This window comes from Sapajus apella, unplaced genomic scaffold, assembly GCF_009761245.1.
Source record: "Sapajus apella isolate SASKATOON/1434 unplaced genomic scaffold, GSC_monkey_1.0 scaffold76, whole genome shotgun sequence".
Classification (NCBI taxonomy): Eukaryota; Metazoa; Chordata; class Mammalia; order Primates; family Cebidae; genus Sapajus; species Sapajus apella.
Window position 1 is genome coordinate 290,587 of NW_022437016.1, and position 72,089 is coordinate 362,675.

The window sequence follows — 72,089 nt, forward strand, 5'->3', positions numbered from 1 at the left end:
TGAAGCATTGAGTCTGGCTTCCAGGTAGATATGTGGCGAAATCAGAGACTGTTCACGGTGATCTATCCACATTTGAGTAGCATGAATGAAAAAAGTCAGGGCTACAGAGGAGATGAAGTTCCAGTGTCACCTGATAAGCTGATGGTTGAACCAGGCATTAAACCCTTGATCTCTTTCTTTCTTTTTCCACTGTTCCACTCTGCCTCTTTGTATTAGTCAGGAAAATACTAGGATGTGCCGCTGTAACAAATAAGCCCTGAAATATCAGGGACCTAGTAAAATAAAAATGTATTTCTCACTTGTTTGAAGTATAATAGGTGACAAGTAGCCCTGGTAACTTACAAGGTGGTAATAGAGGGGAAGACTGTGGAATATTGTACATGGGATATTTTTGGGGTCAGGCATGGGAATGACATGTTATCTCTCCATATATTTCACATCCCTTTTCATAAATACCTTAAGGCTGGGTAGCTTAAACAACAGACATTTATTTCTCACAGTTTTGGAGGTTGGGAAGTCAGAGATCAGAGTGCCAGCAGGGTGAGGTTCTGATGAGGGCCCTCTTCAGGACTTGCAGACAGCTGCCTTCTTGCTGCATACTATATGGTGGAAAGAGAGGGAACAAGCTCTCTGATCTCTTCTTATAAGGGAACTAATGCCATCACAAGAATCTTCCCTTTATAACCTCATGTAAATCTAATTACCCCCAAAGACCCTACCTCCAAATATCATCACATTGGAGGTTAGAGCTTCAACAAATAAAATTTGAGGGGAAACAATCATTCAGTCCACAACAGATAACTTCTTTCGTCTCCTTCTGATGCCCAGGATACTCTGCAACTGGAACTATGCACATTTGGGTTGTGTCCCACCTGTGAATCTGGGTGCTCAGACCTCTGGTCATGTGGCTTCTTGATGCATCAGCTTCTTGAAATGTCTCCCTCTAGAGCTCTTGAAATAAGGAGCATGAAGGAAATTTGTGAAGAGGGATGTGAAATCTATAAAAAGTGATTACTATGACACAAAGGGTGAGAGGTTGTCTGTTCATTCATTTAACACATTTTTTGAGCACTAAATGGAAGACATTAGACACTAGAGACACAAGGATGAACAATAATAAGCATGCTTGCTGCACACATCCTCAAGGACATTTTTTTCTCTTAGTTGGCAACATATACATTATTTTTGTGTTTATTTGAACAATCCCTAATTATGGGTTATAATTAGTGCTATGAAGAAAAGGTACTAGTCATATGAATAGGCATGATCAGGACATCCAATCCAATTTGGGGCATGTCAAAACTTCCTTGGGAGGCTGAGGCAAGTGGATCACGAGGTCAAGAGATTGAGAACATCCTGGCCAACATGGTGAAACTCTATCTTTACTAAAAATACAAAAGTCAGCTGGGCATGGTGGTGCGTGCCTGTAGTCCCAGCTACTCAGGAGGCTGAGGCAGGAGAATTGCTTGAACCTGGGAGGCAGAGATTGCAGTGAGCTGAGGTTGTGCCACTGCACTCCAGTCTGGTGAGAGAGCAAGACTCTGTCTCAAACGAACAAACAAACAAACAAACAAAAACTTCCTGAAGTGAGTAGTATTAGATTAAAGATCTGGAGGATAATTTGGAAGCAAAGTAATAATTGATGACGTTGTTGATGATGATAATGATGATGGCATTTATTGAGACCTTACTATGTGTCAGGCTCTGTTTTATGTGCCTTGCATGTATTATCTTGATTATTCCATGCAGCAGGGGTGTCCAATCTTTTGGCTTCCCTGGGCCACACTGGAAGAAGAATTGTCTTGAGCCACACATAAAATACACTAATAGTAACAATCAGTGATAAGCTTAAAAAATTGCAAAAAAACCTTGTAATGTTTTAAGAAAGTTTACAAATTTGTGTTGGGCCACATTCAAAGCTGTCCTGGGCTGCATGTGGTCTGTGGGCCATGGGTTGGACAAGTTTGTCTTACAGCCATTCTGCAATCTAGTTATTAATATTATCCCTTCTGTTTTTGTTTTAAAGACAAAACTAGCTAGAGAAAATCAAGGTGCATCTCCTACCGAAAAGGAACCAGTACAAAGACGCTGTGGTTGGAGGGAACATGGCATATGACACATTTGAGGAACTGAAGGAAAGTGTTTGGAATTATTCTGTGTGCAATGCTAAAGGAAAAAGACTTTCTCCATTTCCATCAAAGTGAGAATGTGTTGGGGAGGGAGGAGAGAAGGAAATGTGGAAGTTTGTGTTTGGGTGTTACATGTAACGGTCTATAAAATATACTTACCATGTAATATGAACTTATGGAAAATTTGATTTAATGAGGTTGTGTCTAGATTCATTGTAATGTTACCACAAGATCTCAGAGAAATGTAGGCTTTTGGAAGATGTGTAAAACCAAAATTCCAAGAGAAAGGGACTCAGGTTTTGCTAGTACTTTACATCTTCTGAGCTATAAACTTGGGTGTGGGAGCTACTGAGGTTTTTTAAAGGACAGGATTCAAGGAGAATAGTTCCATTCAACCTCATTTAAATCTGCAATGTGTATTGGGCAAGATAACAATTTTGTATAATACAGTGATGACTTATCCAGTCTGGCTCAGCATATTTTCATAGGAGGTTAATGGGAAAGGCTTTTTCATCTCAGAAAATGACCAGCTCTCTTTGAAGTTAGAATTTGAGTCTCTTTTCTAGGCAGTATTTTGTTTTCATTTAATTGATTTAGATGTGAAAAGTCCTGTCATTCCTTAATTCTGCAGAGGAGGTTTGTTTCTTTGAGGCTGAGATGTATATGTGCATAATTATATGTGTCACACTTGCATTGACACATGTCTACATATCTGATGGATCCATGTGTTCACTAATTTACTAGCAAGTATTTATTCAACATCTACTATACGCCACATTCTGTGAATGCTTCCGTGAGCTCACTAAATAAGGTTTCTGTCTTCATGGAATTGACAATCTGAAGGTGCTTATAGATATAAGCAAAAAGATAAATGTAGAAATAAAAATGTTGTTGACTACTAAGAAGAAAAAGAACAGGTTGGTATGTAAGAGTCAGAATAATCAGAGTGTCTACCTAAGAATGAGTAATGTGTTTGGTAGCTTCTGTTTGTCCCATCAGTCCCTCTTCTCACCGTTCCTCATTCTTCCTGGGAGCCTTTCTGCATGGACTGCTTTAAAGGACTCCTCCGCTTCCAGTGGGGATTGGCCACTGAGATGGTGGGAGAAGAATGACGCTGGGTTGTGTACTTTCCTAGCTCTCTCTACACTATATATCCCTATTTGATTGAAACTTTCCACTAAAGGCCATCAGTTCTTTAAGGTGGCCCTTACACTTACACTCTCCAGGTTCTGGTACATTCCCTTCCCTCCCACTTCTGGCCTCCCCAGCTGATGATGCTAGCTGTGGGGTACTGCACCATCTCTTGTTGGTGTCACTAAACCCTGCCCATAACTTGGTATATGGACTCTTTGTGAACATTTTACCCCATTTGATATATGACACCTGTTTCCTGCCGAGGCCCTGACTGACGTACATCCAAGAGGGTCTTTTTGAGGATGTGGCTTTTTAGTTGAAGGCTGAAATGTCAGAAATTGTGGATCAGATGACTAATGAGAGGAAGTCAGTTTTAGAAGGAAGAAAGAATGTGTATGAAGGCTCCAGGACACAAAAAACTTTGTATGTTCAAGGGACATACAGAGGAGGGACCTATATATAGGAACAGAGGACAGGTGATGCTGGATGAGGCTGGAGAAGTGAATAGTCACAGCCACACCCAGCTTTGTAGATGCTGTTAGGGAGTATAAGCAGGATAATCAATGACACTGTCTTTAGCTGAGCTGAATAGAATAGGGAAGACTTTCTGGTGGTGGTGGACTTGGAGTGGAACTTTAATGGACAGATAGATCTTAGGTATTGGTAATGAAAAGGTGTTTCAGAGAAAGAGAACTGTATTAGGCAGTGCTATTCAAAATAGCTGGTCTGTGTCTCAGTAAGATAAAAAACTTGTGTCTGAATATAAATCAGTACATTGCTTTCTTCATCATGGCAACCTTGCAGTGGGCCACCTGGCATTTGTAGGTAGGAGGTAGAGGACAAGAGAGAGATAGAAGGAGAAATTTGTAAGTGGGTACAGTGAAATCAGATCACAGAAGGATACAAACACCAGGGTAAGGAGTTGGGACTTTATGCTGTGGGCAATGCTGAAAGCACTGAATATATTTTTTTTTTTTTTTTAGAAGAATGGCAAGATTAGAGCTATAGTTAGAAAGACAATCTAGCATGATAAGGCTGGGTACAACCAAGAGAGGAAAGTGTGGGGCAGTGATCAGAGAGCCACTGGGGAAGTTCAGTTCTCTCTTTTGTGGTTTCATTAATTTAACAAGATCCGTTTTATCTTTGAAATGATGGCTGTGGTCTAAAATGTGCTATTATTAACTATTATCTTCCATGCTAGCTTTTGATGATGATGTTGATTTTTGATAAACAAAGCCAGGGGTCTTCAATAAAATAAAACAGAAGTCTTGAGAACAAAAGCGAATTGTGGTCTGCTAATTTTCAGCTTATTTATTTATTTATTTTTGAAGTAAGGGGAGTGTCTATTCTGTAAACACTGACTTTGGCAAATTTCAAAATTTTAGGAAGACCCATCACTTTCAGAATAATGTCAAAGAGTCACGCAGAGAAATTTGCTGAATTATCAGCAGGTTAGTTATAGATAAAAGACAGCAATTACTTTTACTACAAAAGCTGCAAGTAAGATTTATAGAAGAGACAGGGGTGAGGTGGAGGGGAAAAAAAACAACGTCAGGCAGTCTAGGGAGAGAGTGAATCTCATGTGCACATTTTCTGGGTAAACTGATTCGCTGGCATCAAGTACATATTTCAGGGTAGACAGTATTTCTTTGAGAGGACAGGCTAGAGGTGTCAAGGGAAACCATTCCCATTGTTGATGGATTTTCTGGGAAGCCTGGAGAGTCTGGCTGAGGCACATACGTGATGAGCTGCTTCTCTGTCTTCTTACGTCTTTGCTACACGCAGCGCCTTCACCATTTTCTTCACCAGAATGTCTCAGTTATAAAACTTAAGTGGAGTAACATAGTCCTGAGCATAGTGTAGATGCTCGCTAATGCTTTTTAAAACACATGCACTCATGGGCACACACAAGTAGGAATGATGGCAAGTTCCTAGTCACACGTCAAAGAAGCCTGTAGAGCAAGCCTTGTTCAACCCACAGCCTGAAGGCTACACATGACCCAGGACAGCTTTGAATGTGGTTCAATACAAATTTGTAAACTTTAGTAAAACATTATGAGATTTTGTTGTGATTTCTTTTTTAAGCTCATCAGCTATCATTAGTGTTAGTGCATTTTATGTGTGGTTCAAGACAATTCTTCCAGGGAAGCCAAAAGATTGGACACCTCTGATGCAGAGGGTTCTGTTTGGTGACTGGCTTTAGTTAAGGGAATAGACTTGTCATCGGACCTGATGCTCCAGGTTCTACCTCCCAGCTTTGTGTGTGATTCCTCGAGAGCATACATCCCATCCTTCACTCACATCTGCCATTAATAACCTGTCGATGGGACCTGTACTTTACTTGTTCCGTGATATGTTCATTTTGGATCTTTTTCATATGCCCTCCTATCTTAAGCCTGCATACATAATTACTATATTTTCTTTTCTTTTTGAGATGGAGTCTTGCTCTATTGCCCAGGCTGAAGTGCAGTGGCGTGATCTCATCTTACTGCAACTTCCACCTCCCAGGTTCAAGTGACTCTCCTGCCTCAGCCTCTCGAGTAGCTGGGATTACAGGGATCCACCATCACACCTGGCTAATTTTTGTATTTTTAGTAGAGATAGGGTTTCACCATGTTGGCCAGGCTGTTCTCAAACTCCTGACCTCAGGTGACCTGCCCGCCTTGGCCTCGCAAAGTGCTGGGATTACTAGCGTGAGCCACCGCGCCTGGCCTTACTATATTTTCTATAAAGCCAGGCTCCAAAATCATTCTGAAGTCACTTCTTGAAGCCATTTCTTATTTTCTCTCTTCACAACAGTCTCCCTTCTCTAAATGCTTCTTAATAAATTTATCAACACATCTACTATATATTTATTACTTTTGTCAATTCATTCAGTAAACATTTTTTGAAAGCCTAATCTGTTATTTAGTGAATGTTTACTAAGTGCCTTTATTATTATTATTATTTTTGAGATGAAGTCATGCTTTCTCACCCTGGCTGGAGTGCAGTGGTGCAATCTCAGCTCACTGCAAGCTTCACCGTCCAGGTTCAAGTGATTCTCCTGCCTCATCCTCCTATTTAGCTGGGATTACAAGCACCAACCATCACGCCTGGCTAATTTTGGTAGTTTTAGTAAAGATGGGGTTTCCCCATGTTGACCAGGCTGGTCTTGAACTCCTGAACTCAGGTGATCTGCCTGCCTTGGCCCCCACAAAGTGCTGGGATTACAGGTATGAGCCACCGTGCCCAGCCCTTTATTATTAAATATATCATTCCATTTGTGACTTGAAGCCATTCTACAGGTAGGCTGTTATTGCCATTTGACAGATGAAGAAGCCTGAACTTGGGAAGTTTATGTGGCTTCCTAGAGGCAGGCAGCTAAGCAGGTTAGTAAGGTGGCCAACCATTCTGATTTGCTCAGAACTGAGGAGTTTCTGCAATTGTGAACTTTCAGAGTCTTGGGCAAGCCAGAATGGTCAGTCTACTGACGTAGATTTGAATTTTGCTCTTTGCTGACTTTGACCTTAGGCAAATTTGTTCACCTTTCTGAATCTGTTACTTCATCTGCAAATTTTCATCCTGAGAAAATCAAACAGGTCATGTGTACACAATGATTAGCACAGAGGACCATCTCAAAAAGTAGCAGCTCTTATTATTATCCTTAAAGGACTTTGGGCTGTTAGTTATTTGGGAATTTTATGCCTGGGACCTGTGCTTTCAGCAAATCCAAAAGAAGCAAAGTTAATATATGTGGCATGAAGTAGAGGTGACAGCCTCAGGGGCTGCTATCACATTCTTTTCCTTTGCTACTGGATAGAAACTAGAGAAAAAGGAGAAAGCAGACATTAAACAAGTAATTATACAATTGCCTCATTAACTGATGATATTGTGAAGAAACACCGGGTTTTCTGTAAGCCTATCGAGGGAGATGGGGCATGACTAATCTAGGTAGTCCTGGTAGGCATCTCAGAGGAGGTGATTTTTATGAGCTCTGAAGGGCCAACAGCTGGGTAACTGTGAGTATGGAGGTTTCAGGTGCTTTCAGTCAGAGGGAATAGCATTTAAAAAAACCCTGAGGCTGGAAGGAGCCTGGCATGATTGAGGTCTGAAAGGTGGCTCTTATGGCTGGAATACAGAGAAGGAAAGGAGAAGCTGTAGTTTCTGGCTGTTTGAATCAACCTGACTGTGCCAATGTCAGAAGTGTTGTTTCATCATCATCACTGTCATCTGCATTTTCACAGCAACTGTCAATAGAGCTCTCACTATGTATCAGGCACGGTGGTAGGCACCTTCCACACATTATTATTATATTTTTATTTATTTCTTTTTTTTAAATCAGAAACCCTGGAAGCTAGTATGCATTATTTTATAGGAACTTCCCAACAGCCCTGGGAGACTGGTATTGTTATCTTTGTATTGATAAGGATACTGAAGTTCATGGAGTCTGTTGACTTTCCCAAGTCATACGGTAAGTAGAAGTTGATTGGAAGCTAATTCTATTTAATTGTACAAACTGAGTCTCTTTATACCACACTCATTGCTTTTTCCACAGTCACCCTCGTCCTCCTCAACTGCAACACTCAGCAACATGCAAACTGGTATTTGCTCAGTGGATTATTGCTGTGATTATTATGTTGCTCAGCAGATGGCAGGTTTACGACATCACCTTTCCTAAAAGTGGTAAAATAAGGAATAGAAACACCAAAATAAGACATCCTGCATTGTAAAATAGGCATCTACACTATAGGAAGATGAAATAGAATTGGGATAAGATATTGGATGATGAATCCAAATGAATTGCCTACAATGAATATTCAAGGACAGAGTGAAATATTAAGGTAAGTCTGTCATCTTTGAATGACATCACTTTGGCCACTGGATGTCACACAAAAAGTTCCACACCCAGATCCTGGCTTATGGATTCAAATGTTTAAGAGCTGCTTCACTAACTTACTAATGAACACTTTCTCATGTGCAATGGGATATAACATATCTACTCCTTGGCTTGTTGGGAGGATTAAATGGAAACACATGTGGAAATATAATGTTTGAATACATAAATGAATTTTGCTTTATTATTTTAATAAGCGAGTGGTTCTCAAAACGTGGTCCAGAGACCCTTAAATATCCCTGAAACCCTTTTAGCGAGCTCATGAGGTCAAAACTATTTTCATAGCAGTACCAACATGTTACAGTTCTTTTTCAGACTCATTCTTTCATGTGTGTGAGTGGAGGTTTTCTGAGGTTGCATGATGTATGATATTTGCAACAGACTCAAGGAAGAAGCAGGTGTGGGAATCCAGCTGTCTCATATTAAGCCAGACACAATAGAGATTTACTAAACTATAAAACCAATGCTGCTCTCAGCATTTTTAAATGTTATTTTTTCATAAAATATGTTACACTATTTTGGTAACTCTTTACTTATTAATTTATTTTAAAATAACAATAATCCATTAATTCCACTATAATGGGATTATTATTTTAAAATAAGTAAGTACGAAAGATTTTAAAGTTTGTCAATTCTTATTTCTAATAATATTCATAGATAAACCCACATGCACACAACGTTTCTGGAGTCCTTAATTTTTAAAAGGCTGAGGAGTTTTGAGACCAAAATAACTGAAAACTACTGACTACATTAATGTTTGACATATTATTGATTCAGTGCTGCCTACTCCCACTGCAATACAAATAATTTGTAATTAATCCTTAGTAATTCTGACAAGAAAATGCCAACAGCAATGATGTGAAGGCACCCTGCTGCTTTTAAAGGAAACAAGAGTTAATATGCAGAAACTTAAGTGCTATTTCACAAGAATAATTACATCTGGGTACATTTTAACCCAAGGGCATGGATTGCAAAATGTAATTAGAACACATTTTCTCAAATATTAATCACTAAATAGAGGAAAATCATACATTAATAGAAAAAATAAAAAAAGGAACTGTACCTCTTGAAATTTCAGTATGTCAGGCTTCTGGCCAAGGGCATGTGATGGCTTCCTTTCTGCAGTCTTGAAGGGGGCTCCTCACAAGCAAAGCGATGCAACCTGCATTGATCCTGATTCTGCTGTTAGCTTGCTACTCTCCCTGGGGCCCATTTTCCTCATGGAGGTAGGGAGAGACTATCTCTTGGGTCCCTCCTCGAGAGACTCATTTGTATTGAGATATCTGAAACAGAATGAGGAGTGGATAAAGAGGACATTTAGGAAGGCAGCACAGTGATAGGCAAGGCCAACACTTTGGATTTAGTCAAAGACAGGCCCATAGGAGCCCAAGGAGAGATGGTAGGAAATCTTGCATTCAAAATTCCAGGCGGGATTAAGGGAAAGTAGTAGGTATGTATAAGGAGCAAAGTAGGAGTTTATTCGAGAAGAAGTTGTCACACAGTTGATGAGAGCAGGCACTCCCTGAGTAGTACATGGCCACTTCCAAAGCCAGCAAGGGGACCTCCCAAGTACAGTAACTTCTTTTGTTAGGTTGTGGATTTGAATCTGTTTTTAGGCAAAAATCTTAAAAGGAAGAAACATACTCCAGGTGTTGGTCTCTGTCTTGTGACACATTCTTGTGCATCTGTTTATGGCATTTCCAGTGACTCAGCATCGCTTTTTGGATGGGGTGCAAATGCTTTACGGTCTCTTTCCTCCTATCTTTGCAAGTTTGTTCCTGATGGTTTCTACAGGCACACTCTCCCCTTCAGCTGATCCTAATCACCTCGGATCCTTTAAATCCTGATGGAGCTTGCTCTCAGGCCCAGGCCTTTGCACGTGCTCGTACTTCTACCTGGAGGCTCCTTCCCCGAAACAGGCTGGCTGGCTAGCTTTCAAGTTTTCAGTTTAAATGCCGCCTTCTTAGAACTGTCTTCTCTGCGACTAAAGTAAGCTTGTAGTTTATTTACCTTCATTATTCTCTCTCATGGTACCATGTTTCGGGTCTTTATAATACCTATTTTATAATTTTTGAGAATGAGTATTTTTGGAAATTAATTACTACTTTATCAAGTTAAAAAAACACGCTGAAGGTTTATAATGAAAACAGCAGTGCTCTGCCTACCGATCTCTACCACACTGGGTCTTGCTCTCCAGAGAAATCACTTGGAACTGTTTTAGCTATCTCTTCTAATCCGTGCCTCAGTTTTTCCAGCAAATATGATTATATTGATTTATTAACATTAGACTTCTAGTTTCCTGCTATAAAAGGAAAATTTAGATCTTTTATACCTCTTCATTTTTCCTCTTGCTTTAATATTTGTATCATAATTTTTGGATAAATCAGTATCAGCGTTTATGTTTTTATGCTTATATAAAAATTCTTCGCAGAGTCCAAGTAGCATACTAGGATCATATTTTTTATTGTCCAACTTGATACTTCCTGAGTTAATAATTGCCTGTTTACCTCCAGCTGGTGTTATTCTACATTTATTCTTATCTTTTTTTCTCACCTATTCCATCAGATCCCTAATTAGTTATTTTTTTTTTTAATCGGGCATTGGCAAACCCTTTCTATAAAAGATCATATAGTAAATATTTTTAGACCTTTTGGTCCAGACAGTCTGTGTTGCAACTACTCAATTCAGCTATTAAAGTCATGGGCAACATGCAACTGAGCTGCAGACAATATGTAAATGAATGGGGGCGGCTGGTCGTGTTTCAGAAAACCTTTATTTACAAAAACGGGTGGTAGACAGGATTTGGTCTGCGGACTGCAGTTTGTCAACCCTTAATCAGAATGATTATTGGTTTTTGTAATGTTTTACTTTCCCAAAGCCCTGTCCTGGAGCCCTCGCCTGAGTTGCTCTGTCTGTCCCGGTTGATCTCTTCATGTTCTACCCCGCCGGCATCCTGGAACTTCCCCGACTGCTTTCCTGTTTTAGACCCCTTGCTTCTTGGGCCTCTGCACTTCCTCTTTCTTGTTTCATTCCTTGGTTTAGCTGGAGGATATTCTCAAGTAACTTCCTAAAAAAGAGGGTGTGAATGGGAGGTATAATTTCCAAGTCTTTCTATGTCTGGAAATGTCTACATGTTCCTTTTATGCTTTTCCATAGCTTAGCTAAATGATGTATTCTAGATAAAATATTTCATCAGCCTTTTGAAGGCTTTCTTCAGTTATTTTCTGACTTCCAGCATTTCTGGTAGAAGCCTCATTGCCATTCTGATTCCTGTTTGTGTATGATCCTGATATCCTTCTCTCCTTACCCCCAACCCTTTGTCTGAGTGGTTTTAGGAACATGTCTTTATCCCTGGAGTTCTGAAATACGTGATGATGTACCCTGGTGTAATCATTTTCAATCTCACATCCCACTTGTATCCCTGTCTGTGTCTGATGTACATGAGTCTGGAATTTCTTCAAACGATTTCTCCAGATGCTAGCTCTCCTATCTTCTGACTGTGGGATGGCCATCAGGCTCTGTGGGGCCAAGGGAGGGAGTCTGCAGATTTAACTCTGAGTTCAGATGTGCAGCCTCATGTCTTGCTCCTTGCCTCTGTGGGCATCAGGTCTCCAAGAGACACACCTTGCAGGTATATGTAGGGTGCAGGAGAATGATTATGTTCGACATTCTCCTCTCCAGGCTCGTTAACTTGAAGTTTTCTCACTTTTCAAGAAAGTTGATTAATACCCATGTATCTATTCCCCATCTTTCAAAATTTGATTAAAATTTGTTGTTCATTTATACCTTAAAATAATTTTTTGGTTCATTTTATCAGGAGAAGAAAAAGATATAAATGCTTGTGACCCATCTCTTGTGTTTAACCGAAGTTCAGAATTTGTCCATATGTATGTGTTTTTTCTTTTTCCTTGAAAGAAATTCTTACTCTGTCCCCCTGGCTGGAGTGCAGTGGTGTGATCTTGGCTCACTGCAACCTCTACCTCCCAGGTTCAAACAATTCTCATGTTTCAGCCTCCCGAGTAGCTGAGACAATAGGCGTCCACCATCACACCAGAATAAGTTTTTGGATTTTTAGTAGAGATGGGGGCTTTCCCATGTTGGCCAGGCTGGTCTCGAACTCCTAACCTCAAGTAATCTATGCCTGCCTCGGCCTTCCAGAATGCTGGGATTACAGGCATAAGCCACCACACCCATCCTATGTATATGTTTAGTGGTCTAAAGCCTGTCTGCTTTTCTACTAGGAAGAGGCTGTGTCTGTTTCTTCACCCACTGTATCTGTCACACCTGGCTCAAAGTGGGTATTCCACACATATTTGATAAATGAGTGACTACACGTTGAGTGAAATGGTTTGATGGGAAGAGGCTTCAGGTGGGAGCCCAGGGAGATGATGCTGTAAGATGCTGAACCTGATTTATGAAGATCCTTGAGTACTCAGGGCGAGGAGAGTGACTTTTCCCTGGTTAGGAGCTTGTTAGTAGTTTTTCAATGGTGGGAGATGTGAAGGTGTTAGGGTATTTTAATCAAAGTGATTTCAGAAATAGTTTTTCTGGTTGTGGTATGAAGGCTAGTTTGAAAATAATATAAACGTAGGGAATAAGGTGATCTGAACTGACAATAACTTCTGAGAAAGGAAGAGCGGATTGCAGAGAGTTTTTAGAAGAAAAATCAACAGGACTTTTGTTCTGATTTAATATAGGAGGTTAAAGGTGATTCTCAAAAATGCTACCATGTGGGTGTGATGGCTGACACCTGTAATTCCCAGCTCTTTGGAAGGCTAAGATGGGCAGATTGCCTGGGCCTAGAAGTTAGAGACCAGCCTGGGCAACATGGTGAAATCCTATCTCTACAAAAAAATACAAAAATTAACCGGACATGGTGGCATGTACCTGTACTCCCAGCTACTCCCCAGGCTGAGCCTGGGGAGGCAGAGGCTACAGTGAGCAGTGATCATACCACTGCATTCCAGCCTGGGCAACAGCGTGAAACCCCGTCTCAAAAACAAAACAGAACAAAACCTGATGGTTGTCTTAGTGGAAAGAAAGAATACAAAGGATTTTTGGGGGGTGGAGAAGAGAAGATAATGGTTTTCATTTGTCATATTTGAGGCAATAAAGGAACATCCAAGTGGAAATGTTTAGCAGGCAGTGGCTATATTTGAGGTAGAAAATGAAAACAGATTAGACAGTTGTTCTCACAGAGAAATTAAAGAAGAGGATGACATGAAGAAAGATGATTACTTGCTCAAGGTCATAAAGCTGGTAATTGGCAGGCCCCAAACTGGAAGTCAGAGCTGGCTAAACTCATGGTTCATGTTCAACCACAGTAGTGTTCTAAAACTTTGTTGAGAGGCAGCCCAGAAGAACAGAGACTTAGGATGGGCCTTGGGGAATACTCACATTTAACAAGGCAAGTGACTTCTTAAGAATGAAGGTGCAAAATGCAATAGAAAGCTAATGAAGTATGAAGGGAAAATACTGATGTTCCAAGAATCCCCCAAAATCTGGACAGGAGGGTAGGACCTGGTACCTTGGGCCAGGCAGCTTGGCTAGACCCATGTGGCTTTAACAAGGTCTGAAATCTCCCACAGACGCATCTCGCTTTCACTCTGAGGACTTCTTCAAGACCATCAGTTGCGCTTTCTTTTCATACACTTTCCACTCTGCCCACTGCTATGGTTCAAGCCAGAGAACACTGTGGCCAAGTAGCAATTCTGAGAACATAAGTGAGGCTGACATCCTGCCTGGTTTCTTCCTCTCGTGCTCAGCCCAGAGCAACCTGAGAGAATTTTGGTGAAGCGGTGTTTGGGGATTTTCAGAAGTGTCCGTGCTGGGAAGGGCTCCTGGGCTCTTCTCTACCCTAGATGCGCTCCCTGTTGCATGCCTTCAGGTTCATGGCATGGGCTGGAGGAGGAAGAGGAAGCAGACACCATGTGAGTGGAGGCGTGGGCATGTAGGTTGTGAAACAATATGAGAAACCTCCAGAGCCAGCAAAGAAAGTTTTGTTTTTGGAATTTGGAATTAAAGGTTTTCACACTCAACATTTCTGTGACTAGCAGATGAGATAAAAATCTATGTCATTCCACTGGTTTTCACCTTTGTTTTAAATTATCTGATTTTAAACAGAAATTATCAGTCTGATATTGTTTCCTTTTCTAAAATGTGGTTTAATTTCGTAAAGAGCCGAGTAGGACGGCAGAGCTGAATCATAGGAAATGTCAGCATGCAAGCTCTACACCCATGATTTCAAAATCATGTTCTACTAACCTTGGTGCTCTCCTTGAAAAAGCGTTCCTTAATCCTAGGGTTTTGTTTTCATCTAGGCACATTTCCTCTTTGTTTCTTCTACCATATGGGCGTCTTCAGTTTCATGTGAGAGAACTAATCATGGGTCCCGAGTTTGAATCCGACCTTCTCTTCCTTCCTGAGCAACAGTGGGACAGCTACTTAACCACTGAACCTTAGGTGTCTCCCTATAAATGCAAATAAGATGGAGGACACACACACACACACGCACACACACACACATGCACAGCTGGCACTTAGTAGGTGCTGAAATCTTGTAGCTTCTTATCATGGAACAAGTTTGGATAATGTTTTTTTCCTATTGGTAGCCACTGACTCACCAAAGAAAAAAGAAAAAAAAAATCAATTTACTGTATGTTGTTAAATTAAGAGAGACAATTGTGGGTGTTTGTGTTTTGGATCTTATTTTTAGGCATTACAAAAATGTTCCATGCACTGGATTTTGAAATTAAGAAGGAGGAAACATTATTTATATCTGAATCAGAAATTACAACAAACGAAAATATTACACGTATGATTTCAGTTCTATATTACAGGTATTTAAAGGGAAGAGAGGGGGGGAAAAGGAAGGGAAGGAAAAAAAGGGGTGGTAGTAAACACACAGAATTGGCAGAGATACAAAAGACATGGCAAAGGTAAGAGATAGTGGATGTAGGTGCCATTGTTTGCAGATAAATATTTTTAGTTTTACCCTAATTAACACTTGACCTATGGGTACTAGAGTTACTATTTGCAGCTGTAACTTCTCTTTGAAACACATCTATTCATCCATTCATTTATCTGTCCATCCTTTCACTTATTGTTTGATTTAATAAACAACAACTCAATGTATCCTTTATGTTTGGCCCTTTCCTAGGTGCTAGCAAGGCAAGAAATCAAGCCAACCTTGCTTTCCCAGAGCTCATAGTCTGGCTGGAGAGACAGACAAGTAAACAAATAGTGGTAGAGAATAATAAGTGACTAACTTGGATTTGGGGTGGTGGAAAGGCTTCATAGAGAAGGCGATTCTATGCTAAGTCTCAAAGGGAATTGAGTGATTTGTTAAGCAGACAAGGCTTTCAGATGGCAGGGGAGACTATCTTGTGTTCTGGGCAGATGAAAATTCTGAATAGCTTTTGGAGTAACTAACCTAGTTCTATCTTAACTGGGAACTAGTCTATTTGAAACAGCTCTGTGTACCCAGGAAGACAGTGTGATGAGTGGTTAAGATTATGCATGTTACAGGCAGACAGATATAGGTTTAATCCTGATTTACTAGTTGTCTGTCCTTGGTCAAGCTGTTTAACCTGAGTCCTCACTCCATATTTAAAGGGAGGATAAAACACAGAAATGTAAACTTCAGGTGAACTGCGATAACACATGTAAAATCTATGTATGTTGCTGGGCACACAGTAGACCCTAAAATGGAAACCATGATTTTCATTTCAAAATGTTGGATCTTTGGTTTATTAGTCTTAGAGGCACTCTCAGAAAGTTGGATGGGGTTGAAAGAATGTGTCCCTGTGGAAAAAAATGGGTTATGGGAGTATTCCTGACTTTCAACTCTTTTGTTGAAACTTTTGAAAAACTTTTCTGAATCACAGTAGCTTATGTTGAAACTTTCCTTTGGGGTGCATTCCCCTCTGTATTTCCTAAGGCTGAAATGAAATCAAACCAAGGGTAGATTGACATCTTTGTTGTAGATTACCTCTTGGTTAAAAAACCCTGAAGCATTAACTCCTGAGGTTAACCCTAAAGCTTTAACTTCCAAGGCTCTTTGGAAGGCCATCAGCAACACCTGTAGCACAAAGCTGTTTTCAGGCCTGTAATTATGAGTAGCACCAAGGGTACCAAATGGTGAGGAGATTCTAGATCTGGTTTCACTCTCTTAGCACGGACACTCACATACGGGATGTAGAGAAAGCAAGCAAAACCTTAAGACTAAAACATAAATGGAGAGTAATCATTTTTTAACAAAGACCATCCTGAAGTTAGCTGTTTCATCCACAGGAATACCATTCATTCCTAGGGGATAGGAGTACAATTCATATCAGCCGATCGGCTGTCTAGTTTATAATTGTTTTTTCTCAGGTAATGGCCCCTGTAATGCAGTGGCCAGATTTCCTTGTTATCTCCCTGTGCCCATGGCCACGGTTGATTCTAAGGCGGGAGTGTGCGCCAGAATCTCCTTGTTAAAACAGAGCACTGGATCCCATCACCAGTGTGTTTGACCCTGCAGGTCTTGGGTAGAGCTTGAGAAGTTTCATATCAATAAGTTCCCATGTAATGCTGATGCTGCTTGTCTAGGGAGTGCATCTTGAGAACCACTGACCTGGAAGAAGGCAACTGAGCTCTCTCTGTATTTTTCCAATGCACCCACTTCCTCCCATCTTCATTCCACCCTCACGTTTCACAAGTTTTCCAGGTATATTTTCCATTGGTTACAAGCAAAATAATTTTAATCAGCACTGGAGGGGAGCTTGTCTACAGCCTGGAGAAGAAAGGAACCAAAGTGTGACGGGGACATCAAGGTGTTCTCTAATATCAGAAATCTGTGTGTCAAGACAAGAATAGGAGGTGGATCTTTTCAATCTGCCAATTTTGCCTCCCTCAAAGGAAGACATTTTTAACAATTTTAAAATGTCTGAAAACAGGCAGATTTTGGTTAAAGATGATATACTGAACAAATTCATTTACTCTTGCTCTCTCTTAAATACCAACACAATGCTAGTAACTAAACTTTTGGCGTAGTGTGCAGCATAAACTCTCAAGGACAAAACGAAGGGGAGAAGGGATGATAAGAATATTGAATACAAAAAAGCAGATAGGCAACTGTTCCTACTGGCTTCCATAGACTGGAGAATTCTGAGCTGTAAGTGGCATCTGAGAGCTGCCAGCAAGGGGATTTGCACACCAGAGCCCCAGAAGGGTTCTGGATTCTGGAACTTGTGAACGAGATATAGGTGGGCCTAAAAAGAGGCGGAGTGATTGAGAATCTGCATAAGGAGCAAGAGAAATTCTAGGTCTGCCCTATCCACTATGTCAGGTGATGCCTTCTCCTTTGTCCTGGCATGTAGCTGGAGGTTTGCTCTCGGAAGGTAGTGAGTCAGTTCAGTCCAGAGCTCTGGACAGGTGGACACCAGGTACAGTTGGATGAAGGGGTATTTTATAGAAAATGGGTGGGGGATTAAATGAAAGTCAACATATGGAAACTTTACACCTTAGTCTTCTTCCCATCTTGAGCTCCCAGAATGTTGACTTCCAAGTGTGTACCTTCCAGGTTAGTAGCATAATGCTGAGATTTTAGAAGGTACAGTCTTCTAACAATTGGTATCTATATTCACAAAAAGATTGGGGGAGGATGGAAGGGGTTTGTGGTATGAGAGAGGCCTGCTGAGGGTTTCAAGCTGAGTTTAAAGTCAGCATTATTTACTGAGCAGCTACTCTGTTCCAAATAACAAGGTGTGAGCTTAGGCAATTCCATAATTAGAAAGATTCAGTGTGCACATCCCTCACTGAACTAGACAGGAAGATTGACACCGGTAATTGATTGACACCAAATTCCAAAAACAGATTGGAGGAAGGAACAGCATATACGGAGGCAGATGGTAGAGAAACAACATGCTGAGTTTGTGGAACCACAAACGGTTTGGTATTGTTGGCATGGAAACTATAGATGTGTAGGGAGCATGGGAGGGAGGGAGGCCCGAAAGATGCTGCTTTGCTTATGTCCCTCCCGTTCTTTGCATGTGTTCTGTCACAATGCATGTTATTTTATATGCATCTATTTTGAATCTTCATAAATGTAATCCATTCTCATTTTTTATGTTTTTTTCCATCAAGGGATTTTTTTTTTTTTTTGAGATGAAGTTTCACTCTTGTCTCCCAGGCTGGAGTGTGATAGTGCGTTCTTGGCTCACTGCAACATCTATCTCCCAGGTTCAAGCGATTTTCCCACCTCAGCCTCCTGAGTAGCTGGGATTATAGGTACCCGCCACCACACCTAGCTAATTTTTTTGTATTTTTAGTAGAGACGGGTTTCGTCATGTTAGCCAGGCTGGTCTGGACCTCCTGACCTTAGGTGATCTGCCCACTTTGGCCTCCCAAAGTGCTGGGATTACAGGTGTGAACCACTGCATCTAGCCAAGAGAAATGTTTTTTTTAAAGATTCATCTATGTTGCTATGAACATAATCTAAGCCATTTCTTTGAATTCATGCCTGATATTTTATTATATTATAATATGTGGCTTTACTGATTTTTACCTACTCATTCTTTCAGGCATGGTTATTAAAGTTATTTTCCGTCTCTCTCCTGACTTTCCATCACTCACTCCAGAAAAGAAATATGGCAACAGACATCCCCAGGAATGTCCTCTGACAAACCTATGTGACAATTGCTTGTGTTTTATACCCTGGAGAAAGATTTCTGCTAGGTGCATATGGAATGAGACTAAATATTGACAGCTTGCCCTCTAAAATGGCTGCCTACCAGGCTGGTTCACCATGGAAATGGTGGCCATGATATTCTACATTGCTGCTAATCTAGATTTTTTTCACACAGTTTTAGGTTTTTGGCTACTACAATGTCATTTTCTCTGGATCCAAATGTTATTTGCATTTCTCTAACTGCTAATGATTTTGAACACCTCTTCATAAACTGGTTAGCTTTTGAAGCTTTCTCATCTGTAAGTTGACTGTTCATATCCTGTTACCATAATTCTATTAATATTGGGGCAGCTATCTGTTTCTTCCTGATTTGCAAAATTTTCTTACGTATTTTAGATATTAAGCTCTTGTTGACTTTAGACATTATAGGTATATTTCTTTCAATCACTCATCTATTTGCTAACTTTGTCTTCTTCAGCTTTATCTTCTTCATTAAACAAAAATTCTTGGTTATAATATAACCAAATTTATCAATTTTGGTTTTTTTTGTGGTTTGTATTTTTGGAATTTTAGCTATCCCTTCTCTAGGTTACAAAGACATTTTTCCATATTTTCTCCCACTAACTACAGTTTAAGCCTTCATATTTAGATTTTCAATTCTTTTAGAGTCCACCTTTTGCATGTGATGTTAGGTGAGCATTCAGATTTGTTTTTCTCCACATAGTAAGTATATTAGTCAGACCTATCCAGAAAAATGCATGCCATTTTTAATGTTTGCAACAAAAGAAATTTAATGGAGGGATTTGGTTATGTGAATGATGGTAGGTCTGGTGAGTTAACCAGGAGATGCTGAGGCAATCTAGACCTTGGTGGCAGCAAGAGGCTACTGTCACTCTTAGGTTGAATGATAAAGAACAGGAGGAGGCAATGTTACTGGAATCTAGTAGGGGAACCCCCTTTCTTTGCTCCTTTTTTTTTAAAGGACTACTTGGTGGAATTGGAATCCATGCAGGAGTTTTTGGAGGGAGTGGGAATGAACAAAGAGATGCCACTGCTGCCATAAATGTCATCAAATGCATGAAGAGTAGGAGACAATACCCTGGATTCTTTCTTCCTCTTTCTCTGCAATCTTCTCCATTGCCTCCCATTGGCCTCAATGGATGAAGGACAGGTGACAGGAGAGACTGGGAATGTGGCCTGCAGCCTGTGATATAAAGTAGAGGAGAGCAAGAACTATATTTGGGGGCAAACAGGTCCAGAGTCAGCACAGTGAGCTGATATTTCCCAACATCATCTGCTAGAAACGACTCTTTCCCATTGCTTTTTGGTGTCACCTTTCTTATATATTAAGTCTTCAAATGTACATGAAGCCTATTTAGAGTCTAGTCTCCCTATATTTAGAGATAGACTCTAAATAGACTTCATGTACATTTGATGACCTAATAGTAGACTCTAATTTAGAGTTTATCTCTAAACTCTCTGTTCTGTTACATTTGTCTGTGTATCTGTTCTCATGCCAATTCTGGTTTGTTTTTTTAATTACCATGGCTTTACAGCATGTTATATCTAGTCGGGAAATCCTCTTTCTTTAATCCTTTTTTAAAATTGACTTAAATATTCATGGACCTTTATTCCTCTATATAAGTTTTTAGAATATTTCCATTTTCCAGCTCTTCTGTATCTATTGTTATTTTAAAGTTTTCTTCATAGAAGTCTTATGTATGTAGTAGCAGAAGAAAAAAAGTATAAATAATACACTGTCTCAGAAACGAGAAGGGTCATTTTTACTCACATTTCTAGTCAAAATAAGTCACACAGTCACACTCAATTTCAAGAGGATGAGGAAGCGCAATGTTTCTGGTAGGAGAATTAGAAATCTTTGGTGGAAAACATTAATGGTGATCAAAATCTGCTATTCTGGTCACCAAATATTTAGTTCACTGAACTTCTTACATGTAAAAGACAATCATGCTACCCCAAGACAGAGAGAAAACACAGCAGTCCAGACAGTCTCTGGAATCAGCTAAATGTCCAAGGTCTCTAGGGGATGCTAGGTGGCCTCTTTACTAGACCTGGATGTGCCTTCTCTCACTCTGGTAATTTGTAAACTAAAAGGAAAGGGTTTCTATGCTCCCTTCCTACACACCTAACATACAGAGAAAACAAAACCAAAATAACTCTTCCCATTAGAAAGGAAGAAGAGGTGAGATGCATAAGTAGATGTATTCTTAATGAAATGAAAACATATATCCAACAAAAAAATTTGTACATAAATGTTCCCAGCAGCATTTTCTATAATGGCCAAACATTATGTTAATGTTTAACAAATGTAAAAACATTATGCTAGTGAAAGAAGCCAATCACAAAGGACCACACATTGTATAACTCCATCTATATGAAATGTAAGAATAAATGAGTGAATTGTATGGTATATAAGTTATGTTTCCATAAAGCTCTTAAAAAAACAAGCAAACAAAAATAAAACAAAACAATTATTGGTTACTGCGTTTAAATGATACGTATTTGGCTGGAGCAGGACTGCTCATATCAGAGCTGAAGGCCGCCTTTCAGTTGCAAGTCCTACCTCAAGATGTAGCCAACAGAGTCTCAGAAAATGACCTTGAGACTTGGGATGGCATAGCCTGGTAGTACAGCTCTGTGTCATATATGCTTGCTTATGGCCCCACAGACCACTGAGGTTATCTTGTCATTAAATTTTTTTTTTTTTTTTTTTTTTGAGACGGAGTTTCACTCTTGTTACCCAGGCTGGAGTGCAATGGCGCGATCTCAGCTCACCACAACCTCCGCCTCCTGGGTTCAGGCAATTCTCCTGCCTCAACCTCCTCAGTAGCTGGGATTACAGGCACGCGCCACCATGCCCAGCTAATGTTTTTGTATTTTTAGTAGAGACGGGGTTTCACCATGTTGACCAGGATGGTCTCGATCTCTTGACCTTGTGATCCACCCGCCTTGGCCTCCCAAAGTGCTGGGATTACAGGCTTGAGCCACCGCACCTGGCCGTCATTAAATCTCTTAATGTCAGACTTCATTCACAAACCTCACCCTTAATTACTTCCTCTACCTGGGGATAATCTTCAGTTATAAGCACATATTATTAATATTACTATTATTATTATTATAGTATTTTATTAGACAAACAAGAGTTTTACTGTTGAAAAATTGGGGCTGAATGTGGTAGCTCATGCCTGTAACTGCAGAACTTTGGGAGGCCACGGTGGGAGGATTGCTTAAGGCCAGGAGTTTGAGACCAGTCCGGGCAACAGAGCAAGACCCTCTCTCTACAAAAAAATTTAAAAAGACAAAAAAGAGAAAAATTGGAAAATACTCAAAATGACAATAAAATTATTAAAGATCACTTACAACTCTGCACCTAGAAATGACTACAGTAAATATTTCAGGATGTATTTAAGTCTCTGAAATTGAATGGCTAAGAAAATGTAAGCAACCTTATGACAAATGACACTCCTTTTTTTACCCCAGTGTTCTCTATTAATCTCTCTTGTAGAACTTTCTACATTTTCCTATAGTTATTTTCCAGGGATTAGTAGAACAGGAATCAATTGGCTTATGTTTTAGTTCCATCTTTGATTTGCCAATCCCCCCAACCTTTTTTTTTTTTTTTTTTTTTTTTTTTTTGAGTCAGAGTCTTGATCTGTTGCCAGGCTAGAGGGCAGTGGAGCAATCTCAGCTCACTGCAATCTCTGCCTCCCTGGTTCAAGGAATTCTCCTGCCTCAGCCTCCCAAATAGCTGGGACTACAGGCACGCGCCACCATGCCTGGCTAATTGTATTTTTAGTAGAGATGGGGTTTCACCATGTTGGCCAGGATGGTCTCAATCTCTTGACCTTTTGATCTGCCCGCCTTGGCTTCCCAAAGTGCTGGGATTACAGGCATGAGCCACCATGTTCAGCCCACCTCCTTTTGTGTGTGTGTGTGTTTGTGTGTGTATACAGGTTTAAATTTTTTTTTTTTTAATTATATTTTAAGTTCAGCAATACATGTGCAGAATGTGCTGGTTTGTTATAAAGGTATACATGTGCCATGGTGGTTTGCTACAGCTATCAACCCATCATCTACATTAGGAATTTCTCCTAATACTATCCCTCCTGTTGATCCTAATCCCCCAACAGGGCCTGGTGTGTGATGTTCCCCTATGTCCATGTGTTCTCATTGTTCAACTTCTACTTATGAGTGAGAACATGTGCTGTTTGGTTTTCTGTTACTGTGTTAGTTTGCTGAGAATGATGGTTTCCAGCTTCATCTATGTCCTTGCAAAGGACATGAACTCATCATTTTTTATGGCTGCATAGTATTCCATAATATATATGTGCCACATTTGCTTTATCCAGTCTATCATTGATGGGCATTTGGGTTGGTTCCAAGTCTTTGCTATTGTGATCAGTGCTGCAGTAAACATCTGTGTGCATGTGTCTTTATAGTAGAATAATTTAAAATCTTTTGTTTATATACCCAGTAATGGGATTGCTGGGTCAAATGGTATTTCTGGTTCTAGATCCTTGAGGAATTGCTACACTGTCTTCCACAGTGGTTGAATTAACTTACACACCCACCAACAGTGTAAAAGCATTCCTATTTCTCCACATCCTCTCTAGCATCTGCTGTCTCCTGACTTTTTAATGATCGCCATTCTAACTGGCATGAGATTGTATCTCATTGTGGTTTTGATTTTCATTTCTCTAATGACCAGTGATGATGACTTTTTTTCCATATGTTTGTTGGCCATGTAAATGTCTTCTTTTGAGAAGTGTCTGTTCAAAGAGAAGATATAGAAAATTATGCCAATGGGTTTGGAGTTTCTTCTGTTAGTGACTGGGAGACATTAAAGGATTACAAGCAGTTGAATAAACCAAAATAGTTTTTGAGAAGGAAGTTTCCCTGGAAGCAATGATGCATGAATGTAAGTGAATGAAAATAACATTCATCAGGTATGCGACTGTGCTAAAGGTATTATTTATGGTATTTTATTCAATCCTTTTGGTACTATAGCATAGGGGTAATCATCCTGAGGACTAGGCTTTGATTTTTTTTTGTCTTGTCCAAATTCCTATCCAAGGAGTCTGTGGAGTCATGCCCCACAAACCATAAATTCTCATCAGATAGGTTTTATTTAACCCTATATACCATGACTTACTTTCCAATATGACTCTGGCATAACACTATGTGACAAAGGAGAAAGTCAAAATATTTTACTTCTTTTGTCATTTTTTGGAATGGTCCTGCAAAACTGTCCTTTCTGGGGTAAAATGTGCATCTGTAAAGAATCTCTATTAATATAGGTAGATATTTTTCTTCCAGGCCCTCCCAATCCTGAAGAGATTAAATAAGAAATAAGAGTCTAGCACATTTTAAAGATCTGAATAAAAAACACTTGTCATCTATTGTCTCTAAGAGCAGCCACTATACAAAAGAACCTTGGTCTTCACATCTTTTTTTTTTTTTTTTTTTTTAAGACTGAGTCCAGTGGTGTGATCTCAGCTCACTGCAACCTCTGTCCCCTGGGTTTAAGTGATTCTCCTGCCTCACCCTCCTGAGTAGCTGGGACTACAGGCACCTGCCATCATGCCCAGCTAATTTTTGTATTTTCAGTAGAGACAGGGCTTCACCACATGGGCCAAGCCAGTCTTGAACTCCTGACCTTGCCCAGCTTGGCCTCCCAAAGTGCTGGGATTACAGGTGTGAACCACCACACCTGGCCTTCACAGTCTTTTTTATCTTAATCTGAACACTTCCTTTCCATTGATCCCAGGTGTTTAGACAAACTCAACCAATTGTTAATCAGAAAATTTTAAAATTTGCCTATAGCCTGGAAGTCCTTCCCCCCGCCCTTTGATTTGTTCTGCCTTTCTGAACCAAACCAATGTATTTCTTAAATGTATTTGATTGACGTCTCATGCTTCCATAAAATGTGTAAAACCAAACTGCACCCCACCCACCTTGGGCACATATTCTCAATACCACCTGAGGGCTGTGTCATAGGCCATGGTCACTCATATTTTGTTCAGTGGAAGACAGTGTGGCGATTCCTCAAGGATCTAGAAATAGAAATTCCATTTGATCCAGCAATCCCATTACTGGGTATATACCCAAAGGATTATAGAGTGTTCTGTTATAAAGACACATGGACCGTTCATTACGGCACTATTTACAATAGCAAAAACCTGGAACCAACCGAAATGCCCATCAGTGATAGACTGGACAAAGAAAATGTGGCACATATACACCATGGAGTACTATGCAGCCATAAAAAATGATGAGTTCGTGTCCTTTGTAGGGACACGGATGAATATGGAAACCATCATTCTCAGCAAACTGACACAAGAACAGAAAATCAAACATAGCATATTCTCACTCATAGGCAGATATTGAACAATGAGAACACATGGACACAGGGAGGGGAGCATCACACACTGGGGGCTGTTGCGGGGGGTGGCTAGGGGAGGGACAGCGGTGGGTGGGGAATCTGAGGAAGGATAACATGGGGAGAAATGCCAGATACAGATGATGGGGGATAGAGGTAGCAAACTACCTTGCCATGCATGTACCTATGCAACAATTCTGTATGATCTGAACGTGTACCCCAGAACCTAAAGTGCAATAAAAAAATATTTTACAGAGTTTGACTCTTTTCATCGACAATCCCCAAGTTAAGAGACAAGAAATTTGAAACTCAGCTGGGCTAAGCAATGTGCTCAAGGACACACAGCTAGTAACAGTTATAGCAGGGAATTAAATCTAGCATGTCCAACTAACTGGTTTCTTTCTAGGCACAGAGATTGGCTCAAGAGATATTTCAGCAGTCTGGGTGGGCTCTGTTCTCACTGCATAATGAGAAGTTATAATAGAATGTTTAGCAGGCTGCATTGTTAAAACAGCAGATTGGCTGATGGCTGACCCCAGGGGTTTTTCCCTATGACTCATACACAGTTGGGGAATCCTGAGGGAAGCTCAGCTTTTGCTTCTTGAAATGTAAAGTCCTGACAGTGTAGTGATTGCAGATAGAGATCTCAGTCGTTGACAACAAAGAAGTTTAAAAAGGGACCTTGGGTAAGTCCCTTTCTCTCTGGACCTCAGTTTTCTTAACCACAAATAATTAAACAGTCTCTGAAGTTTTCTTTTGTTCTAAGTCTCAAGGATAATACTGAGTGCCTAATATAATGTGAAGTTCTAGGTAGAGGCTTAACAATAGCATTACTCATTTATAGGAATTAAACAGAATACCCACAAAGAACTGGTTGAAAGTAGTCTGCAGAAATGGTACAGAAGGTACATATTCTTATTCAACTTTTATGCATTCACTAGACTGTTAAGATTCAGGTAGGCGGGGCTGTATGCTTGTTCATCCTACATCTTAGAGGCCATCACTAGTGTCTTGTGGATAGAAAACCAGTTTCATTGAAAGAAAGAACAAATAATGCAGAAAGGCTGCTTGTCCCCAGTATTTGTTCTTCACTTCTTCTTCAATAATGCACCACCTAGAATTACCTGTATACAGTAGCCTAGGAACAAACTTCATTTCTCAGACTTCCTTGCAGCTAGATGTGCTCATGCTATTAAATTCTGTCCAATGGGATGTAAATAGAATTTTGACTTTGTTTTTTTCAAGAAATAATCTTAGAGTGAGAGGACATAATTTTCTCCTTCCAATTTCTCCTTCTGGCTCAGATAAAATGGATACATGGGTAAGCTATTTGGAACTTGGATCATAAACATGTTGAGAATAGCAGTGCAATGAGAAGTGTGGTGTCTAGGTTATCTTCAATAGTCAAGTCTCTAAGCAAACTTTTAACTGTGTAAGTTTACTTAAGTACGAGAGACAGTTATGTCTCTATTTTGTAAAACACTTTTATTTTTGGTTTACAAATTGTTGCAGCTGACCCTAATACATGTGAATATTTTCAAAAGAGGGCTGGGCACAGTGGCTCAGTCTTGTAATTCCAGCATTTTGGGAGGCCAAGGTGGGAGGATTGTTTGAGGCCAGGTTTGAGACCAGGTTGGGCAACATAGTTTCTACAAAGATTTAAAAATTAGCTGTGCGTGCGTGGTTGCACATGCCTGTAGGCTCAACTACTTAGGAGGCTGAAGCAAGAGGATCACTTGATCCCAGGAGGTTGAAGTTGCAGTGAGCTATGATTGCACCACTGCACACCAGCCAGGGCAACAGAGTGACACTGTCTCAAAACAACAACAACCAAAAAAAACCTTTCATAATTCTTCTTTCAAGAACAGCTAATAAAAATAGTTTGAGCATGGCTGCCATAAACTTCACAATGACATATTATAGATTTGATTTTGGGTGATGATCAGAGAGTGCCTACCTAGCTGGCCACTAGTTAATTTTTATATAACTACAGGATTTGCTTGATCAATAACTTATTTTATACCAATTGTCTAAACTAGCCCTTTTATTTTCACTGAAAACTTTTATATTTCCATATTTTACATAAGGGTGTTAATGTGAAACTAATTTATTTTTGTGAATGAAATGAGGAAGATATATATATGTATATAAAATTGCATTTTAGGTTCTGGAGTACACTTAAAGAACATGCAGGATTGTTGCATAGGTACATACATATATGGTAATGTGGTCTGCTGTCTCCATCCCCATCACTTATATCTGGCATTTCTCCCCATGTTATCCCTCTTAACTCCCTACCCCGCACTGTCCCTCCTCTAGTTCCCACTCCCTGCCAACAGACCTCAGTGTGTGATGCTCTGCTCCCTGTGTCCATGTGTTCTCATTGCTCAACACCTGCCTTTGAGTGAGAACATGTGGTGTTTGATTTTCTGTTCTTGTGTCAGTTTGCTGAGAATGATGGTTTCCAGGTTCATCCATGTCCCTACAAAGGACACAAACTCATCGTTTTTTATGGCTACATAGTACTCCATGGTGTATATGTGCCACATTTTCCCTGTCCAGTCTATCATCGATGGGCATTTGGGTTGGTTCCAGGTCTTTGCTATTGTAAACAGTGCTGCAGTGAACATATGTATGCATGTGTCCTTATAATAGAAGGCTTTATAATCCTTTGGGTATATACCCAGTAATGGAATTGCTGGGTCAAATGGAATTTCTATGTTTAGGTCCTTGAGGAATTGCCACAGTGTCTTCCACAATGGTTGAACTAATTTACACTCCCACCAACAGAGTAAAGGTGTTCCTCTTTCTCGACACCCTCTCCAGCATCTGTTGTCTCCAGATTTTTTAATGATCTCCATTCTAACTGGCGTGAGATGGTATCTCAATGTAGTTTTGATTTGCATTTCTCTAATGACCAGTGATGATGAGCATTTTTTCATGTTTTTTTTTGCCTCATATATGTCTTCTTTTGAAAAGTGTCTGTTTGTATCCTTTGCCCACTTTTGAATGGGTTTGTTTGTTCGTTTGTTTTTTTTCTTGTAAATCTGTTTTAGTTCTTTGTAGATTTTGGATGTAAGTTCTTTGTCAGATGGGTAGATTGCAAAAATTTTTTCCCCATTCTGTTGGTTGCCGGTTCACTCTAATGATTGTTTCTTTTGCTGTGCAGAAGCTCTGAAGTTTAATTAGATCTTGTTTGTCTATTTTGGCTTTTGGTGTTTTAGTCATGAAGTCCTTGCCTATGCCTATGCCTATATCCTGAATGGTTTTGTCTATGTTTTCTTCTAAGGTTTTTATGGTGTTAGGTCTTATGTTTAATGAAGCCTTTAATCCATCTGGAGTCAATTTTAGTGTAAGGTGTCAGGAAGGGGTCCAGTTTCTGCTTTCTGCACATGGCTAGCCAGTTTTCCCAACATCATTTATTAAACAGGGAATCCTTTCCCCATTGCTTGTTTTTGTCAGGCTTGTCAAAGATCAGATGGTTGTAGCTGTGTAGTATTGCCTCTGAGGCCTCTGTTCTGTTCCATTGGTCTATATCTCTGTTTTGGTACCAGTACCATGCTGTTTTGATTACTGTAGCCTGGTAGTATAGTTGAAGTCTGGTAGTGTGATGCCTCCAGCTTTGTTCTTTTTGCTTAGAATTGACTTGGCTATGTAGGCTCTCTTTTGGTTCCATATGAAGTTTAAGGTGATTTTTCCAGTTCTTGAAGAAGGTCAGTGGTAGCTTGATGGGGGTAGAGTTGAATCTGTAAATTACTTTGGGCAGCATGGCCATTTTCATGATATTGATTCTTCCTAACCATGAACATGGAATGTTTCTCCATCTGTTTGTGTCCTCTCTTACTTCATTGAGCAGTGGTTTGTAGTTCTCCTTGAATAGGTCCTTTACATCCTTTGTTAGTTATATTCATAGGTATTTTGTTCTCTTTGTAGCAATTGTGAATGGCAGTTCATTTTTGATTTGGCTCTCTTTAAGTCTGTTATTGGCGTATAAGAATGCTTGTGATTTTTACACATTGATTTTGTATCCTGAGACTTTGCTGAAGTTGCTTATCAGTTTCAGGAGATTTTGGTCTGAGACGATGGGGTCTTCTAAATATACAATCATGTCATCTGCAAATAGAGACAATTTGACTTCCTCCTTTCCTAATTGAATACCCTTTATTTCTTTTTCTTGACTGATTGCTCTGGCTAGAACTTCCAATACTATATTGAATAGGAGTGGCGAGAGAGGGCATCCTTGTCTAGTGCCAGATTTCAGAGGGAATGCTTCCAGTTTTTGCCCATTCAGTATGATATTGGCTGTGGGTTTGTCATAAATAGCTTTTATTATTTTGAGATACTTTCCGTCAATACCTAGTTTATTGAGAGTTTTTAACATAAAGGACTGTTGAATTTTGTTGAAGGCCTTCTCTGCATCTATTGAGATAAGCATGTGTTTTTTGTCTTTGTTTCTGTTTATGTGGTGAATTACGTTTATAGACTTGTGTATGTTCAACTAGCCTTGCATCCCCGGGATGAAGCCTACTTAATCATGGTGGATAAGCTTTGTGATGTGCTGTTGCAATCAGTTTGCCAGTATTTTATTGAAGATTTTTGCATCTATGTTCATCATGGATATTGGCCTGAAGTTTTCTTTTTTTTGTTGAGTCCCTGCTGAGTTTTGGTATCAGGATGATGTTGGTTTTATAAAATAATTTGGGGAGGATTCCCTCTTTTTGGATTGTTTAGAATAGTTTCAGAAGGAGTGGTCCCAGCTTCTGTTTGTATGTCTGGTAGAATTCAGCTGTGAATTTTTGTGGGATTTTTTTGGTTCGTAGACTATTAATTGCTGCCTCAACTTCAGCCCTTGTTATTGGTCTATTCAGGGTTTTGACTCATATACTTCAGATGATCAGAAATTTATTGGATCAGAGGTCACTCCATGGGTTTTGCTAAGTACTTTCATAGATATAACTCATTGTAGAGAAGGGGATGAAACACACACACACACACACACACACACACACACACACACACACACACGGAGATTTTTCCCTAAAAGTTTCAGTTTGAAAATGTTTGTTTGTTTTCTCTTTTTTGAGAAAATTTGAAATTATCTCTCAGCCATTAAATCCAGATTTGAATATTTTGTGGTTGTATGACTCACTCAAATCATTTCACATCATCAGATGCCTCTTTGGAGAATCAGAGCTTTCTATTATCCCTCTGGTAGAAAGTAGAGAAATGCCAAGACCATTCACAAGGAAATTCCAGGGAATACTTCTGTTTCTAAGTCCTCACCTGTCCCCGTGAGGCCCAGGGTGAAGAGAGTGTCATTTTTTTTTTTTTTTTTTGGTTAAATCATATAATCAGAGTCAATTTCTTTGCCTGTAATATGGGGTACTCCTACTTAGGGCAAGAATGATCTTCCCAGTCACTTAGAGGAATTGAATGAGTTGCCCAAAATCATACAGAATCATATCTGACAGGGACATAGCTTGAACTCAAGTGTTTTGAGACAAAGTTCAATGCTGTCTCGGATCCATTCAATGAGGCTGCCTACAGCTGAAAGAAGCCAGAAAGAACATGCTATGAAACCTCTTGATTTGAGTGTTCAGTGGAAGGTGACTGGGTAAAAGCAGACCTGAGAGGATGACATGCTGTGGAGTTTAGGAGGGGCTTCTGGGCAGAGCCCCAAATGGTCCAGGGTTGTGACTGGCTCAAGTCTGGTTGCTTGCTGCTCAGAGACCGAAGACATGAAGCGAGGTGTGGTGAAAGGAAAGCAGTTTTATTAATCAAATGCTAGCAGTTGAGGGATGGCCAGGCTCAGGACTTTAAAAGACCATTCCACCATTTTGGGCTGAGTGAAGGGGTTTAAGAAGGAAAAGGTGTGGGGATCATGTGGGAGCGGTGCACCAGGGCGCAGGTGCACACATCTTGATCCAATGACTGTCCTCAGTAATTGCCCATCTGGAGGTCTGGTTTGAGTCACCCTGACTTTATTCCAGTAGTGGTGGGCTAAATGTTTGTAACTCCCCCTAAACAGAAGGATTCTACAGCTGGGTCTTTCTGCCTGGTTTTTTTCAAAATTGGCCTATGGAGTTTCTAAGCAAGAACAGAATTACGTGAGTACTGTTCACGAACGTACCTGGTGGAAAAGGGAGACACGAAGAGTTTGAAAGTATGTTTCAGGGCTGAAAGCGAGAAAGGAAAAGCTTGGCTTTTGGGGATACTTGGGATATTTTGGGATACTTGATTACAGAGGGACACTTAGAAAACTAAACAATACAAGGGTATTTACTTGCCTTAAAAAGATTAATGTCTATTAGGCAATTAAATACTCTACTGGGGCTTGATCTGAAGGTATCGTAATGGGTCTGAACACATGTATTTCCAGGAATAGCCATAGCAGAATTGGTTGTGAGTTTGATGCAGTGGAAACAACTTAAATGTCTAGTAAGAAATTTAAAAAATAAAGTATGGCACAGCTACAAAATAAAATATTATATAGTCAATAAAAATGATGGTGGGTCATTTGTTCTTAATAATTTTTAGTTATAGACACTCCCCCCAACATTTTTTTTTTTTTTTTTTTGAGACAGGGTCTTGTTCTGTCACCCATGCTGGAATATAGTAGTACAATCATAGCTCACTGAAACCTCGAATTCTTGGGCTCAAGCAATCTTCCCACCTCAGCCTCCCTAGTGGCTAGGACTACAGGTGTGCACTACCATGCCCAGCCAATTAAAAATTTTTTTTTCATGGAGGTGAGGTCTGGCTATATTTCCTAGGCTAATCTCAAAGTTCTGGCCTCAAATGATTCTCCTGCCTTGTGCTTCTAAAGCTTTGGGATTACAGGCATGAGCTACTGCACCCAGCCACATGGACCCTTTTGAGGGTTCAAGAACCATATAACTTGTCCCCAGAAAAATGTATCCACATACACACAAATGTCAGGTTACAATTTCAGAAGGGCCTTCAATTTTCCTGAAGCCAGTCATGCCAAGAATTCCTATGTAAGATATATTTTTAATGACTTGGACAGGTGTTTGTGACAGCATAATTTTTGCACAAAAATACAGTTTACAAAATGGCATGTATAGGGTGATAGAATTTGATTTAAAAAATGTAAATATCTTTCTATGCAGAAGTCAGGAAGAATATCAAAATATTAATAGTGTATCTCTACAGGTGATGTTTTAGATGATATTTATTTTCTTTTTAAGCTCTATTTGTATAAGTTCTATAATAATCATGCATTAATTTGTGCAATACTTTTAAATAGTAAATTTAAAAAATCTGAGAAAGATGAAAAAAGTTGGCAGTTGTGAAAGTAGGGTACGCAGGACAGCTCAGAGGTGTGAGGTCTCTGGAGGAAGCCAGGTGCAGGGCGGGTGTACCCAAGGGCCCTATAGGGTACACCTGTTGAGGCAGGTCTAGAGGTCTAGCCCTGCCTGTCTTTGCTCAGCTACCCTGTCTTTGCTCCAGTAGGTGAATGCAACCCTGAACAATTATGTAAGTACAATCATTTACCTCTTTCAGGTATGATCCTTGGGGCCCTGAAGAGCTCTCTCTGGAACATGACATTGAATCCCAATTACAGAGGGAGTTAGGAAATAGGAAGGTATCTAGAGAAAGGGGACAAGGATGGAGTCTATGGTACACACAGACCAGTGGAAGGTCCTAGGGGGGTGGCCAGAGAAGAGATGACTAAATATGGGCAAGGTCGTTGTTTTCGCGTGTTTGAGGAGTGTCGTGGAGAAGAGGGGATACAGTTGTGTAATAGTCCAAACCAATGTTTCTTAGGCACTGTATTTTAGGCTGTGTTCTTAGAGCTGGAGAAATAGGTGATGCAAGTCTTTGCAACAGAGGATTTAAGAAAGCATTCCAATATGGTCTAATGTGGGCTAGGATGAAGATTCAGTAGAGGAACAATAGAAAAGCAAAGGGGCAAATGAACTACTCTGCCTGGGGAGGCTGCAGTGCATTTTATGGTACGATAGAACTTTTCTAGGTTTAGAAAGATGACAAAGAATTCTAGGCAGGGCAAAAGGGGCAATGTATACAAAAGTGAGAGGCATGAACAGCAAGCTACAAAGGGCAGAAGATGAAAACAAGGAGATTTAGGTGGTCTCCAAAGTGTGAAGAGTCTTGAATTCTATGTTAAAACATTTGGACCTATGCTATGGACATATAGAAAGTATCCACCCTATGATGGAACTAGGTCCAATGATAGAAGATACAGCAATTGCCTTGGGAGAGAATGACTGTCCATCACACAGAGGCTGGTAAGCTCTTTGTTGGGTATACACTGAAGAGAGACAACCACATAACATGGCATTTGTCTGGACTTTGTGATCTCTGCCATCCTCTGGGAATGGCCCCAGTCTTAGCTTTTCAGGACATGTGTTTGTGTATTTCCCTCTGTGAAAGACAGAGCCTGGAGGTACTACATATTTTTGATTTCTAAGTTAGTGAATTAAGAATAATAACTTGACAGCTTATACCAGAATTCATCTATGAAATGTGTGTCTAAGTCTGCTTGGGCTGTTATAACAGAATTTTATAGACTGGTAGCTCATAAACAACAAACACTGATTTCTCACAGTTTTGGAGGCTAAGAAGCCCAGGATCAAGTTGACTGCTGTCTTCTCACTGCATCCCCACATGGTACAAGGGTCAAGGGAGTTCACTGGAGTCTCTTTTATAAGGATGCTACTCTCATGCATGAGAGTTCTACCGTAATGACCTAATAATCACCTTCCAAAAGCCCTACATCCAAATACTATCACACTGGAGATTTGGGTTCAACATATAAATTTAGGGAGGGGGCACAAACATCCAGCCTATAGTAGAAGGAGCCCTTCTTATTTGGAAAGATCGTATGTGAAGCCTGTCTGAGTAGCAGGTAAGACCCCAAAGAGGTTGTCAGGAGTTCAAGCAAAAGAAAGACTATAGCTAAGCTGTCCAGCCTGAGAGCGTAAGGAGGGTTAAGAGATATGTCTCATCACTGTATCAATGGGGAATAGGAAAGATCAGTGGTTTATAAGGTGATGAGGGAAGGAGGGACTAGAAAAATGGTCTATGGCCGAGAACTCCAGAGGGCAAACAGAGCTAGAGCTTTACAGCAATATGCGTGTTTGTGCAGGTTGCCATTGCTCAACTGACTGACTGAGGCAGTGGGTTGGGGTTGCAATTAAACCAGTGTCCTGTTGCCTAAGTCATATTTCCTGGGTTTGCATTTGAAGGAGGTGTCTCTATGGCCTAGTGGTGACCCTGGGAAAGGAAAAGCATCTTATGGAATTGCCTTATGATAAGGTGGTTATTAAGCATTGAATGTTTGTGTCCACCCCAAATTCACATGTTGAAATACTAATTCCCAATGTGATGGTATTTGGTGGGGGGACCTTTGGGAGGTAAAGAAGGTTAGATGAGGTCATGATGATGAGGTCATTATGATGGGATGAGTGCCCTTATAAAATGAGGAGGAAACATAAGATCTCTGTCTCTCTGTGCGTGTGAAGATACAATGAGAAGGTAGCAGTCTGCAAACCAGGAAGAGTGTTCTCATCATACACTAGCTTTGCTAGTGCCTTGATTTTGGACTTTTGCTGTTTATGCCATCCAGTCTATAGTAATTTGCTATGGCTGCTGAAACTAAGATAATGTCCAAGGGAGGGTTTCACAAGGGAGATGCCTAATGTCCAATTTGAAGTTGTTGTGATGTAATGATCCTTTTTCTAGCTACTACATCAATCTTCAAGTAAAGGCATTATACTTATTAGCTCTTTGTGCAAGATGAGTGTATGGGTGTGTAAAAATTATAAAAGGACAGGGTTTCGTGTCTGGATTGTAGCCATGTGGAAAAAACAACATTTGCAGAATCAGAATCCTAGATTTGGAGACATCAGAATACAGGTTTCCCAAACCCCCATCACTCCCTTTTCTTTCCCAGAAATCTGCAAGCTTTGGTCTTCCGTGGAGCATGGAGTTGATAGTTTGAACCAGGCTTACCTGGATTTTAAAGGGCAGGGAGGAAACAAGCGACATCAGGATTACATATCATTATTTTAGTGCCTCCAGCAAGATGTTATGAATAAGTTTATTTTATGGCTGTCTGTCTCTTGCTTAAGTAAGCGAATATTGCATCACGGGTAGTTTACACAAATCATTGTTTTAAGGATGCAGTTTAAAACAACAAATATATGAGCAAACTGAAATTCTTATCTCTAAGACCCAAAGGATAATAGTTCATTTATGCATCACATCTTCTGGGTTGTGTTTTTATAGACTCTATAAATTGGATAAACAAGCTAAGTGCAATGCATGATACTGAAGGATAAATAATGAGCTTTAGGTTGAAGACCCAGCTCATGCTAAGTTGCTGTGTGAATTTAGATAACTGTAGTCCTCTCTGATATATTCTGTAATGTTGGAATGTGAGACAAAAAATGACCTCCACCATCTGTATTAAGACTAAATTAGTTGTATTAAACTGTGACTTCAGTAAGATGTAAACATCCTTCTTCCTCATGTAGAGGCCTCAAGATAGGCTATAGGTATCTCCACTCTAGGAAATCCTCTAGGGTCCAGGATCCTTTATATTTTTTCTGAAGGCAGTAAAGCACAAAAAGCCAAGAAAAGTCTCTAATGATTAAATATATAACCTGGAAGCTGCACATAGCACTTCAACTCACATTCCCTTGGCCTGAAGTTTGTCACATGGGCTCACCCAACCTGCAAGGTAGATTAGGAAATATAGAAATAGAGTCTATATTCTTAGCTGATATATGTTGCCAGCTAATTGGGGTTCCATCACTCTGAGAGAAGAGGAGAATGGGTATGGCAGAACAATTAGAGTCTCTGCCCCAGGTTCCTTCCAGACCTAACAGTTTAAGATTCTTGGTGTTATCAACAGTTTTGATGATCAGATATCAAATTACTCTCCATCTTTAGGACTCTTTCTGCTGGGTGATGATTGAGATGCCTCGATCACAGAATTAGCAAGTAGTTTAGATCAGTGCTGTCCAGTAGAAACATAATATAAGCCACACAGAAATTTAAAAAAAATTGTAGTAGCCACAGTAAATGAAGTAAAAAGGAGCAGCTAAAATGCATTTTAATAATTTTATTTGGCCGGGCGCGGTGGCTCAAGCCTGTAATCCCAGCACTTTGGGAGGCCGAGGCGGGTGGATCACGAGGTCAAGAGATCGAGACCATCCTGGTCAACATGGCGAAACCCCGTCTCTACTAAAAACTACAAAAAATTAGCTGGGCACGGTGGCACGTGCCTGTAATCCCAGCTACTCAGGAGGCTGAGGCAGGAGAATTGCCTGAACCCAGGAGGCGGAGGTTGCGGTGAGCCGAGATCGCGCCATTGCACTCCAGCCTGGGTAACAAGAGCGAAACTCCGTCTCACACACACACACACACACACACACACACACACACACACACACAAAATTATTTTATCTAATCATGTAAACACTATTAACAAGTTATTTTACATTTATTTTTTCATACTGAGTCCTTGAGGCTTATTCTGTAGCATACTTTTACAGCACATCTCAACTTGAACTAGCTGCATTTTCAGTGTTCAGTAACTCCATATGTCTGCTGACCACCCTGTAGTACAGGATAGTTACAGACTGTGTTGGCTAGAATGATAATACTATTGTGTACACCATGAATTATTTTATTATAAAGGGAATCTGCTAGTTAATTAATTTAGATTTAACTCTGGATTATAACACATACATACATATATACATACATTGATTGATTGATTGAGACAGAGTTTCGCTCTTGTTGCGCAGGCTGGAGTGCAATGGTGTGGCCTCAGCTCACCACAACCTCCATCTCCCAGGCTCAAGTGATTCTCCTACCTCAGCCTCCCAAGTAGCTGGGATTACAGGCATGCACCACCACATCCAGCTAATTTTTTGTATTTTTAGTAGAGATGGGGTTTCTCTATGTTGGTCAGGCTGGTTTCGAGCTCTCGACTTCAGGTGATCCACCCATCTCGGCCTTCCAAAGAGCTGGTATTACAGGCATGAGCCACCATGCCAGGCCTATAATATTTATTAATATGAAGGAGAGCATCATCTTTTCACCTGAGGCTTTCCTATGAATAAGTAACTGTGGACTATTCACCTTCTGGATCATCAGAGTCTAACCAAATACCGATACCAATTAGTCAAGTTGGATAGAACCTGTTGGAGTCCAGCTCTGTCATGAGAAGTAAGCTGCTTAACTCTTCTGAGTCCAATTTTCTTTACCTGTAAAAATGTCACACGTTGCCGGGCGCGGTGGCTCAAGCCTGTAATCCCAGCACTTTGGGAGGCCGAGGCGGGTGGATCACGAGGTCAAGAGATCGAGACCATCCTGGTCAACATGGTGAAACCCCGTCTCTACTAAAAATACAAAAAATTAGCTGGGCATGGTGGCGCGTGCCTGTAATCCCAGCTACTCAGGAGGCTGAGGCAGGAGAATTGCCTGAACCCAGGAGGCGGAGGTTGCGGTGAGCCGAGAATCGCGCCATTGCACTCCAGTGTGGGTAACAAGAGCGAAACTCCGTCTCAAAAAAAAAAAAAAAAAAAAAAAAAAAAAAAGTCACACGTTAAAGTATTTTTTTATCTGTATTTTTTGGAAGCTGGATGCAGCAGAAATAGCACTGGATAAGGAACAAAGAATTTGGACGTTAGGTTCAACCTTCCCCTGGTTCTGTGAGACTAACAATATCTTCTCTTTGAATCTTTTTTCCATTTTGAAAGGTGCGGTGGTATTTTAGGTGCTTATCAATTCTTCTTCCCTCTTTTGAAATGGAATCACTTGACATTTAGCTAAAAGGGTCACATTTCTAGGATATCATTAGGGAGGTAATTGCTTTCTCAGCTTCCAACTACTCCCAATAATTCCGTAAAAGGGAGAATTGGAATCTGGAAGGCTGAGGCTGCCATAGTAGTCCAATGTTTCTGAATTGATACATTCTTTGGAAGAAAGAGTGGGAAAGATCAGGTAAAAAAATATTTTATGGTAGTGACTGGTCCTTTGGCATAAACATTGAAAAAAAATCCCGAGAACCCTCTATCAATCCTGTTGAAAATGTATATTGGGGAGTCTTTGAAAGCTGATTTGGCAACATGTATCAAAAGATAGAAAACATATATGTCCTTTCAAGTAACAATTTTATGTCTAAGAATTTAAGGAAATAATTTGATGTTCACAAAGGTGTATCGATACACATGTTCATTGCTCCATGGCTGACAACATCAGAAAATCAGAAACACTCTGCCTGCAAAAAATAAGGACCTAGTAAAAAAGTTATGCTACAGGCATACATGAAGAAATTATCAAACCATTAAAAGCCATGTTTTCCCAAAATATTTAATGATGTAGGCAAATGCTTTGCTACAATGTTGACCATAAAACATCACTAACAATATGACACAATCAGTCATATGGTCGGTCCTAGACTTCTTTTTAAGTTGCCCCTCCCAGGGGGTCCCCTCATCGTTCCTAACTTTGCCTTCTTGTCCTCTGGTCCCTGTTTCTCCCTTCCATCTTCAAATGTTCTCAGAGTGAATCTTTGTTTTCTTACAGGTCAGAGTCTCTTACATTAATATTTTGATATTTTAGCCTGGATAATTCTATGTTGCAGGGGTAGGGGTCTGTCCTGTGCTTTGTAAGATGTTGAACAGCACCCCTAACCTTTGTAAATTAAATGTCAGGAGCACCTTCTCCCAGCAAAGATAAACGAAAATGTCCCCAGACATTGCCAAATGTTTTCTTGGGGCTCAGTCACCCCTCCACACTACTACTGAGTTGGTGATGGTTTAAGTTTGGTGATCAGAACTAGGAATCAAGGCCCAACATGACTTCATCATTTGTTCCAGAAAACTCTTGCCTAGGAAGATAAAGCTGTAAACCAGTAGATAACTTCATTGTTAACCTCAGGCACTTCATGAAAACCCATTTCTTCTGCCCAGGCCAATTGGATGCTCATCTGGGTAGACATCATCACTCTTAAGACAATAAATTGCTCAGCTGGAAAAAACCCTCTTGCTCATCAAACAACCATTTACTTAAGAAGACTACCTTGAAACCTCTAGCCTCTCAGTGTCTACCAATCCTATGTTACCAAATGACAAAGACCTGCCTGCAACACTGGAATCCAGACCCCCAAACCTTTGACCTCCTCTTTCTCAGACATACTAAAACTTGTTCAAGGCAGTACTCTCCCATATTTGGTCAGTAAAAATTGGACTTTGCTAATAAATAGTGGTCTATCTGGGGAATTGGCAATACTCCAAAACCTTTCCACCTTTAAAGAAGGGGGCACAATTATAAAGTCATCAATCCATGATGCCCATAAAAAGACAAGAAGAAATTCTGAAACAGGCACTTTTCTGCATCCAAGGCCATATAAGATTCCTAGGCATGCTGTCCCCACACTGCACTCTATAAGTAGAAAGGAAGCCACACAAGGATTTGTGTTCCTTCTGCCCACGGAATGTGAGTGTGTGTGGAAGAGGGTTGGGACAAAAAGCTTCATAAGCACAGAAAGAAGAAAAGCATAGAAACACACACAAATAAACACATACATACATCTATAAACATATATACACACACACGCACATAGGGTGGAATTATGGGTGATTACATTTTTATATTTTTCCCTGTTTGAAAATTTTTTTAATGAAAATGTCTTCCTGTTAATAAGTAATTACTGTTATAATCTTAGATGAAATAATATGTTAATATAATCTTATCTTGGAGTATATTGGGAGGTCCAGTATATTAGCTTTGAGGAAGTGCCAAAGAAGTGGAACACTTAGTCCGTGGGATCTTCCTTCTTTCTACACAGTTCAGGAGAGCAGTAGCAAAAGCCGCTATGAGGTTGGGAGTGTATCATTTGTACCAAGTGTTCATTTGAAGCGTCAATGGAAAAGATGATAATTACCTGTCCTTTTAAACTTATATTTTCTTTAATAATTTCATAGTTGCTAAGAAATAAACTCAACAGTGAGATGGGATGAGTAAGCTAAGGTGTGTATGACAGGAAACAATGTTCAGGCAGTAAAATTAGTTGTGCTGTTGTATACTCATGGGCATCAATAGATGTCTAAGCTGAGCATGTCCTTGATATAATAGGTCAGTCTAGTGATGAACCCTCTGGCTTTCACCTTGACACTATCATATGCTCATTTTGTGACCATGAACAAAATATTTCACCTTTTGACTGCAGTTTCTTCTTTTATTTTTCTATATATTTCTTTTTTTGAGATGGAATCTTACTTTGTCATTCAGGCTGGAGTGCAGAGGCACAATCTTGGCTCATTGTAACCTCTGCCTCCTGGGCTCAAGCAATTCTCCTGCCTCAGCCTCCAGAGTAGCTGGGACTACAGGCGTGTGCCACCACGCCCGGCTAATTTTTTGTATTTTTAGTAGAGATGGGGTTTCACCGTGTTAGCCAGGATGGTCTCTATCTCCTAACCTTGTGATCCGCCTGCCTCAGCCTCCCAAAGTGCTGGGATTACAGGTGTGAGCACTGCTCCCGGTCACCTTTTGACTGCAGGTTCTTCACCTGCAAAGGTAAGAGACTTGTATCTGCCCAGCGAACCTCATGCATTTGTTATAAAGACCAAAAGAGATAATCCATATATACACATGCTTAGGAAATAGTTCCAATGCATGGCATCATGGGAATACCTCTCAATTTTTTAAGTACTTCTCTGACATTAACATAGATTACAATAAACAGCTCATGTTCAATTTAAATGCTGGAGCTGTTTAGCTCTATGGAGTGCTTGAGACAGAGGTGTAGGTATTTGGTGATCTCCACCTTATCTTGGGGCACCTTGCCCTGGCACAGCACCAGGGACCTGGCTAGAGGCCCCTAGCTTGCAGCCTGGTTTCTCCAGGGCTGAGCACATACCTAGGAGGAATCTTTAGGAATGCTTGCCACAGCTGCCCACTATCCCTCATTAACATTTCATGCCTAGCATGTAAACCTCAAATTGAATTTTTCGGGATGGAGTCAAGGAATTAAAGGAATGAGGAGGAGCAGACAGATAAGCACATCTCCTGCTTCCATCCACTATTTATTTATTGTGTGCACACCATTTTCTAGTTATTTACTGGATGTCATCTCATTTACTAATACTCAAAGCAACTTGTCATTTACTAATACTCAAAACTTTCTTGTCATTTACTAGATGTTATCTCATTTACTACTACGCAAAGCAACACAAGTGTAAGGTCTACGTGACTGTAGCCATTTACAAGTTTCATAAACTTGACCCAGGTCACAGAGCTCATCAATAGCAGAGCAAGAATTCACACCCAACTGCGTAAATTCCATTCTGCCTTACCCTATCTGATATTTGGCATTTGTATATTACCCACAGTGGAGTAGCACAACACTAGTACTAGGTTTTCTAGTCTGCTTTATTCTTTATATCAACTACAGGTGGCAAGAGGGCAGAGGGCAAAAGAAGCAAGAAGAAATAAGAACGTTGATGTTTAGTGATCTTATTCATTCCCCCCCAAGCCGAGTAAATTTATGCTTGACTATGCAAAGTGCTTAACTATACAAAACATCATGGAAGTGAGTGACATTGATATCAATTACTTCTCAGGGATTAATTCTTTCTGTTGGTTTTTCTCTGCGACTAGCCACATTTTGGCTTCCTTGAATGTTACAAAACAATGTTAATTAAGAATGCATGCATAAAATTTCCCAAAAGTAAGCAAACATTCCCTGCACTCCTTATATTAATTGGTCCCTCTCTTTTTTTTAACTTTTTTTTTTTTTTTTTTTGAGACAGAATTTTATTCTTGTTGCCTAGGCTGGAGTAAAATGGCACGATCTCAGCTCACTGCAACCTCCGCCTCCCAGATTCAGGCAATTCTCCTGCCTCAGCCTCCGGTGTAGCTGGGATTATAGGCATGTGCCACCATGCCTGGCCAATTTTTTTTTTTTTTTTCGTATTCGTTTTTAGTAGAGATAGGGTTTCACCATGTTGGCCAGGCTGGTTTCAAACTTCTGACCTTAGGTAATCCACCAGCCTCAGCCTCCCAAAGTGCTGAGATTACAGGCATGAGCCACCACACCTAGTCTCTGGTTTCTCCCTTGGTATACCCTTGCTTTGTGTACACTGGTCTCCTGAAGTGACAGCTCTAATGAAATAATACGTGATTTTGTCTTGGGCTCCCCTTGCTTCACTGCGAGTATTACCTATATTTATGTAACTCAAGAGCCCACAGAAGTGTTTTCTTCTAGGTGATTTTTAAAAATATATCCAAATAGAAGAATGGCTAACTTAAATTTTAAATTCATCTCAACAGATACCTATTTGATGTCTTGATAGATACCCTACTATGAATATATTGTACAATAAAGCTTGGGATTTGAAGTCAGAGCAACTTGGACTTTGAAGCCTGGCTTGTAGTCATCACTTGTGACCAGACCATTGTTCTCTCAGACAAGGATGTGTCTCTCCTTGCCACCTGTTTTACCTTCACTTACCTAACCTCCACACTGTAGCCAGAGTGATTTGTCTAAATTATCCCTCTGTGTAATAGGCTTGAAAATATTCCCCTTTTGTATAGTCCAAGTTTTCTGGATTTGACACAGGTGAGCAATGACTATCTGGGCTGGTGGCATGGGGGTAAAAGAATTTACCAAGACAACTGTAGATGAAGAAAGGCATATTAAAGAAAGTATGTAAAGAAGTTGCGAGTTTGCAACAGGCAACCAGTAAGAGAGGAGCCAACTGCAAGGAAACAAAGGCTTGCTGGGGATTTTGTAGATGGTGTTCATGCTGTAGAGGGCTTTGTGCAGTGCTGATAATGCCTAGGTTGCAGTGAGCTAACTCGCAGGTGTCTGGTGATAAGTTAGGTGCAGGAGGGCTATATGTGCTGGACCATGAAGAGACGCAGACTTATAGCTTATCTGCTTTCTTCTTTTTGCTTTCCCCTGGTCCCACCAGCCTGACTTCCTTTCCCTAATTAGGACTCCACAGTATTGATGATGGATTTCTTTTACATTTATAAAGAAGGCTAAGCATGGGAAAGGATAAGCAAAATACTAAGGTACACATTATAGCAGTTAAGATGAATGAAGTAGATCTCTCTCTATATGCAATACGAAGGTAAATCTCCAAATCATTGCAAGGACTGAGAAGAGCATATTGTAGGTGGGTTACTAACATTCAATTTATGTTCAGTTTTGAGCATACAAAAGAGGAAAATAAGACTGCAGGCTTAAAAGGTCCAATAGATAGTATTCCCTTTACTTGTCAGAGTTCAAAACCGTGTCACTCTGGGGGCCTCTTGTCTGTCTGTGTACCCTCTTAAAAGGCCTTTAACATGGATTGAGGTAGAAAAAGGGCATCACCCACTATGATGAGATGAGGGTGAGGAAAAGCAGAGTGCCCCAGAAAATTATTTCTTTAAAAAGAGAAAGCCAGGCTGAACGTACTGGCTCACGCCTGTAATCCCAGCAGTCTGGGAGGCTGAGGTGTGTGGATCACTTGAGGTCAGGAGTTCAAGACCAGCCAGGCCAACATGGCAAAACCCCGTCCTTACTAAAAATACAAAAATTAGTTGGGCGTGGTGGTGGGCACCTGTAGTCCCAGCTCCTTAGGAGGCTGAGGCAAGGAAATCACTAGAACTCGGGAGGCATAGGTTTCAGTGAGCCGAGATTGCGTCACTGCACTCCAGCCTGGGGAACAGAGGGAGATTCTGTGTCAAAAGAAATAAAAATCAAAAGAGACGGCCAAGCACACATAGGCACAATAGTAGACTTAGATGTTGTCCATCTTGCCATACACTTGTCACTGCCTCTCAGTTCTCTTACCTCTTTATTCTTTGGAATAATTAATTGTAAGCCATTTTATAAAGCTTGCAGATGGGCGATGGACTGATATTGACCACTCATCCTCCTGTCTACCACAGGATTTCTGTGCTTCAGAATATGCAGAATTTGATAGGTATGTGGTCTTTAGGGATTTTTGGCACAAACTCCCAGATGGTAGGGGATGTGAACATGGTTTTACACTTCATTAAGCCCCCAGGTAGGAAATGATCAGGTCCCACTACCAATTCATCCAGAGCATGGGTCTTCAGTGCCATGACACTGAAGACATTCATGGGGCCAGACTTCCGGCTTTGGAGTTTTTATCAATGGTTGAAATTATCTTCCTAGTCAGCTCTCTGCAACTGTCCCCTACAAACAAGCTAAGCCTCAGCCACAAGGTGACTCACTAGGATTACACCGTGTACTTCCCCACTTTGAGGCCTTTGCTACCCATGCCCCTCTACTTGTGGTGACCTTTCTTTCACTAGTGAATACATGCTCACCCCGAGAATACCTCTCCCATCTTGACCATCCAATCCTTCCTCCGTGTACTGCTAACACTTCTTCAAGGCTGCCAGGGATTGAGCTGGGCATGTGTCTGGCTCTCCCAGTAGACTGGGAGTTCAGTGAGGGCAGAGGCCTTGGCTTTTCTCATGTCCATATTTTCTGAGATTCAGTGGCTGTCACATGCTGGAACAGATGATGCTTGAGTCCACCATTGTGCTATGAGCATACCTGGCCCTCAGTACCTATAATTGCACCTCCCCTTCTGGGGATCTCTCTTATTGAAGAGGCTCTGGATTCCAGAGGGTTCTCAGGAAGAATGACTGTGTAGATGTGGTGGAAAAAGAACTGGCTAAAGAGGCCTGGGTTTGCCTCTCTGCTCTCTCAGCTTCCTGGGCATGAGCAAGCCCCTTTCCCTCTCGGGGCCTCAGTCTCTACCTCTCAATGAGGCCTGTCCCTCACAGCTCTGAAGACGTAAGAATCAGTTGCTGTTTGCTGTGCTTCTTTCAAGTCAACCTCCCCTGTCTTTCTGTCTCTGTCTCTTACTTTCCCCTGTGTCCTTCCTCTTAGGTGCATAATAAACCAAGAGTTTACAGTAAAAGCACAGGAAGAGCTGAATGATGTGTTCTCTTCAGGAAAGTACCTGGTCCCCCAGGGAGCTGGGGGCGCCTCCGGAGCCCCTGCTCCCGAGCTGTGGCTCCTGAGGACTTTCAGTGTAGACCTGGCAACTTAACCTTAGCCTTTGATGTGGCTCTGACAGTGCTCAATGTGCAAGCAGCTCAAATTCAGAGCCGTGAAAAGGCTTGCTGCTTTCTACCGCTGACCCTGGAGACTTATCAGAGGTGGGGGGTTGTGGGGACAGCCTGGGGGTCCCTCAGGGGAGTGGCACAGAACATGAATCTTGATAATCACACCCACGTGATCCCCAGACTTCAGGTAGGACCAGACTCTTCTTCCACCCAATCTCTCTTAAAGAGGAAACCAGACATGCCCTTGTAATCTGGTGTGCATCCCGAGAAGCCACACAATGCCCAGAGGAAGTCCCTAAAGGGCCAACACATTGAACAATCAGCCCCTGTATCTTCAAGAGGTGTCTGTGTTCTTATAAAGAACTGAGAGATCCTAATTATTTTTTGTTCACATCTTGTTTTTCTTGGTAGAAATAAAGGTGATGAAGGATTCTGAAGATGTGGTTTCAATTCATGGCTCATTCATTTATTTTCTTGGTAAACATTGGAGGACCTATGTTATGCAAGGCACTGTGCTGGGCATCAGGGATACAAAGGCTTTATATAGGTAGCTCAGTAGATAAATAGGGATAGGTAGATAGATCAATGGAGATGGAGATATGGATCTAGATCTAGTTCCATATCTAAATCTTGTAAGGCTTAGAGTATGGTAGTAGATACAGTCTTCATAAAAATAATGATACAGCCAGGCACGATGGCTCACCTTGTAATCCCAGCACTTTGGGACGCTGAGGTGGGTGGATCACCTGAGGACAGGAGTTTGAAACCAGCCTGGCCAACATAGTGAAACCCCGTCTCTACTAAAAATACAAAACTTAGCTGGGTGTGGTAATTCATGCCTGTAATCCCAGCTATTCAGGAGGCTGAGGCAGGAGAATTGCTTGAACCCAAGAGGCGGCGGTTACAGTGAACCGAGGTTGCACTACCGCACTCCAGCCTGGGCAACAAGAGTGAAACTCTGTCTCAATCAATCAATCAATTAATCAAAAAGAAACACAAATAATTGTCGTAAGTTTCCAGAGGGAAAATGATGGTAAGCCATGAACCTATAAAACAAAAAGAATCCTGATTTATTCTGGGAGTTAAGCAAGGCTTTCTGCGTAGGGCCCATTGAGCTGAGTACCTATGGAAGGAGACCAGCAAACCTCCTGCTACCAACACTCATCAAACTAATTGTAATATGGGTTCTGGAGTCAGGCTGCTTGAGTTTCAATGTCTCTACTAAAAAGTAAATAATTTTACAAAGTCATTGAGGACTTAGTCTCCTTCCTTTTACAATATCACCCCACCCCCAACCCTACAGTGTAGCTTTCAGCCTTGGATCATAGGATGGCTGCTACTCCTCCAGCCATCACAATTACTTTCAGATGCAAAGAAGGGCTGGACCAAAAGCCAAAGGGGATATTTCCTTTCAAGGAAGTTAACCAGGACCTCCACTCATTGAATGTTATCTACATGTCATTGGGCAGAAGTGGATCTTATAACTACTCCTGTTTGCAAGGATGTTGGCTGTGTGTGTGTGTGTGTGTGTGTGTGTGTGTGTGTGTGTGTGGTGTGTGCGCGCACGCATGCGCATGGGCAGGGTTGGTAGGGAGTATTTTAAATTGAGTATTTTGACTTTTTGAACTAAATCAGAGGAGGCTGGGTAGAAACCAGCCCTGTCTGCCCAGGCTCTAGTTGATATTTATTCCCTTTTCATCACCTTTATCTTTTTCCCACTCTTGGCAACACTGACTAAAATTCCTTTTGGGAAATGAACCTGCCCTCAGATGGAAATTTGTGATGATTTACCTTCTTGAACCCAAAAAATGAAGCTTCAGGATTTTGAATCCTAAGCAGAAGAGACAAAGTTGGCAAAACAGTGGGAGTATATTCATTCCAAGGCATGGTCAGAACTGTGCATTTATTTTCTGCTGCTTAGAACCCTGGAACTGCTGAATATCTGTTCTTTTCAGACTCAGATTCAGTGTGCTTTTTTTTTTTAGCTTTCTCTCGGATCCAGGGAGCCAAAGCCTCTGCTTCCTCTTCCTAGATGCCTCCAGTCAGAAGTGCCTTCTTTTCTCCTGAGCACCTGGCTCTTCACTCAGAGGTCAACCTGGTGCTCAGGTTGACTGGCTTTTTTCTTTTCGGTGGTCACCTATGAGTCTGTCCCCCATGTCCTACCCTCATCTACTAGACTATGAGATCCTTGAATGGAAAGGCTGGGTCTAATTCATTTTAAAGTCTCTAGCACCTAGTATGGTGATTAGCATATATGGTTTCTAAATACACGTTTATTGTTGGTTTTTGCAGGCCCAGCAGGGCGCTGGCACTATTATAGGTTGGAAAAGCAGAAGAGTGTCTTGGCCGTGGAGGGGTTCCTGAGCGTGTCTCTAGACCTTCTCTTAGAATCCTACTAGCTGATGGACTTCGTGACTTCTTCAGGAAGCCCTGACTCCTGGAGACACCTCTTTCTCTATATTACAACAAATGCCGCTGCTGCTCTTTTTCTCCTCCTCCTCCTCCTCCTCCTCCTCTTCTTCCTCTGCCTCTTCTTTTTTCTTTTCTTTCTCCTCTTTCTACCCCCTCCTCTTCCTTTGCTGTCATCATAATCTTCATCATCACCACTGTTAACCCATACCAAACACTGTGTCTTACTATATGCCAGGCCTGCTCAAAGCATTACCTAAGAGGGTAAGCCTCTTGCCCAAGATTACAGCTAATTCGCCGCAGGGTTTGGACTCAAACTCAAAGTCAGTTTGGCTCAAATCCTGTGTTCTTGACCGCACCCCCTTAGCCACAAGTGCTGACAGGGAACCCTGGGGAGGATGGAGAACCTCTCTGGCCATGTCCGCCTCTGCTTGAACTCCTTCCGTCGTCTGCAGTGCCTGCTGTGGTGTGCACAGATGCTGGCCCAATGACCCCTGCTTTCCTCCACAAGCAGCCAGCCACCTTTCATGCTGTTCAGTTTCTGTTCCACTTCCCATGCCTCAGGTTCTAACAGAACCAACCTGCTGATCACACCAGCATACTCTGTGCTTGCCTGGGCAATGCCTTTGCAACATACTCTGTCTACCTGAAACCCTCTTCCCCAACCCACCTGGAGAAATTGCAGCCTTCATTGAAGACCTACGTCAAATGACGGAGGTACATGAAATCCTCCTGGATTCACACCCACCTTCCCATTTTCAAACCTTAGCTTCCTCTTCTTTAAAGTTCCATGGAACTTCTGATTTTCCTTTGTGGCCTCAGGAAGCCACGCAGGGCAGAGACTAAGGCTTTCAAGACACATGCACTCTGCTAAAATCCCTCTTCAACCCCTTACTAACTTTGTGAATGTTGGCAAGTTACCTAGCCTTTTTAAGTCTCTAATGAGCTGTGAAAAGGATATACTTCGGGAATATGAGATGATTCTAACAGCATGGCTCATACCCCTGCCCTGACCCTGACACCTTTTGTTACATCTGCCACCCACCCTTTTTCGGAGGCAAAGATGCTAGGCAGCCCACAGGCCTGACTTTCTATCCTGTATCTGCCAGGGAGCAGATTATCTTTGGCGATAAAAGCATTATAAAATGACACTTTTGGCTATATCGCTTCTGTCTCATCTGCTAGGATACTCATTGCCCTGACAGCAATTTCCTGTGTCCCATTCCTTCCGTACCTGGTGGGTAGCACCCTAGACATGAATATCTGCTCCACTGAGGACAGGAATTCTATTTCAATGGCTTTGCTACTTTTTTTTTTTTATTGGTATGTCCAATAAAGGGCATTATAAACCTTGTGTGGAGTGGGAGAGGATGTATGCATGCGTGAGAGAAAAACAACCTGGTTCTAGATACGGAATTGCCTTTAATACCCTGTGAGATCCTATCAAGTCTCTGCCCCCCTCTGGCCTCAGTTTCTCTTCTGTATAACGGGCTGGTGTGACTCAATCCCTAAGCAGCTTCCACCTAGATCAACTCATTAGGGTCCATGAGTCTGTTTCAGGGGAGTCAGCTTGGCTTCTGATGCCCCATGGTGTTAGAGGTGGGGTGGTTGTTGGTGGTGAGTCAGCCTGAATTATAGGAATCTGGAATGTGTGTGTGGGTAGGGGTAGAGGAGAATTGGACTGATGCAGGGTTCTGCAAAGGGGGTATATGATGGCTATCTAGGACAGTCACTGAGGATTCAGTACTACTTGGAATTCTTGAAGACATTACAGGCAGCTTCCACATATTTTCTTAAAGGCATGTCATTAGGATGTTAGGAGCTTTACATTTGTTTTTATATTTTTCATATGGATAGTTGGTTTACTCACATACTTTATGTCAGGGCACAGCGTCATCATTGGTACAAATAACATCTCTTGATTCATTTTTATTAATATAATTTTCTTCCCTGCACCCTTGATCACCTTTCCTGCCCTCCTCAACCTCATCCTAGGGATATGTATATTTTTTAAAATGTGCAGTGTTTACGGTGGATGCATAATGTCTTCATGTACGCATATGATGGTGTAATACATATCTCACTCAGTTTCTTATTTTTTCACTTAACATAAGAATCTATCCATATCAATGGATATACTTTTATCCTACATGTCTAACTGGTGCCTAATATCTCTCAATGTGCAGCCACTAGATTGCACGCTTTCCTTCTCCTGGGGATGGAGTATACATTGCCTCTAGCACCCAGTGACCAAAAGCAGAGAGGCAGAACTGCTCTGTGTATGTCCTACTTGAACTTTCTCCCACTGTTCTTTAAAGGCAGCCACTTGCTACTAACAGATAGTTTCAGGTGCTGCCAAGTATGGCTGTTAGTAACATGGAAATATACTGTGTTTGCACTGTGAAGATCCTATCAGTTTGATATTAGTAAGTCACCACCACCTCTCTTTGCTTGCTAAACTTCTCTTTTTAAATAGATCAGAAACAGGCCTCAGGCTAAACTATTTTCAGGCAGCACACTTTACCTGAAATTTAATCATGTTGGAAATTTAATTAAAATGTAAGTTAACAAAATGTATTTATTTAAATGAGTTTTTATGTTTTAATAAGCAAAGCTGATTTTCTACTTAAAGAAGTGACACTTCATAGTTAATAGAATCTAAAATGCCACTGATTATCAAAATCACTATTATATATTCCATTAAGAAAGAAAAATTATTCTATGAATTAAACTACCATATACCATTGCCTGTAAGAAGCATACTGTTTTCAGAGATGTTATAATGTGAATAAATGTACATCTATTTCTGTTTTCTTTGCCAAAAAAAGTTATTTAAGTAAAAAGAAAAAGATTGGCTTAATGAAAAAAATAATTAAAAATGACAATTTGGGCATTAATTGAATTTGCCAGGAATGATGGCACTGGCAGAGGAATGTCTGGAGTTTGAGAAGGGACACTATACCATGGGGGTGATCATCTTATCAGCCTTGTAAGGGAGGCATTGTTACTTCTGTTTAACAGGCAAGAAAAGCCTGGGGCAGAGAGAAGTGGGCTTCTCAAGGCCACAAGGTTAAAAGGAAATTTAAACTGGGGCAGAGAAGTCAGAAGGCCCACTTCCAGATACCAAAGTCCGTAAACCCTGTGACCTGATTCCAGCATGGACTGTCTCCTGCACCTCCTCTCTGAGAGGCCCTGACAAGTACTCAAACCTGGCGTGTTTCCCTGTAATCCTGAGCCCTTCAAAGCACTTGAACCCTTCTATGTTGGCAACCTCCCATCACTCCCACTCGAGTGTGAATTAGTGATTAGTGTGTATCTTTCTCACAGTGGCTACATTATCAAACGGGGAAATCAAATGATGATGAATGGATATTTCTCCACTGTGGACTCCACTAAGGGATTGAGACAGAGAACAGTAATAGTTGTAGCAGTAATTTCCCTGTTAGTTACAGTCTCTTTCTTTCTTTTTTTTTTTTTTTGATACGGAGCTTCCCTCTGTCTGTCACCCAGGCTGGGGCACAGTGGCACGATCTCGGGTCACTGCAACGTTTGCCTTCTGGGCTCAAGCGATTTTTGTGCTGCAGCCTCCTGAGTAGCTGGGATTACAGGCATGTGCCACCATGCCCAGCTAATTTTTGTATTTTTAGTAGAGACAGGGTTTTGCATGTTGGCCAGGCTGGTCTTGAATTCCTGGCCTCAAGTGATCCACCTGCTTTGGCCTCCCAAAGTGGTGTGATTACAGGTGTAGCATTGTACCCAGCCAGTTACACTCTCTTTCACTTACATTTTTATTTGATCCTTACCATGATTATGTAAGTAGGCATTATCCACATTTCACAGATGTAAAAATTGACAATACTAACTTGCCCCAAATCACAGAGTTACTAATTGGTACAGCTATATGTGGAGCAATGAAGGCATTGCCTTGCTTTTTTAAAAATTAAACTTTTTATTTGGGGATAATGGTAGATTCACATGATTTTGTAAGAAATGTATCAGAGATCTGAGAGAGCTGGTATAGTACTGGCTTTACCAGTTTCTCCCAGTTGTAACATCTTACAAATACAGTACAATAGCATAACCAGGGTACTGGTATTGATGCAACCAAGATACGGAACATTTTCATAGATCTATCATCTGATGTTGCCCTTTTATTGCCGCCTGACCTCTCTCTCCTGAACCGCTCCCACCTTGACTCCTGGCAACCATGAATCTATTCTCCATTTCTATAATTTTGTCATTTCAAAAATGTTACGTAAATGAAATCATCCAGCATGGAACCTTTTGAGATCGACTTTTTCCTCCCTCAGCTTGATTCTCTGGAGATTGATGCAAGGTTTGCCCTTTATTCTTGCTGAGTACTATTCCCTGGTATGAATGAATCAGAGTTTGTTCAACCAGTAATCTGTTGAAGGACTTCTGGTTTGTCTCTAGTTTTTGGCTATTATGAATAAAGCTGCTGTGAACAGTCACGTACAGGTTTTTGTGTGAATATAAGTTTTCATTTCTCTGGGATGACTGCCTAAGGGTGCAATTGCTGGGTTGTATGGCAGTCCATGTTTTGTTTTATAAGACTTCCAGACTGTTTCCAGAATGGCCGTACTATTTTACACCTCCACCAGCAGTCATGAGTGACCCCGTTCCTCGGCAGCCTCACCAATATTGGTTTCCTTTCGCTACTTTTTATCTTAGCCATTTTGATAGGTGTGTCACTAGACCTCACCGTGGTTTGAATATGCATTTCTCTAATGGCTATTGATGTTGAGCATCTATTCATGTGCTAAGTTGACATCTGTTTATCCTTTCTGGTGAAATATAGTCATGCACCGTCTAATGTTTGCGTTAACGATGGACCACATACACGATGGTCCCACAAAATTATAACAGAGCTGAAAATTTTCTATTTCCTCCTGATGTCTTGGCCATTGTAACCTTGTAGCAGAATGCATTACTTATGTATTTGTGGTGATGCTGGCATAAACAAACTCATCTCCCTGCCAGCTAAATAAAAATATTAGGTATGTATGTTAACACTTGACATGTGATAATTATAATAAACAACTGTGTTATTGGTGGATACATTTGCTAATGTTTTTATCATTATTTTAGAGTATACTCCTTTTACTTCTTTAAAAAAAAAAGTTAACTATAAAACAGTTTCAGGCAGGTCCTTCAGGAGGTATTCCAGAATGGGGCATTGTAATCACAGGACAGACAGCTTCTTGTGTGTTATCACCCCTGAGGACCTTCCAGTGGGACAAGGTGTGGAGGTGGAAGACAGTGATATTAACAATCCTGACCCTGTGTTGGCCTAACCTAATGTATACATTTGTATCTTAGTTTTTAACAAAAACTTTTGAAAGTAAAATAATTAGAAAAAATCTTATAGAATAAGGATGTAAAGAAATACACTATTTTTTGGACAACTGTACAATGTGTTTTAAACTAAGTATTTTACAAAGCACTCAGTTTTAAAAAATTAAACCATTTATAAAGTGAAAATGTTATTGTAAGTTAAGTTTAACTTAAGAAAGAAAAAATTTAAAAAATAAGTTTAGCGTGGCCTAAGTGTACAGTGTTTATAAAGTCTGCAGTAATGTACAGTCATGTCATAGACATTCACATTCCCTCACCCCTCGTTCACCAACAGAGCAACTCTCAGTCCTGCAAGCTCCATTCATAAGTGCTCTATACAAGTGTACCATTTTAAAATCTTTTATACTTTATTTTTACTGCACTTTTTCTATCCTTAGATACATAACTACTTATCATTGTGTTACAATGACCTACACTATTCAGCTCAGTAACATGCTGTACAGGTTTGCAGCCTAGGTGCAATAGGATATACCAAATAGCCTAGGCTTGTAGTAGGCTATATCATCTAGGTTAGCATATGTGCACTCTATGATGTTTGCACAGCAAAAAAATTGCCTAATGAGGCATATTTCAGAATTGAGTGTGAAGCATGACTACTTTTTTTTCTCTGAATTTCCTTCCATTTTCCCCAACATACTTTTCTTTAATGGAAATTTTTATTGAGAAAATGATAAATTCACATGCAATTATAAAAAATAATAGAGATCAATAATAAAAAGATGAATTACCTAATTAAAAGATGGACAAATAGTTTGAACAGACATTTGTCCAAAGAAAATACACAAATGGCCAATAAGCACATGAAAAGATCCTCAACCTCATTAGCCATCAGAGAAATGCAAATTGCAACCACAGTAAGATACCACTTCATACCCATTAGGAGGTTATAATAAAAAAGACTAATAATAACAGATGTTGATGAGGATATGGAGAAATTGGAATCCTCATTCCAATGATGGGTATGTAAAATAGTGCAGATGTTTTGGGAAACAGTCTGACAGTTTGGCAAAAGGTTAAATGTATAGTTAGTTACTCTAGATTCAGCGATTTCACTCCTAAGTATACACTCAAGACAATTGAAAATATATGTACATTCAAAGACTTGCACATGGATATTCATGGTAGCATTACCCATAGTAGCCAAAACTGGAAAAACCCAAATAATGTCTGTCAAATGAGGAATAAATAAATACAATGGATAATAATTTAGTAATACAAAGAAATGAGGTATTGACACATGCTACAATAAATATTCAGTAAAATAAGTCACTTATAAAGGACCACGTATTTTACGACTCTCCCTATATGAAATTTACAGAATAGGCAAATCTGCAGAGACAGAAAGTAGATTAGCAGTTGCCTAGGGCTTGGGAAATGGTGGGGTGGGAAAGCAATGGCTAAGGAGTGAGGGGTTTCTTTTTGGGATAACAAAATGCCCTACAATTGATTAGGGTGATAGATATACAACTCTGTGAATACACTAACAGCTATTGAATGGTAGACTTTGAACGAGTGAATTGTATGGTATTTGAATCAATAAAAAACAATAAAACTATTTTTAAAAATAGAAATGATACAGAGAAAATATGTGTACTCCTTGCCCAGTTTCCCCCAATAGTAGTATCTCGCCAAACATAGCACAATAGGAAATTAAGACCAGGATATTGAGATTGATACAATCCACTGGTCTTACGTAGATGTCCCCCATGTAACTCGTTCTTTCCTCTTTCTCTCTTTCTGGGTTTAGTTCTATACATTTTATCACATGTGTAGGTTTGTGGATCTATCATCACAGTCAAGATACTGAACGGAATACTGCCTGTTTTAAAGCTGTGTTCACCGTAGGTTCGGTTTGAAGCAGCACCCCAGAGACCTTTAGTTTTTCCTCACAGTTAATAATCAGATGCAAGGCAGCTCCCCCTCTTTCCTCCACAGCCTCCCACCCAGCACTGAACCCTCCTCATCGGTGTCAGAGGCAGAACTCACAGAGGGGCATGAATTCCCACCCACACAGGAGGGATGCAAGGTTGGGATCTCAGGCACCATTCATCTAGATTCTAGAGTCACCCACACTTATGCAAGAGAAGGAAAGTATCTTACCAAAGGGAGGAACATGAATTCTGGAAGAGGGATACGCCCCCGTGTCTCCATACTTCGCTTTTTCCTCCCACCAATTTCGGAAGTGTTTTCTATAACTCCCAGGCCCAGTCTGCGAATTGTCAGCGCTTTTGGAGATTCGGTGTTTATGGGGTCACCACTAGCAAACACTGTCAGGGAAAGGACTGACAATGAATCATCTGTGCTAATCCCTGTGTTTTCATCAGTCTTGCTTCAGTGCAAGGGGACAGCCCCAGTTGTTCTTCTATATCATCATCACTTTGGTTTCTCTCAAAACATTTGCTCAGAAAAAGCCCAGAGTTTGGCTTCAGTTCACTTTGGGCTTCCAGGGGAATTTCCCATCCTCCTTGGACTCCATGGGTGAAGCTGCTTGAACGTTTGCTCCTTGCTCAGCAGGGCAGATGGCAAAGCTGGTGCCAGCCCAGATGTCTTTTAGGATCAAAGACAAGCTTAGCAGAGTCACATAATTCTAGACGAGATGTTGGAAGCAGTAGTGGTAGTCATTACTCTCCATCTCTCAACTCTGATTCCAATGACCCCAAATCACCTGTCCCATCATAGTTGACTACATGCGAATCCCTACTTCACCCCCTACGTGGAGCTTGTAACTCAGCCAAGCTCTGGCCGTCTAAAATGTATCTTTGTGCATACGCACCCTATATGACCTCACTTGTAGTCCCTGACCTCTGACCACATCACCCTTTCCAAACCTTAGACCCCAGACCCATGATCCCAATTAAACTTAGCATTGTGACTGGCACATGGCAAAATATCCAGAAATAAGTATTAATGCTAGTGATTATAATTATACCTCTGATTAATTGAGCACTAATTATGCCTCTGATTGAGCATCAGGCAATATACCACCTCTTTTTTTAAAAAAATTTATTTTCAGTTCTGGGTTAAATGTGCAGAATGTGTAGGTTTGTTGCGTAGGTAAATGTGTGCCATGGTGGTTTGCTGCACCTATCAACCCATTACCTAGGTATTAAGTCCAGCATACATTAGCTATTTTTCCTAATGCTCTCCCCCTACCCAATCTCCCCCAACAGACCCTGGTGTATGTTGCTTCTTTCCTTATGCCCATGTGTTCTCATTGTTGAGCTCCCACTTATGAGTGAGAACATATGGCGTCTGGTTTTCCGTTTCTGTGTTAGTTTGCTGTGGATAATGGCTTCCAAGTCCAACCATGTCACTGCTAACGGCATGATCTTATTCCTTTTTATGGCTGCATAGTATTCTATGTGTATATGTACCACAGTTTCTTTATCCAGTCTATCATTGATGGGCATTTGGGTTGATTCCATGTCTTTGCTATTGTGAATAGTGCTGCAATGAACATACACATAAATGTAATTTGTAATATAATAATTTATATTCCTTTGGGTATATACCCATTAATGGAATTGCTGGGTCAAATGGTATTTCTGGTTTTAGATCTTTAAGGAAGCCACCTCTTTTCTAAGCATGTTCTCACAACTCTGTGAAACAAATAGAAGCTCAGAGATGTGTCCAAGATAACATAATGTAATGGTGATAAAAATTGTAATAATAAATTAGAATTTCTCTCTTTTAGTCATAGTTTCCTGGAAACCTCCTACCTCCTTCAAGTTCATTATTCCAGAGAACAGGTACTTGACCTCCTTAGTAAAACCATATCCTTGCACACTGGTTTTTATAGAGAAGAAAATAATTTGCTGAATTCATTTATCTCTCATTTATCATAGCAAATACTAAGCACAGAGGACTCCTCAACATTTACTTCTGTACATCATTAAGGCTCAGTATAAGGTTGGCTCAAGTGGTGTTAGGGTTCTCCAGAAAACAGAACCAATGGGAGATCTATATACAAAATAGAAACAGGATGCATAGGACATTCAGAGAGAGTGAGAGAGAGTGTGGGGTGGGGGCATTTAATAAAAGACTCACATGATTATGAAGGCTGGCAAATCCCAATCTGCAAGATGAGCCAGCCCGCTGGAGACCCAGGAAAGAGTTGTTAGTGTACCTCAAGTCTGGAAACCATGTGCTGGTGGAATTCCTACTTCCTCGAGAGAAGTCAATCATTTTCTTAAGGCCTTCAACGGATTGGCTCCCCCACATTATGGAAGGTCATCTGCTTTACTGAAAATCTACCGATTTAATGTCAATCTCACCTATAAAATAGCTTCATGGCAATATCCAGACATGTTTGACCAAATGTCTGGGTACTGTGGCCTAGTTAAGTTGACACATAAAATTAGCCAGCACAGCAGCATAGGGTTTTATGGAAAGGAGAAAGCAGGGCAAGAGCAAAGAGAGAGGACTGAACCATCCTGCATTCTAGTTTGTAACTGCCTGAGCATTTGAACCACAAAGGAGATGTGCTTAAGATAAATGAAACAGGCATCCAGAACAGAGGGTGGTTCTTCTACTCTGCTTGGGGAGCTGCCAGGCAAAGCCACTTCACAGGATGCTGCAGTAATATCAGGCAGCTCCCCCAAAGAACATGGCAGTGTAGTGCCTGCCAGGCTAAGGAAGCCTCAGAAGGTTAGCTTTTTCAAACTGCTCTTGGTTCCTGTGTGCCATGGACAGGACCCAGAAGCAGCTGAGAGCTTCTGAGGGTACGATGCTCATTAGAGGGTCTCGCCATAGGAGGGTCAAAGTGGCTCTGTAGTGAAGGCTTCACAGACAACAAACCATCTGATCGGAGGCTGAATGGATTCATGGAAAGTCCCCAGAAAGGTCTGAAAGTAGTGTGGCCGAGTTAGCCGGGGAGCACCTGGACTTTGCCCACAGAAGGACAGCAGATTCCAGGTTTCATCTGCTAAAGACTTCAGTTGCAAACACTAGCAGGGCAGATGCAATCAGGTCAAAGGTGTTCCTTCTGACACAAGCATGTGACTCAGAGCTCCAACACACAGAAGCCGTCAAGGAGAGGAGTTGGTGAAGGCCAGAAGAAAACCCATAAAGATTGGACTTTATTTTTCTTTAGAGAGACCAGGGAGTTCCTAAAGGCACTATTTAAAATTATTGGCTCAAACTAAAAATAAACTATACAGAATTCACTTTTATTTTTATTTTTGAGACAGCATCTCACTCTTTCACCCAGGCTGGAGTGCAGTGTGTTATCATGGCTCACTATAAACCTTGATCTATTGGGCTTAAGTGATCCTCCCACCTTAGCCTCCCAAGTAGCTGGGACTACAGATGCATGCCACTAACCCCACCTATTTTTTATTTTTTTATTTTTAGTAGAGAGGAGGTCTTGCTATGTTGCCCAGGCTGCTCTCAAACTCCTGGCCTTGAGCAATCCTCTCCTCTTGGAATCCCAAAGTGCTGGGATTGCAGGCATGAGCCTTTGCACGTGGCCAAACCGTATAAAATTTAAGTATACACTTTATCTGCTAAGCGAAATGAAGACTTAGATTCATTAGACAAAGCAATACATATCAAAGTTGAAGCATGGCTACATTTGTGAACATGTCGCATTGATTAGTGGCAAATACAGAAGTTTAAAACTAGGTCTTTGTAACTTTAAATCAAATTCTTTGTGCTGTCTCCTGTACAGTGTCATTGCAGTGAACTGACACTCCCCAAAAGCCTCCATCACCACTGGCTAACCTGCCTTGATCCTCTTCTCTAGCCTGTCCCTTCTGAGGTTTCCCTAAGGTCAACAGATAAAGGCTAACAGATAAAGGACACTTTCATCACTTCTTTGTATGACTCATTTTGCTATACTTCATAACTTTTATTTTGAGAAATTTATAAAAAATACAGAAGCCAGGCGCAGTGGCTCATGCCTGTAATCCTAGCACTTTGGGAGGCTGAGGTGGGTGGATCACCTGAGGTCAGGAGTTCAAGACCAGCCTGGCCATGATGGTGAAATCCCATCTTTAAAAAAAAAAATACAGAAAAGCATTCATAACAGGATCACACATATTGCCACTATCCAAATTAACAAATGTTAAGATCTTATCATATTTGCTTCTAGCCTTATATTTTCTTCTGATGTTTAGAAACATCAGGAAAACTGCAGATGAAAATACTGTTTCCTTTGACCATGATCCCTGGACCCATTTTCCTTCTACCTTTCCCAGAAACAACCAGGTTCATAATTTGACGTGGATTCTAGTCCATTAAAAATAGTCTTATACACACAAATGCATGCATCTATGAAAAATGCAAAATATTTTGTGTAGTTTCAAAATTTAATTAAATGGCATCCAACTGTATATAAGTTGATTGCTGCATTTTTTACTTAATCTTAGCTTTAAAGACTACATGTTAATGATTCTAGTTATTTGCTCTCCTATAGATGGACATTTGATTTTTTTTCAATTGCTTAAAATGTATAGCTGGAATTGTAGTAGACATCTCGGTTTATGTTTCTATGAACATCTGTATGTGTCTACATTTGATATGCTTCGGGAAGGGAAAGGCTGGCTTTCTCATACTTGTAGGAGGTAGTTATCACACTAGGGGCTCAATAATTGTATACATACCTGTTTGCCTACCTAGACACTGAGTTCCTTGAGGTCAACGGCTATGCTTTATTCATCTCTGCCTTGCCAGTGTCTGACATATGATGTTGAAATAAATGAATAAATACAAGCAAAAATGAAATGTCTTCATTCCTCTCTCTGATTTCACAAAATTACTTCATCCTCACCTTAGCATGATGAGAGTGAAGGGAATTTCCTTCTACAACTTACCATGTACATTACTCACAGGATTGCATTTAATGACCACAACTTTATGAGATGTACCACTTTAAAAGTGATGAAACTGAGGCATAGAAAAGTGAAACATTTGAAGCAGGTGGACCACATGAGGTCAGGAGGTCAAGACCAGCCTGGCCAACATGGTAAAACCCCATCTCTACTAAGGATACAAAAACAAAACAAAACAAACAAAAAAATTAGCCAGGCATGGTGGTATGTGCCTGTAGTTCCAGCTACTCGGGAGGCTGAGCCAGGAGAATTGCTTGAACCCGGGAAGCGGAGGTTGTAGTGAGCCGAGATCACACCACAGACTCCAGCCTGGGTGTCAGAGTGAGACACAGTCAGTAAGGAGTAAGGGTAAGAACTGAATCCAGGCCTGCCCAAATCCAGCACCTACGGCCTCTCCATTCTCATTTGCTACCTCTCAAACTACTGGACAAGCTGTGGAAACATTCTGATATTTTGCCTTCATAAACATAACATCGGCTTGAACAATTCTCTCCCCTTCGATGTCATTTTTTTTCCCCTCAGAGTCTGGGGAAATCACCTTCATTAATTATCCCACAGCTTTGACTAATTAACTCACATCCTTCTCTCTTGTGTTTTAAGTCTGTGTGTCAGAATCCTAAAATGTTAGCAGGATGCTTTGGTACGAGTGAGGCTAACCCTTTCATTTTAGAGATGGAGTAGACGACACGTGGATAAAGAGACAAAGAGCATTAGAACCCGAGTCAGCCCCGGGTCTCCTGGGACTGGGTCTGGTGCCCTGTGATCAGTCTTTTGGGTTATCTGATGGAACTGGCTCTCCTCCGACAGGGAGGAGAGCTGGGTAATGTATGAGTCTGTCTTCTCTCTGATTTTCAGAGTAACAGAGAAGAGACTGAACAAGGATCAGGGTCCAGGAATCAAGGAACATTCTATCAGTGAAATCCAGCTTGGAAAGCATTGGATAGAATTCTCCAAAAGATTATGAATTTGCTGGACACAAATCAGAGGAGAAAGCAGGCTTGACTGCAGAAGAAACATTAGTCTGGATAGGCTAACTGCTTTAGCAAACAGCTCCATAAGCTCAATGGCATAACACTATAAAAACTTATTGTTTGCCCATTGCTTCTGTTGTGTTTGATCTCTGCTCTGTGCAGTTGTTCAGGAATGCTGTTTCCATCTTTGGACTCTTCCCTCTCTAACACACTGTCCATAAATTCAGCACCAGTGGGTATAGGAAGCCCAAGGCGAATTCAGGTGAGTCCGGGGCAGAGCTTAGACTAGAGCAGGAATTCCCAGCTTCATGTCCAGTGACTGGTATTTCTACCACACCATCCTGCTCCTCAACATCTCTGCTCCTCAGGTTGCTCCTCTCTGAAATGAGAATTATATAGTCTTCTCTTGCCCACCCCTAGGGTTGTGAGTTCAGGTACTGGAACTGTTTTTGTAAATGGGTGCATGCTTTGCAAATATAAGAATGGCTGTGGTTTCTTTTTTACATTGCATGTAGCTAAGCATCCTGCCCACCCTTGCCTGGAGTCCTTTTCCTTACAACTTTGAAAGTAGAAGACAAATTTGAGAAACACTCCTCATGAATGGGAAGGCAGCTGTAATGTGACCTGTCAGGTCACAGTCACCTGCTGTGAGTCTGTGGCACAGGAATCTCTCCTTTCAGGTGATGCCAGTGGACCCATGTTGTGTGTGCACTTTGACACTGAGGGTCAGTTGCTACCTTTCCCAGGCCCTCCCACCTTCAGCCATCGAGCTTATATCCTGGGAGTTAATCATTGACCTTGAACCTTGGCTGCAGCCCCATCAGAACCTGGCAGGGTAGTTGGTTGTCTTGAGCATGGAGTTTGGAATCCAGTAACTGGATTAAATCTTGGTTCTAGTGTTTAGTGGCCTCACTTTCCTCATCTATAAATGGGGAGAATAACTTGTAAGGTAGTTTTGAAGTCTAAGTGAGCTCATTATGAAAACTGCTTAGCAGACTGACTGTAAATAGACAGCATTCAGGAAAGCTGCGGTTATGTTCATGCCATATCCAATGTGCTAGAGATGAGTTCTGGGTGCTTGCATAATGGTTGAGTCAGACCTTCATCTTGTGGCTTCCCTGTTGGCTCTGTTTCATGAGCAGTCTTCTGGCTCAGTGTCCCTTCCCCGCCAGTCCCAATTCCTGCCCTGAGCCTCAGTCATCTTAGCTGAGGTCTAAAGACTATGTGGCCCTGGCGAGGCCAGATCCTACGCCCCCTCTAGCACTACTCAACCTTGTCTGGTGGACTCCCATGGTGGGCTCCATCACCTTGATCACCTGGGTACTAAGGCCTGAAATGTAAAGCTTTTCCTGAGGCTGTTCACTGTTTGGCCCACCTAGACCTTGCTAATTTGGTCTCCTATGGAGCTCCTGGTTCTCACTATGTAACCACAGTGAGCTGCCTCAGCTCATCAGACCTAAAGCAGAGCCTGAGACAAGGGCTTGGGAGGTACCCTCAGGATAGAGGGGTAAGGGAGCAGGAGTGAGGGTAAGATAGGGAGGGAGAAAAAGCCAATACGTGCTGTGCTCCACTAGTTCCTGCCCTGGGCAACCATGGGTCAGTCCCATAAGGCCCCCTCTGAATTGTCCAGTGGGAGCCGGGGACATTCATCCCCTGGTCTTTTCCCTCACTGGCTAATGTTCCACTTTGAAAATGTTTCTGGCTCAGATCTGTGTGTGCCTCCCATACTCTAGAGAAAGCCCTAAGGCAGAGAAGTGGAGAGCCTGAGAGGCACGTGCTTGAAGGAGAAACTGACCACCCCATTGGCTCTGAAACCAGAGATGATATGGACACAAAAGGGTCTGCAGAAGCCATTTCACTTAGCAAGCTGTTTTCTTCTCCAGACCTTGTGCATTTACTATGTGACAGACCCCATTGAAGGTCTAGGTTTATGTTACCTTTTCAGAGAGGGCTTTCTTGACCTCCTATTTGAAGGTGCCTACCTGTGGTTATTCTATCCCATGCTAATTTCCTTCCTGTGATCCTTTTCTAGCAGCCTAGCTAGTGATGCTTAAAAATCTACCAGCCCACAAGGGTGTCCAGGTGTTGGGACAGGTTTAAACAAGACGCATACCAGACTTGGGCTGGGGTTATTATGTGAAAAGAGATGTAAGATGCCAATGCCAGTTCAGGAAGCAGCTGCAAAAGGAGTGCTAAAGCTTCGGCTGATTATCCGATGTTGGAGTAGAAGATGTCAAGAGGTGAGGGGAAGGAATTTTACAGTCAGAGTCAGGCACAGGGAAAAGGTGAGACATTAGCAGAAAGTAACCAGGCAGCAGGAAATAAGAACTCAGAAGGAGACCAGATGGCCTGGTGTTATTTGAAGACAATGTTGGGCTGATAGGAAGCTCTCTTGAAAATGGAAAAGATGCATCTTCTGGTCCTGGTTTAGGCCTATGTAACAGCACTTCTCAGTATAGGTTTCACTCCCTCAGTGTGGCCATACGGGACGAAACCATGGAAAGGTGGAGGAAGTGACCACTTCCTTGCACACCTCAATGAAGATATATGTCCATCGGGTTGCAGTTCGTTCCCAAAACTCTCAAGGCAATGGGACTCTTGGACCTAGAAATAGGCTCTTCTGAGTCTTGCTGCAAAGACAAATGGCTTCTGTAGACACTTATTATGCAGCTTTCCATGGCTTCTGGAATTTAGAAGACTCTGGATTGGAGAACAGCAGGGTGTGCCTTCTGGGGCCACAGTTTCCAAGCTGCAGGTGAGAGAGCCACTTCTCCTTCAGGCCAGCTCAGCAAGATCTGCTTGTCTGAATACAGTATGAGTCACCCTCCAGACTGTGGTCAGGAGCTGAGGCTGCAGCTTTCTCTTTACAGTAACCTCATAATCCCTGTCTCAATTTCTCCATGCTGCAGGAAAAAAAAATCTCCATTTTTCAGGAGGAGTCTGCAGAATGACGTGCCTGGCTTGTAGGCAGAGAAGACATTAGGGCACGTGCTTGTTCTTTCATCCTGTGAATTTGTTTATCCTTCAAGCAGAATTGCAACACAACATGACTTCTCTTCTCAGCTTTCTTCCTTGCTGTGTTCAGGTTCTGCAGATTCTGATGCTGGAACTTCTGTGGTAAAAGGAAAATGGGATTTATTGCGTACCTCTACCATTGGTATCCAAAGTGTGTGGGCTGACTTATTTGCACCATTAACAGTGTATTGATTATGCTCATAGCCGTCTTCACAGCTCCCAGATGATGGGGTTCTAAATGAAAGTGCTCCATTTTAATCCTAATTGTATTAAGTGGTACACCTCCTCAATGGTGTAGTTTTAAGATTAACTAACCCTTCTGTGTCACAGCTTCCTTCTTTGTATAATGGAGATTATAACACTACTTGCCTGATAGGATTTTTGTGAGGATTAAGTGAGCATTTTTACGTGAGCAGCACTTATAAAAGTGCTGGCATATGTCAGGAACTGTGAAAACTGTATGATGTTATTATTTCTAGCATCATCATGCATTTAAAGATGGTGAATCTGAGGAAAAGAAGTCAGGTATCTTTTTAAAAGTGGTAATCTGTAAGCAATTTCATGTTTTTAATATTCTATATTACATTTTTGCAGAAGGAGTTGCAATGGTTTATGGATTAAAGAGAAATAAGGGCTGGGCGCTGTGGCTCATGCCTGTAATCCTAGCACTTTGGGAGGCCAAGGTGGGTGGATCACAAGGTCAGGAGATTGAGACCATCCTGGCTGACATGTGAAACCCCATCTCTACTAAAAATACAAAAAATTAGCTGGACATGGTGGCATGTGCCTGTAGTCCCAGCTACTCAGGAGGCTGAGGCAGGAGAATTGCTTGAACCCAGAAGGTGGAGGTTGCAGTGAACCGAGATTGCACCATTGCACTCTAGCCTGGGTAACAGAGGGATACTCCGTCTCAAAAAGAAGCAAAATTTGATCATTAGGATGAAAAAGAAGACAGAGAGCAGTGGAAGAAACTAGAACAAATTATGCTATAGACATAGATGTGATGACTGGAATAAGTGGCCATTGAATTTGTCCCTACTTTCTCTGCAGCTAAGGAAGCTGGTTGACATATATTTCACTTCCTGATCACAGTATCAAATATACATTCATTTGCAGAAATAAATTCTTTGGGGGCTTGGTGGGGCAGATGCAGTAGGAATCTACCATGTGGTTCCCTTAAATATAAATGACTTTGAGTACAGTTTATTGTATCTCTGTGTTTAGCTTTACTATGAATGACTGCTAAAGGTGTGAATCTCTGAAAGATCAAGGACTTTACCTTATGGAATGCAAATAGCCAAAGTAGAAATCACAGTGTAAATGAAAGACAAACACAAGTGTTGGCTGCAGAGTGCTGTCTCATACTTAGCAGAGATATACTTAAATCTTACGTTTGCTTCCTTCCCTCTGTCCTCAAACTCCTCCATAAAGCAACTGCATGACCCAAGGCACTTGACCTAATCTGTCTGCACTTTCTCCTAAATTAACTGAGAGCATTCGTATTAGTTACACTTATTAAGCTGCCAGTCAAAGGGTTATTGATCATTTACTTTGTGTGAAGGATTTTGTGGAGAATCAAGGGAGATACCATTTACTGGGCACCAATTACATGCCAGACACAGTCTGGGACACTTTATATACATCAATGCATTTGTTGCAGTCATATGATGTTATTATTATTTCAGATATATATATATGGAAAAATTTATATCTCAGAGATGTTATGTAAGTTGACCAAAGTCACATGGCTACTTTCATAACAGAACCAGGACTTCAAACCGTCTCAATTGATTCATTCATTGATTTTGCATATTGCTATCATCTTTGATACCATCTATGGTATTTCTGATACAAAGAATGCTAAGAAATGATTTTTGCCTCCAACACACCCTTGATCTGGTCAAAGAGGCAATTTCCTGACTCCATGTCCAGACGTCTTGTTAGACCCAATCTCGAGCCTTAGTTTTGAAGACATGTATTACATGATGTACATCCAGCCATTTAAATTCCATTTGAATGCCCTTGGGAATTATGTGGGGAAAAAGAAAAGGATTCAGCGGTGACTGAGGTTGGGGGCTGAATGCTATCATAACATCATGTTCCCGTTTACACGTAAGGTCTCCTTCACAGAGATGGAGTCTTTGAGCAAGACTCTCGTAACTTTAGACAGGCTCACCTAAAAGTGAAGTTTTGCCTGGAGAAATTTCTTGCAGAAATCATGCTGACCCAGGGGCAGTGAGATTCTCCTGCAATAGAACATGGGCAAGGACGCAGCTTTCTTTTCCAGTAAGAAGCTTGTTTGGAGAAACTAATTAAACCCAGAATTTTTAGAAGGTTTGGGGTTTTGTCAGCTTGCAGTTGTGAATCCTCCCCAGCATGTTCCCTGAGGGAAGGACTCTGCCTGTGCAGAGGAACAGTCAGCACTTCTGTGTTTATTCCCCTTTCTGTCTACTCCAGGAGTCAGCTTCTTCTCGAGAATAACATCTGTGTGTCTTGACTCTTTCATGATTGTCTTTCCTTTTGTTGCATTTGAAACTCAGGCTGGAGACTGAAAACCTGGCACAGAAATGTTTTTGACATGTTGTTTGCATGCAACAACTAACTGAACAAGAGGTATACACACTTTAGGACTGGAGGGGACATTACAATATCACTTTATTGATTGTCTGAACCACCAGCAAGATCTAGAGTTCTTCCAATATCTTCCAGTATCACTTCTATAACAGCTTGTTAGTTCCTTGGATGGCTTTGGCTATTCGAAGTTCTTTTCTTATTGGAGTGCAGTTTCTTTCCTTACAGATTTCACCATCAGATCCTAGTTCTTCTCTGTCACACAACAGAGTATGTCTGTTCTTTCTTCTCCATGACAGATGTTCAGAGATTTTAAGACAGGGGTTATGCCCCTGCTTATTATTCCATTTTTCTTTCTAAAGAGGCAGAGTTTCTGGTCATCTCACTATCCTGGTGGTCTCAATATGCTCCATTCTAAGGATAACAAATCTATTAGTAAGGCACATCTATTAACTGAGTGGAAATTTCTTTCCTAGTAGGCCTGGTTGTGACCTCTGAATGCTTTCCAATAACTTCCAGGTGGTTATTATAAATTCATTTCTTAATAAAGAGATCTTAATTGTGTAACTACTATATTTAAGTGCTATGCATTTGGGATGCAGCATTGAAGATGGAATGCTGAATACCACAGCCTGCTCTGGAGCTAACCAAGACTTGAAAAATAAAGATGAGTACTGAGTTGAAGGCTCCTCAGTACCTTTGAATGTGGCTTTTTGGTGGAGACATATTTTCAAACCCGACTCTGGTGCTTACTTGAAGGGTGTCCAGGTGGAGAGCGGTCCTCAGCTCCTGCTGAGCTGGGTCTACTGTGTCTCTTTACCAAACCACTTTCACACCCAGAAGATCTGCTCTGCCTTGTTCTTTGCTGGCTGCTCAGAAAGCCCTGGTGGTAGGAAAATACATAAAAAGCAGATGCCTCTGGGGATAATCAAAGCTTCATTTTACACTGAGAAACAGAGGCCTTCATTGGAGAAGCTCTTGAGCACATAATCAAGTGAATTTAGTGTAGCTATGCTCCTACCATACCTGGGAAATTCCCCTCTGCTCTCTCTCCTCATCATCTGAGTAATCCATTTTAGTTAAAGGTGGTAAATCAAAGGCTTGAAAGGTCAGTTAATTTTGCCCACTTCCCCACTGATCCATGAGAAATGATGATTCTCATTATAGCTGGCTGGTAGGACCTCTGTCCAAAATTGGGAGCATGCTCTCCAAGAGACCACATATGAAGTCCCTGGAGAAGTTATTCTGGTTGGAAATACAAGAGGTTGTGTTTTTGAAATGACTGATATTTATGGTATTTTTTTTCTCTAAATATCCTGCTGGATCTCTCAGCTGTAAAACAATTTCTGCCCATTAACTCATCCTTCCACAGGAGAGGCTGCCTCTGTCAGTTCTTTGTAGAAGAATTTCTTTGCTGTTTCTTTAAATTACGTTTTTAGGTTCCTATCTGTTGAGGTCATGGTGTGGGTGAGGGGGAACTGAATTCGAATCTACAGTGATTACATGGTGGCTTCAGGAAAATCACTTCCTTTCTGAGTTTGTTTCAGCTTTAAAATGATGATCTGGGAATATAGTTGGCATTCAACAAATTGAATATACAAGGCTACAGATGGCTGCACTTTCCTCTTAGGGCATATATTCATGCGTAATGATTGAGAAATAATAGAACAACCTCCATTCTAGGTGCTCGGGACACGGCAGGGGGAAACATACAAAGAGCCTGTTGTCATGGAGCTTGACTCCTAGAAAGCATGCACATAAATAGGTTAGCTATAAATAGGTGTGTCAGGTGGAAAAAGCACTATGGAGAAAAATAAAGATGAGTACTGGGAATGGGGAGGGCTCTGTGTGTGTGCATGTGTGAGTGTGGTTTTGCATGGGTAGGTGTGATGTGTGTGTATATGGGAGGATGAGGATGGTCTTTTTGAGACGATGACATTGGAGATGCCTGAAGGAAATGAGAGAGCGAGCCATGCATGTGTTAGAGGAAAGAGCATTCCAGGAGAAGGGCTTGCAACAGCAGGGAGTCAGCGAGTATCATGAGATAGGGGCTGAGGCCAGGGAATATGGACCTTGAAGCCTGCTGTGATGTCTCAGGCCACTTTCCTCTGAGCCATAAGGCCAGTGTTGGAGGGTTCAGCAGCAGAGTGGTGGAACACAGCTCAGCGTTCTTACAGGATCACTCTTCAGCTCTTTGGAGGGCATAGACTGGCTCTAGGAGGCAAGTGCTGGGGACACAAGGCCCTTGGCTTCATTCTCAGTGTTGTCCAAGCTGCTTAGAATGATCTGCAGGGATCACCACCTAAACCAGGCTTCAGAGATGAAGAGGAAGACCACAGCCACAGTAACAGGAGCAAGTGCACATTTTCAGATGCGCCTTACCCTGTGCTAGTGAGTTAAGGGCAGGGAAGGAGGGTCAAAGTCTTCTTGCTAAGCGGTCAGGGACAAGCCAAAGGGACAAGCACAGAACAACAAAAAATGTGCTTGCTGGGACCTAACAACCAACAGTAAGGGGCTGGAAATCAGGTGAATGAGTTATGGGACCTGGATACAATGGAGGCCTTGAACATGTTAGACAAAGGCTGGTGGTCCTTGCAGAGCCTGAATGGAAACCGAACACAGGCCAAAAACTCCCTGTGGCTGACGTTCCTGTCTCCCGACCCTAGTGTACATCTGCAAGAGGTGATCACTGAAGCAGTGGGGTGGGGGTGCTCATTTTTGTAAAGCAGATGGGGAGACAAGAATATAAGAGGAGGCGGGTGGATCATTAAGTCAGGCGTTTGAGATCAGCTTGGCCAACATGGTGAAACCCCGTCTCTACTAAAAATACAAAAATTAGCTGGGCATGGTGGCACATGCCTGTAGTCCCAGCTACTCAGGAGGCTGAGGCAGGGGAATCACTTGAACCCAGTAGGCGAAGGTTGCGGTGAGCCGAGATTTCTCCATTGTACTCCAGCCTGGGCCACAGAGCAAGACTCCATCTCAAAGAAAAAAAAAAAAAAGATGGCTTGCCAAGTTCCTTCCCACTTCTGGGAAAGATTTTAGCCTCTTATGGAGAGAAGGATTAGCGTGAAGGCAAAGTTGTTTACCTAAAGTTGTCTATGAGCCTGAGAAGTCCAGTAGACATAAGCCTTGTCCAGTTCAACACATCTACCAGCAGTGCCCTCTTGAAGCCAGGTGGAGGCTGCCATCTGCTGGTTGACTTAAGGAGTTTTACCCAAACGTTTAGTTTGTCTTTCAATTTTTAGGGAGAGAAACCTGTGTTGACAGCATTTTCTCCAGGCAAGATACTGTCCATTTTCTTTTTTAAAATATCACAGTTTCTCATCAGGGTAGGTGTTCTTCATGATCATTTTGATGGATGCTCAGAAGAATTAAGCAATTAGACCAAGATGATTCAGTAATTGGAAAACGTGGGATTTGAGCTCAGCTCTCACCACAAAGAAGGGGACTGTAAAGAAATTGTTATAATCACATTGGCTTTGCAAACTGTAAAGTGTTATGAGAAAACTCGTAAATGACAGGTGCTCTGAGTGTCCTAAATGGAAGAATGGATAAAAGAATAAATGTGCAAGAATGTTCCTCAAGGCACTGTGACCTGAGGAGTCAGAGGACCCAGGTTTGAATTCGGCTCTAGCACTTGGAGGCTGAGTGAACTTGGGGGAAGCCATTTCACTACTCTGAAACACAATTTCTTAACCTATAGTTACAAATGTGCTGAACAAATGTGGGAGCTGCTTATTTATTTATGTATTTATTGTTTTTGAGACAGAGTCTCACTGTCACCTAGGCTGGAGTGCAGGTGTACAATCTCCGCTTACCGTAACCTCTGCCTCTCGAGTTCAAGTGATTCTCCTGCCTCAGCCTCTCGAGTAGCTGGGATTACAGGCATAAGCCACCATGCCCGGCTAATTATTGCGTTTTTAGTAGAGACGGGGTTTCACCACGTTGGCCAGGCTAGTCTCAAATTCCTGACCTCAAATGATCCGCCTACCTCAACCTCCCAAAGTGCTGGAATTACAGATGTGAGCCACTGCACCAAGCTGGAGCTGCTTATTTTGACTGCATCTGTGTGGTTTTATTTTCCTGTAAGATATTGAAATCTATGTTACATCCTGGTGGGATTGAAACAATTCTCAACTCTTTTTCTGCTTCCTTTCCAGAAATTGTAATTCCTTTGGGAGCTTCCTAGGGAGGGAGGAGGATGAGGGGAGTGAGCCCTCTGCTGGTTGCTAATATGTCCTGCCAGCCCAAACCCTGGCAGCAGGTACAGGCAGGGAACCCTGGTATCCCACTGAGGCCAGGGGCACAGGTGGCCGGGGCCAGATTCCCTTCTAGTGAGGAAGTGGGCTTTCTAAAGAGCAAAGTTGATGATGCCATCTGGGGCTGAAAACCCTTAGCAACTCTCATCTGGGCTCCAGGACGCCCAGCCTTCAAGGCAAGAAACAACCCCCACCCTCACCTCTGCTCCCCACGCCTTCACCCCCTGTGTCCAGCCACAAGCCTCCCCTTGGCCTTACCACTTCTTTACTTCTAACTGCAATCACCTCGAGGGAGGCTTCCTGATTCCTTCCCCACCCTAACCTAGTGCTCCAGGACCCTGTGGCCTCTCAGCTCCAGGAGTTAATAGGCCCCTGACTCCAGTTTCCTCTATCCCTAACTAGCCTGCTTTAATTAAAACTGTCACCCACATCCAGGAAAAATCCACTATAGGAGTTGACGGCTGTTTAGGAACAAGGGTGGGGACATAGAGAGCTCTCTGGGGTCTTCGTCTGACTTTCTCAATATCTCTCAGAACCATAGCTCTGTCTCCGCAACACTAGACTTAGCCTAACTCCATCATCTCTCACCTGGATTTCTGCAGTAGCCTCCTCATAGGTCTCTTCCCACGTTGCACCTTCCAGCCCAAATACAAACGCAACAAAAAAGATGACTTAAAAAAAAAAAAAAAAAAAAAAAAACTAGTTGTGATTACAATGCTCTCCTGCTTAAAACTTCTCAGTAGCTTTCCATTGCATTGAAGGTAAAGAGCAAAATCTTTATTCTGGACCAGAAAGATCTGCATGGCTGGGTTCCTGCTGATTCCTGAAACCTCGGCTTCCATGATGTGTCTTTTGCCTCTATGCCTCGGACTGTCTCTGTGCACAGCCTGACAGCCACAGGGCTATAGAGATACCTGCCTTCTGCCTCCCCTGCTTCCTTTGCCTGGTTAATTTCTACTTGCTGTTTGGATCTGGGTTCAAATGCCTGTTCCTCAGAGAGCCTTCCCCATCAGATCCCCTTTAGACATCTTCATAGCTTTTTCTATTTGCTTCTAAAGCACAGCCCTCAGTTTGTAATTACACATTTGCTTGTCTGATGATGTGTTTGTCACTGGCCTCTCCGGGGCACAGAGGCTGCATGGAGTCAGGGAATGTGATTATTTTGCTCACGCAGTGCTGAGCATAAGCGGAGAGGTGCTCAATACTGATTTTTAAATGAAAAGAGAAATGAGAATCTTGGGAGAAGAGGACCAACCGATGAGCATAGCCCACAGGAGCTGTCTGATTCTCTGGGGTTAGGCAAGGCATGGTGGGAAGAATGGCTTGAATGGGGCAAGCTGAGAAGGGGGACGG